The 69,266-nt window shown below is 41.6% G+C and overlaps 1 protein-coding gene and 1 pseudogene across 2 annotated transcripts; both read left to right on the top strand.

Annotated features, from left to right (window-relative positions):
* Positions 1-20,546: 20,546 nt before the first annotated feature.
* On the top strand, positions 20,547-38,438 carry PAG17 (pregnancy-associated glycoprotein 1). 2 transcript variants are annotated; one of them, XM_025286471.2, is made up of 9 exons: positions 20,547-20,647; positions 30,540-30,690; positions 31,671-31,788; positions 31,887-32,005; positions 33,198-33,391; positions 34,315-34,431; positions 36,097-36,238; positions 36,326-36,424; positions 38,141-38,438. In XM_025286471.2, the coding sequence occupies exons 1-9, from the start codon at positions 20,547-20,549 to the stop codon at positions 38,288-38,290; spliced, it is 1,191 nt and encodes a 396-aa protein (XP_025142256.1). In that variant the 3' UTR covers positions 38,291-38,438. The 2 variants fall into 2 exon arrangements, with proteins under 2 accessions (XP_025142256.1, XP_025142257.1); XM_025286472.2 differs by lacking the exon at positions 34,315-34,431 and having other exon boundaries at positions 20,562-20,647.
* Positions 38,439-68,484: 30,046 nt separating this feature from the next.
* LOC123333855 overlaps positions 68,485-69,266 on the top strand; it is a 9,134-nt pseudogene continuing 8,352 nt past the window's right edge.

Here is a 69,266-nt window from a genome sequence, read left to right as displayed (position 1 = left end):
ATCAGAGTTCAAGGGTGTTCTCTGAATGACCCACCTCAGATCACGTGTATAGCCCTGGATCAGCCATCCTGGCAGGGACATGGGGTCCTATGATTGGCTTTACATCATCTTGTGGCCCTGACCCAACAGCACACATGATTGTCAATTTCCTCCAGAACTATAAGACTGAAGCTGGGGAGAGACAGCCCCAAGGATAGTGATTGGGAGATAGTCTAGGCCATGGAAGAGTTTGTGATGACCCACCAACTCCACCACCTCCTCATTCAGAGGAATTATAAGGGGTAATGAAATATACTCTCTTCATCCCATCTCAGATGAACTTATCACTGGGCTTCTCCTCCAGAGGAGTTTGGGTGCGGTACTTCATGGAGAGCTGGTTCCGTTTTGTTCCACACCCAGTCACCAGGTCTCTGCCACATATGCCTGCTCTGTTCTTTCCAGTCCTACTTGGTAAGTGGTGGCCCTAGTGGATCCCTGAGCCATCCCCCTCCTTCAGAGCCTTCAGCCTTTCTGAGCTTCTCCATAGGTGGGGCTACAAACTGTTTGCTTGGAGCGGCCATGGTTAGGCACTTTTACAGTGGAAGCATCCGTTCTTTCCACCTGGAGGCCCTCAGTAGATGCCTCAGCTGAGACAGCAGGGGTCAGAGGTTGATATCCTTTCCGATTGGTTTGATCTCCTTGCTGTATAAGGGACTCTCAAGAATCTTCTCAAGCACCACAGTTCAAAAAGCTCAATTCTTTGGCATTCACCATTCTTTATGGTCCAGATATCCCATCTGCACCTGATTACTGGAAAAACCATAGCTGTGACACTACAGACCTCTGTATCAAAGTGAGTCTTTGTGTTTTAATAAACAGTGCAGGTGTTTCATAGCCTTTCTTCCTTCCAAGGAGCAAGTGTCTTTTAATTTTGTGGCTCTAGTCAAGGTCCATAGTGATTTTGAAGCCCAAGAAAATAAAATTTGCCACTGTTTCCACTTTTCCCTCACCTATATGCCATGAAGTGGTGGGACTGGATGCCATGAATGTTGAGCATTTTTTGTGAATAGTTTTTTGAATGCTGACCTTAAGGTAGTTTTTTCATCTCCTCTCCTCATCGTGAGGCTCTTTAGTTCTTTTGCTTTCTGCTATTAGGGTGGTGTCATTTCATATCTGTGGATGTTGATACTTCTCCCAGCAATCTTGATTCCAGCTTGGAATTTATCCAGACCAGCATATTGAATGATGTATCCTACATATAAGTTACATAACCAGAGTGACAATGTATACCTTGTCATTCTCCTTTCCCAATTTTAAATCTTTCAGTTGCTCCATGTCTGATTTTAACTGCCGCTTTTTGACCTACATACAGACTTGTTTGGAGAAAGGTAAGGTGATCTGGTACTCCCATTTCCTTAAGAATTTTCCAGAGTTTGTTATGGTCCACACATTGAAAGGCTTTAGCATAATCAGTAGAGCAGATGGAAATGTTTTTCTGGGTATCCCTTGCTTTCTCTATGATCCAATGGATGTTGGCAATTTGATCTCTGGTTCCTCAAACCAGTTTGTATATCTAGAAGTTCTCAGTTCATGTACTTTCGAAACTTAGGTTGAAAGATATTGAGCATTACCTTGCTAGCAAGTGAAATGAGCCCAATGGTATGTTAGTGAGAGGGTAACAGGCAGGAAGGCCAGGGGTCTCCAAACAGAGGAAATAGCCTGCAAGTGTCAGACATTTTTATCTCTCTTAAGCATCAGGAAGAAACAAACTAGCGATATTTTTTCCTTCTCTATACAAATTTAAAAGTAGGTTTCTCTTAAAATTCTGTGTTGCCATAATGACACCTGGTTTCACCTGAAATTAACTATTCTCAAACCTAGAGATAACCAATGCCTTTTTCTTATGGAAATGTTCGTCTTAAGCTATGCTAATGTACTATGCATCTACCCCAAACTCTGTCTTCAAGTCAGTTCCGCCTTTTGGCTCAGAACCTACTTGACAAACCAGTATGTTATATTCAGATATTGTTCTTCTAATCTATGTAAATTAAATTATTTGTATGGTGATCTGCCCTTCTTCAAGATTCAAGTTAATCATTTTATGGCCCAGGATGCACCATTTGGTGCCAAGATTATCCCCAAATGCATCTTATGGGTGAGGGGCCTGGTGCCATTCTGAGTCTTAAGATATTCCTTTCTTTCATTAACAGACTGCTAGTGACTATATTGGAGATGGAAATGGCAGCCCACTCTAGTATTCTTGCCTGGAAAATCCCACGAATGGAGGAGCCTGGTAGGCTGCAGTCCATGGGGTCCCTAAGAGTTGGATACAACTGAGCAACTTCACTTTCACTTTCATGCATTGGAGAAGGAAATGGCAACCCACTTCAGTGTTCTTGCCTTGAGAATACCAGGGATGGGGGAGCCTGTTGGGCTGCCGTCTCTGGGGTCACACAGAATTGGACATGACTGAAGTGACTTAGCAGTAGCAGTAGCAGTAGCAGTGACTATATAACATCCAGCTGAAGACTAGCAGGGGGGTACTCTTTCTGCCCCCTTCTGATGCCTATGTCAGAAGCTTTCTCTATCTCCTTTATACTTTAATAAAACTTTATTATACAAAAGCTCTGAGCGATCAAGCCTTGTCTCTGGCTCCAGATTGAATTCTTCTCCTTTGGGGCCAAGAATCCCCGTGTCTTTGCGTGATACAACAACATTTCAATAGGTTGAACATTCTTTGGAATTGCCTTTCTTTTGGGTTGGAATGAAAACTGACCCTTTCCAGCACTGTCGCCACTGATGAGTTTTCCAAATTTGCTGAGATGTTGAATGCAGCACTTTTACAGCCTCATTCTTTAGAATATTTAAACAGCTCAGCTGGAATTTCATCACCTTCCCTAGCTTTTCTTGTAGTGATGCTTTCTAAATAAAGCCCACTGGACTTCATGCTCTAGTATATCTGGCTTTATGTGAGTGACCCCACCATCATCCCTATCCCGGTCATTATGACCATTTTTGTATAGTTCTTCTGTACATTCTTGCCACCTCTTCTTAATCTCATCTGCTTCTGTTACGTCGTTGACTTTTCTGTCTTTTATCGTGCTCATCTTTGCATGAATTGTTCCTCTGGTATCTCCACTTTTCTTGAAGAGATCTATACTCTTTACAATTCTATTCTTTTCCTTTATTTCGTGCACTTTTCACTTATTAAGACTTTCTTATCTCTCCTTGCTATTCTCTGGCAGTCTGCATTCTATTGGGTATAACTTTTCCTTTCTCCTTTGCCTTTCACTTCTCTTATTTTCTCAGCTATTTTTAAGGCCTCCTCAGGCAACCACTTTGCCTTCTCACATTTGTTTTTCTTGAGGATAGTTTTGATGACCACCTCCCATACCGCCATCCATTGTTCTTCAGGCTAACAGACCTAATCCCTTGAATCTATTTTTCATCCCCACTATATAATCATAAGGGATTTGATTTAGGTCATAGCAGAATGTTCTAGTGGTTTTCCTTACTTACTTCAATTTAAACGTGAATATTGTTTGCTTCTGCCTAAACATTGCTTCCAGATCACCACCCACCACTCCCAGTGGGTGTGGAGCAAAAACAAACAATTTGAGGACTGTTACCCTGGGTTTGCGGAGAAGGCAATGGCACCCTACTCCAGTACTCTTGCCTGGAAAATCCCATGGATGGAGGAGCCTGGTAGGCTGCAGTCCATGGGGTTGCTAAGAGTCGGACACGACTGAGCCACTTCACTTTCACTTTTCACTTTCATGCATTGGAGAAGGAAATGGCAACCCACTCCAGTGTTCTTGCCTGGAGAATCCCAGGGATGGGGGAGCCTAGTGGGCTGCTGTCTATGGGGTCGCACAGAGTTGGACATGACTGAAGCGACTTAGCAGCAGCAGCAACCCTGGGTTTGTGCTTGGCTTTTCACATACTTAGCTGTGTGAGCTTGATTAAGTCTCTTAACCTCAGTTTTCTCATCTGGAAAATGGCCACTATGATGATAATTCCACCTTCTAGATTGCATGTGTGCCTGCAAAGAGCAGGTGGCCCTGAGAGGGCTTTCTGGGTTCCTGAGTCTGGAACAAATATGAATTATTCTGCTACCTGGGAGAAAGAAATCTTCAGTTTAGAGGTTATGGCTGCCATTCCCAGGCTAAATATTGATTCAAGCCAAATGACATCTATTTCTGAACCCTGACCCAGAACTCTGACTGAGCCGATGCTTCTGTTTTCTGGGCTCACACAAGAGCTAATTATTACCGGCTCAGATTACACCCTTCCTCAGCCTTACCAGTCAGCCTTTCTTTGTCAACTACTTCTCCCCTGAAATCACACTGCAAGGAGAGTCATAAAGGCTCTTGGTCTTTTGTCAGTTTCCCACATCTCCAGCATAGCAACAAGTAGCTGTTATGGCTACTTGTCATAGCAACAACTATGGCAACCTGTACAGTCCAATCTCAGCCTGTTAAATGAAACTGTCCCCATTTGGCCCCTCATGTTTAAATTACCTATAGTTGCCTTAGTAACCTTCCTATGCTTGCTGTTTAATGTCGAAATATGTGTGGACCTCATCTAGTTTCCTTTCCCAAGCATAATTCCAACCATGCAGTTAAGTAACCAAACATTTAGTCATTGAAATACCCACAGGAATTGACAAAAGCAAACCACCCATCATGCATTTCTTGCTTGCCCCAAAACACCATAGAAGTGATCTGCTGAAACAAAGTGATACATTGGCATGTACACTCCAGAAGGGACACTTTTTCTCTGGATTTGTTTTCCATCTAGTGCAGAATGTCTACCATAAGTCTAGCCCTCCAGCAGCTGGTCACCTATTTTTTGCAGATTTAGCCCAGTCCAGATCCCTTCCACATCCCTCAGCAAAATCTAGAGAACAGACTTAGTCCAACTTCTCACTCCTTAGAAAAAGTTTTTTTTTTTTTTTTTTTTTTTTTTAAGAAAACAATATTTGGTAACACTTTCAAAATCTTGTGCTCCTTGCCTTGGATTCAAGGACCTGCACCAGAGGATGGGAAGCCTCCCTTTCCACCTAAATCTTTCACCATTCCCACCAGGGCCACAGGCTTGACTGGACCCCAAAGACTTCTGCTTGCTCCCTGATGTCTTCTGTACAGCAGTTCAGTTCAGTCTCTCAGTCATGTCCAGCTCTTTGCTATATCATGGGGTGCAGCATGCCAGGTTTCCCTGTCCATCACTAACTCCCAGAGCTTGCTCAAACTCATGCTCATCAGGTCGGTGATGCCACCCAACAATTTCATCTTCTGTCTTCCCCTTTGTCTTCTGCCTTTAATCTTTCCCTGCATCAGGGTCTTTTCTAATGAGTCAGTTCTTCCCATCAGGTGGCCAAAGTATTGGAGGTTCAGCTTCAGCATCGGTCTTTCCAATGAATATTCAGGACTTATTTCCTTTAGCATGGACTGGTTGAATCTCCTTGCAGTCCAAGGGACTCTCAAGAGTCTTGTCCAACACCACAGTTTAAAAGCATCAATTCTTTGGTACTCAGCTTTCTTTATGGTCCAACTCTGACATTCAGTCACGACTTCTGGTAAAACCATAGCTTTGACTGTAAAGATCTTTGCTGGTAAAGAAATGCCTCTGCTTTTTAGTATGCAGTCAGGTTTTTCATAGCTTTTCTTCCAAGGATTAGCGTCTTTCCCCCCACAGCTGCAGTCACTACAGTGATTTTGGAGCCCAGGAAAATAAAGTCTGTCACTGTTTTCATTGTTTTTCCAGGTATCTGCCATGAAGTGATGGAACTCGATGCCATGATCTTCATTTTTTTGATCTGTATATACCACATCCTGACCATCCCAAAGAAAAAGAAATGCAAAAAGGCAAAATGGTTGCCTGAGGAGGCCTTACAAATAACTTAGAAAAGAAGAGAAGCAAAAGGCAAAGGAGAAAAGAAAGACATACCCATCTGAATGCAGAGTTCCAAAGAATAGCAAGAAGAGATTAAAAAAAAGTCTTCCTAAGTGATCAGTGCAAAGAAATAGAGGAAAACTTTAGAATGGTAAAGACCAGAGATGTCTTCAAGAAAATTAGAGATAGGGAGGGAATATTTCAGGCAAACATGGGCACAATAAAAGAGAGAAATGGTACGGACCTAACAGAAGCAGAATATATTAAGAAGAGGTTGAAAGAATACATAGAATAACTGCACAAAAAAGATATTAATGACCCAGATAACCATGATGGTGTGATCACTCACCTAGAGCTAGACAATCCTGAAATGTAAAGTCAAATGGGTCTTCAGAAGCATCACTACGAGCAAAGCTAGTGGAGGTGATGGCATTGCTGTAGAGCTATATCAGATCCTAAAAGATGATGCTGTTAAAGTGCTGCACTCAATATGCTAGCAAATGTGGAAAACTCAGCAGTGGCCACACGACTGGAAAGGTCATTTTCCTTGCAATCCCGCAAAAAGGTGATTTCAAAGAATGTTCAACTACCACACAGTTGCACTCATCTCATATGCTACCAAAGTAATTCCCCCAAGCAAGTCTTCTACAGTACATGAACTGTGAAATTCCATATGTTCAAGCTGGATTTAGAAAAGGCAGAGGAGCCAGAGATCAAATTGTCAACATTCATTAGATCATAGAAAAAGCAAGAGATTTCTAGAAAAACAGCTACTTCTGCTTTATTGACCATGCAAAAGCCTTTGACTGTGTGGATCACAACAAACTGGAAAACTTACAGAGATGGGAATACCAGACCATCTTACCTGCCTTCTCCTTAGGCTGCAAGGAGATCCACCCAGTCATCCGAAAGGAAATCAATCCTGAATATTCATTGGAAGGACTGATGCTGAAATTGAACCTCTAATACTTTGGCCAACTGATGTGAAGAACTGATTCATTAGAAAAAAACCCTGTTACTTGGAAAGATTGAAGGCAGGAGGGGAAGAGAATGACAGAGGATGAGATAGTTGGATGGAATCACCAACTCGATGGACATAACTTTGCCCAAGCTCCAGGAGTTGGTGAAGAACAGCGAGCCCTGGCGTGCTGCAGTCCATGGGGTTGCAGAGTGCGACATGACTGAGCGACTGAACTGAACTGAACATACCACATAGCAAATACTATTTGTAATGGGCATGTTTCTCCAGCAAGACTGGGGCTCCCTAAGGCCCCAACACGTATCCCCAATCAAGTATGCACCCATGCACAGAAGTCAGTGCTTAGCATTCACAAGACATTCAGTGAGTTCTGATTGCAGGGGGACCTCCATTTTAGTCGACATAAAGGAGCAAAGGACACATTTATACTCCTGTCTCAAATAACTCCAAAGTAGAAAAGACAAATGAAAGAGCATTGCTTTACATCAAACATCTGTCAGGAGAGAGTGGATTCCTGAGTTGAGGAGCAAGAAGGAGAGTTCTACAATTGCCCCAACTCTAGAAATAGTTTTCAACACATACATGGAAGGTGTACCTAGGCAGAGACAAACAGTCTCCCCAAGAAGAGAGATTTATGACTCTATATAGTTAGAGTTCACAGGAGAGAGCTACATACAGAGAACTGTGGGAAGGTACAGGTGATACCCTTCCAGGTTTCAGCAGAGTTGATAGTACTGGTCTGAATTATAGGGAAAAAATCCTTGAGTCTCAAATTGCACCAAGTTTAATTGTGTCCCCAACCACCAGCGTGGAAATTAGTCATTTTAAATATAAATTTATTTATTTTAATTTAAGGCTAATTACAATATTGTATTGATTTTGCCATACATTGACATGAATCCACCATGGGTGTACACGTGTTCCCCATCCTGTACCACTCTCCTACCTCCCTCCCCATACCATCCCTCTGGGTCATCCTAGTGCACCAGCCCTGAGCATCCTGTATCATGCATCAAACCCGGGCTGGACATTCGTTTCACATATGATATTATAGATGTTTCAATGCCATCCTCCCAAATCATCCCATCCTCACCCTCTCCCACAGAGTCCAAAAGTCTGTTCTATACATCTGTGTCTCTTTTGGTGTCTTGCATACAGGGTAATTGTTACCATCTTTCTAAATTCCAGATACATGCATTAGTATACTGTATTGGTGTTTTTCTTTCTGGCTTACTTCACTCCTTATAATAGGCTCCAGTTTCATCCAGCTCATTAGAACTGATTCAAATGTATTCCTTTTAATGGCTGAATAATACTTCATTGTGTATATGTAGCACTGCTTTCTTATCCATTCATCTGCTGATGGAGATCTAGGTTGCTTCCATGTCTTTGTCAGTTGCTTCATTTGCTATTATTTTCTCACAATCTGAAGGCTGTCTTTTCACCTTGCTTATAGTTTCCTTTGTTGGGCAGAAGATTTTAATTTTAATTAGGTCTCATTGTTTTCTTTTTGCCTTTATTTCCAATATTCTGGGAGGTGGGTCATAGAAGATCCTGCTGTGATTTATGTTGGAGAGTATTTTGCCTATGTTCTCCTCCTGGAGTTTTATAGTTCCTGGTCTTATGTTTAGATCTTTAATCCATTTTGAGTTAATTTTTGTGTATGGTGTTAGACAGTGTTCTAGTTTCAGTCTTTTACAAGTGGTTGAGCAGTTTTCCCAGCACCACTTGTTAAAGAGATTGTCTTTTCTCCATTGTATGTTCTTGCCTCCTTTGTCAAAGATAAGGTGTCCATAGCTGCGTGGATTTATCTCTGGGCTTTCTATTTTGTTTCATTGATCTATATTTGGTGCCAGTACCATACTGTCTTGATGACTGTGGCTTTGTAGTAGAGCCTGAAGTCAGGCAGGTTGATTCCTCCAGTTCCATTCTTCTTTCTCAAGATTGCTTTGGCTATTCGAGGTTTTTTGTATTTGCATACAAATTCTGAAATAATTTGTTCTAGCTCTGTGAAAAATACCGTTGGTAGCTTGATAGGGATTGCATTGAATCTATAGATTGCTTTGGGTGGTATACTCATTTCCATTATATGGATTCTTCTGATCCATAAACACGGTATATTTTTCCACCTATTAGTGTCCTCTTTGATTTCTTTCACCAGTGTTTTATAGTTTTCTATATGTAGGTCTTTTGTTTCTTTAGGTAGATGTTGTCTTAAGTATTTTATTCTTTTTGTTGCAAGGCTGAATGGAATTGTTACCTTAATTTCTCTATTTTCTCATTGTTATTCTATAGGAATGCAAGTGATATCTGTGTGTTGACTTTATATCCTGCAACTTTACTATATGCATTGATTAGCTCTAGTAATTTTCTGGTGGAGTCTTTAGGGTTTTCTATGTAAAGGACCATGTCATCTGCAAATGGTCAGAGTTTTACTTCTTCTTTTCCAATTTGGATTCCTTTTATTTCCTTTTCTGCTCTGATTGCTGTGGCCAATACTTTAAAAACTATGTTGAATAGTAGTGGTGAGAGTGAGCACCCTTATCTTGTTCCTGACTTTAGGGGAAATGCTTTCAATTTTTCACCATTGAGGATAATGTTTGCTGTGGGTTTGTCATATATAGCTTTGATTATGTTGAGGTATGTTCCTTCTATACCTGCATTCTGGTGGGTTTTATCATAAATGGATGTTGAACTTTGTCAAAGGTTTCTCTGCATCTATTGAGATAATCATATGGCTTTTATTTTTTAATTTGTTAATGTGGTGTATTACATTGATTGATTTGCGGATATTGAAGAATCATTGCATCCCTGGGATAAAGCCCGTTTGGTCATGGTGTATGATCTTTTAATGTGTTGTTGGATTCTGGTTGTGAGACTTTTGTTAAGGATTTCTGCATCTATGTTCATCAGTGATATTGGCCCGTAGTTTTCTTTTTTTGTGGCATCTTTTTCAGGTGTTGGTATTAGGGTGATGGTGGCCTCATAGAATGAGTTTGGCAGTTTGTCTTCGTCTCTGAAATTTTCTGGAAGTTTGAGTAGGATAGGTGTTCAGTTCAGTTCAGTTCAGTTCAGTCACTCAGTCGTGTCCGACCCTTTGTGACCCCATGAGTCGAAGCATGCCAGGCCTCTCTGTCCATCACCAACTCCCGGAGTTCACTCAGACTCACATCCATCGAGTCAGTGATGCCATCCAGCCATCTCATCTTCTGTCGTCCCCTTCTCCTCCTGCCCCCAATCTCTCCCAGCATCAGAGTCTTTTCCAATGAGTCAACTCTTCACATGATGTGGCCAAAGTACTGGAGTCTCAGCTTTAGCATCATACCTTCCAAAGAAATCCCAGGGCTGATCTCCTTCAGAATGGACTGGTTGGATCTCCTTGCAGTCCAAGGGACTCTCAAGAGTCTTCTCCAACACCACAGTTCAAAAGCATCAAGTCTTCGGCACTCAGTCTTCTTCACAGTCCAACTCTCACATCCATACATGACCACAGGAAAAACCATAGCCTTGACTAGACGGACCTTTGTTGGCAAAGTAATGTCTCTGCTTTTCAATATGCTATCTAGGTTGGACATAACTTTCCTTCCAAGGAGTAAACGTCTTTTAATTTCATGGCTGCAGTCACCATCTGCAGTGATTTTGGAGCTCAGCAAAATAAAGTCTGATACTGTTTCCACTGTTTCTCCATCTATTTCCCATGAAGTGATGGGACCAGATGCCATGATCTTTGTTTTCTGAATGTTGAGCTTTAAGCCACCTTTTTCACTCTCCACTTTCACTTTCATCAAGAGGCTTTTGAGTTCCTCTTCACTTTCTGCCATAAGGGTGGCGTCATCTGCATATCTGATGTTATTGATATTTCTCCCGGCAATCTTGATTCCAGCTTGTGTTTCTTCCAGTCCAGCGTTTCTCATGATGTACTCTGCATGTAAGTTAAATAAGCAGGGTGACAATATACAGCCTTGACATGCTCCCTTTCCTATTTGGAACCAGTCTGTTGTTCCATGTCCAGTTCTAACAGTTGCTTCCTGACCTGCATACAGATAGATGTTAACTCTTCTCTAAATTTTTGGTAGAATTCAGCTTTGAAGCCATCTGGTCCTGGGCTTTTGTTTGCTGAAAGATTTCTGATTACAGCTTCAATTTCCATGCTTTTGATGTGTCTGTTAAGATTTTCCATTTCCTCCTGGTTCAGTTTTGGACAGTTGTAATTTTCTAAGAATTTGTCCAGTCTTCCAAGTTGTCCATTTTATTGGCGTATAGTTGCTGATAGTAGTCTCTTATGATCCTTTGTATTTCTGTGTTGTCTGTTGTGATCTCACCATTTTCATTTCAAATTTTGTTGATTTGATTCTTCTCCCTTTGTTTCTTGATGATTCTGGCCAATGGTTTGTCAATTTTATTTATCCTTTCAAAGCACCACCTTTTCTCTTTTTGATTTTTGCTATGGTCTCTTTTGTTTCTTTTGTATTTATTTGTGGCCGAATTTTGAGGATTTATTTACTTCTAATAACCCTGGTGTTCTTCATTTCTTCCTTTTCTAGTTGCTTTAGGTGTAGAGTTAGGTTATTTATTTGACTTTTTTCTTGTTTCTTGAGGTATGCCTGTATTGCTATGAACCTTCCCCTTAACACTGGTTTTACAGTGTCCCGCAGGGTTTGGGTTGTTGTGTTTTCATTTTCATTCATTTCTATGCATATTTTGATTTCTTCTGTGATTTGTTGGTTATTCAGCAGCATGTTGTTCAGCCTCCCTATGTTGGAATTTTTAATAGTTTTTCTCCTGTAATTGAGATCTAATCTTACTGCATTGTGGTCAGAAAAGATGCTTGGAATGATTTCAATTTTTTTGAATTTACCAAGGTTAGATTTATGGCCCTGGGTGTGATCTATCTTGAAGAAGGTTCTGTGTGCACTTGAGAAAAAGGTGAAATTCTTTGTTTTGGGGTGAAATGTCCTTTAGATATCATATGTCTAACAGATCTATTGTATCATTTAAATTTGTGTTTCCTTGTTAATTTTCTGTTTAGTTGATCTAGCCATGGGTGTGAGTGGGGTGTTAAAGTCTCCCACTATTATTGTGTTATTGTTAATTTCCCGTTTCATATTTGTTAGCATTTGTCTTACATACTGTGGTGCTCCTATGTTGGGTGCATTTATATTTATAATATTTATATCTTCTCCTTAGATTGATAGTTTGATCATTATGTAGTGTCCTTTGTCTCTTTTCACAGCCTTTGTTTTAAAGTCTATTTTATCTGATATGAGGATTGCTACTCCTGCTTTCTTTTGGTCTCTATTTGAGTGGAATATCTTTTTCTAGCCCTTCACTTTCAGTCTGAATGTGTCCTTTGTTTCCAGGTGGGTCTCTTGTAGACAACATATATAGGGGTCTTGTTTTTGTATCCATTCAGCCAGTCTTTGTGTTTTGTTTGGGGCATTTAACCCATTTACATTTAAGGTAATTATTGATAAGTATGATCTCGTTGCCATTTACCTTATTGTTTTGCATTTGAGTTTATACACCCTTTCTGTGTTTCTGGTCTAGAGAAGATCCTTTACTATTTGTGGAGAGCTGGGTGGTGGTGCTGAATTCTCTCAGGATTTGCTTGTCTGTAAAGCTTTTGATTTCTCCTTCATATTTGAATGAGATCCTTGCTGGGTACAGTAATCTGGGCTGTAGGTTTTTTTCTTTCATTACTTTAAGTATGCCCTGCCATTCCCTCCTGGCCTGAAGAGTTTCTATTGAAAGATCAACTGTTATCCTTATGGGAATCCCCTTGTGTGCTATTTGTTGTTTTCCCCTTGCTTATTTTAATATTTGTTATTTTTGTTTGATCTTTGTTAATTAGATTAATATGTGTCTTGGGGTGTTTCACCTTGGGTTCATCTTTTTTTGGGACTCTTTGGGTTTCTTGGACTTGGGTGATTATTTCCTTCCCCAATTTAGGGAAGTTTTCAACTATTATCTCTATTCTATTATAGGTAGATTCCCTATCTCTTCTTCTTTTGTTTGGTTTGGTGGACATTTATCCTGTTCCTTTACCTTCTGGGTATTTCTCTGCCTCTTCGTCTTGTTTATATTGCTGTGTTTGGGGTCGCCTTTCCGTATTCTGGCAGTTTGTGGAGTTCTCTTTATTGTGGAGTTTCCTTGCTGTTAGTTAGGTGGGGTTAGACCGGTGGCTTGTCAAGGTTTCCTGGTTAGGGAAGCTTGTGTCGATGTTCTGGTGGGTGGAGCTGAATTTCTTTTCTCTGAAGTGAAATGAAATGTCCAGTAATGAGTTATGAGATGTCAATGGATTTGGAGTGACTTCGGGCAGCCTGTATTTTGAAACTCAGGCCTACGTTCCTGTGTTGCTGGAGAATTTGCGTAGTAAGTCTTGGTCTAGAAGTTGTTGGCCCTTGGGTGGTGCTTAGTTTCAGTGTAGGTATGGAGGCATTTGATGAGCTCCTATCGATTAATGGTCCCTGGAGTCAGGAGTTCTCTGGTGTTCTCAGGATTTGGACTAAAGCCTCCCGCTCCTCATTTTCAGTCTTATTCTTACAGTAGCCTCAAGACTTTTCCATCTATACAGCACCAATGATAAAACATTTAGGTTAAAAATGAAAAGTTATCCACAGTGAGGGACACCCAGAGAGGTTCACAGAGTTACATGGAGAAGAGACGAGGGAGGAGGGAGATAGAGGTGACCATGAGGAGAAGAGGGGGAATCAAAACAGGTGAGAGCAAACTAGCCAGTAGTCACTTCCTATGTGCTCTGCACAGTCTGGATCCCTCAGAGTTGTTCACAGAGTTACACAGAGAAGAGAAGAGGGAGGATTGAGATAGAGGTGACCAGAAGGAGACTAGGGGGAATCAAAAGGGGAGAGAGAAAGCTAGACAATAATCACTTCCTTATGTGATCTCACAGTCTGTACCCTCAGAGATGTTCACAGAGTTACACAGAGAAGAGAAGAGGGAGGAAGGAGACAGAGGTGGCCAGGGGGATAAAGGGGTAAATCAAAAGGAGAGAGACAGATGAGCCAGTAATCAATTCCCTAAGTGTTCTCCACAATCTGGAACACACAAAGAGATTCACAGAGTTGAGTAGATATGAGAAGGGGGAGGGAGGAGATAGAGGCAACCTGGTGGAGAAAAAAGAGATCCAAAGGGGGAAAGAATAATCAGGCCAGTGATCTAGCTCCTAAGTAAAAATGGGCACTGAAGATTAAGGGTTCTTAAAGGTACGAAATTGCTAACAAATACCAGAAAGCAAAGATTAAAAATCTAGAGTAGAGGTTGAATTCTCAAAAATACGATATTAAAGGAAAAAAACAAAGTCACAAAAATTATAAAATATATATATTTATGAAGTTTGCTTTAAGAAATAGGGTCTTTTTTTCAAAGTAATAGTAGGTTATAAAAATGAAAATTAAAGGAGTAGTAGAGGTCTTAAAAAATTAAATTTAAAGAAAGAAAGTAGTAAAAATATACCTAGGACTTTCTGTGGTGTTGTTGTGGACAGTGTGGGTCAGTTCACTTTCACATAGTTCCTTGATCCAGCTTATACTTCTAAAGATCTATAAGCCCCTTCCTATATAGTCGGTGCTAACTGTGGGGTTTTAATCTACTGCCCCTGTCACTTCCAGGGTGGTTCCCTCTGTTTTAGCTTCTTCTGTTTGCTGGTCTCTTCAGTGTCTAATTTCTGCCCTGACCCAAGGGGGTGGTGGTGGACAATTTTTTATGCTCACTTGTTCAGTTGTGCTGTGGGGAGGGATGGGCGCTGCCAACAGATAACACTGGCATGTGGTCGCAGTAATTCGGCCACACTGGGTTTTCCCCTGCTCACGGCGTGTATGCTTTCCCTGTCTACACTGCTCTGGCTCTAGGTTGCTCTGTCGGGAACTGTCTGAGGTGGGCCCTGGGTTGCATGCACTTTCCAGGTCTAAGCCGCCCAGGTTCAGGTACTCGGGTACTACTCAAAGGCACAGACTCAGTTGGTCCTGTGTTTTGTGCCCTTCCCAGGTCTGAGCCGCTCAGATGACCAGGTGTTTGGTGAGTGTGGTCACTGAGATTTATTGCCTCTCCCTTGCCTGCCGCTGGGTTTTCTGGGTGTACAACCGGCATATCTTCTTAGGCAGATGTTGATTGTCCAGAATCCCAAGAAATCTTGGTTAGCAACAAAACCTGCTTGCAGTTTGGTAGATGATGCCTCTCTGGGGCCACAATTGCCCCCTTCTAGCTCTGGCTGCCCTTGCTCCTCTGTCTCTGGCAGGGGATGGGCCAGTCTGCAGCTGGCTAGCCCTGTTCAGTCTTTTGTTCTGTGAGCAGGCCTGGCAGTGTCTTAGTTTAGGGCTTTTCGCTGGGGTAGTTATCCCAGGGTCTGGTTTGCTATCTCAAGTTAGCTCCCTCAGATTGCCCTCGGGGCATTTAGGCCCTGTACTTACTCTAAGCAATGCAGCCCGCACCTCCTTGCCCAGCCACCTCTTGCTAGTGGCGGATGCAGGCATCTGTGCTGCTTCTCCACTGGGAGTTACCGTTGGGCATGTAATCTGTGGGTTTAAATTATTTATTTATTTTCCCTCACACTTATGTTGCCCTCTGAGGTTCCAAGGCTCACCACAGACTCGCCAGTGAGAGTGTTTCCTAGTGCTTGGAAACTTCTCTCTTTTTAAAGACTCCCTTCCTGGGATGGATCTCTGTCCCTACCTCTTTTGCCTCTCTTTTTATCTGTTACATTTTTTCCTACCTCCTTTTGAAGACAATGGGTTGCCTTTTCTGGGTGCCTGATGTCCTCTGCTGGCATTCAGAAGTTTTTCTTGTGGAATTTACTCAGTGTTCAAATGTTCTTTTGATGAATTTGTTGGGGGAGAAAGTAGTTTCACTGTCCTATTCCTCTGCCATCTTAGGACTGCCCCCGAAGTTACTAATAATTCCCATGAGATCAATAGGGCCCTAAAGACAATATTGCCTTGCTAGTGGGGAATAGTAAACCTGGTCTAAAGGCTGGTTTCATCTCAGCTTAAAAAACTTTACTGCAAGCCTTCAAAAAATGCAATTATTTCCAAGAAATTATCAGTCTTTGCAAACAGTGAAAGGAATAATTTATAAAAATTAAAAAAATCCAGCATCCAAAGGCAAAGTGAGCACATCCACAATCCAATTTAAAATTTCCATATAAATTGTGAAAGTATTTGTCCTAGTTTCATCTCAATATTGTAAGGTAATTATCCACTGATTAAGATAAATAAATAAATTTAAAAGGAAAAAATCTGGATGTGTAAAGAAGCAAGAAAATATCCATAACGAGGGAAAAATCAATTAGTAAAAACAGAAGTAAAATATATATTTCATAATTAGCAGGGAAGGACATTAAAATGCTTACTACATCAGTAATCCTTATATTCATGAAGCTGAAGAATATTGAGTATGTTAAATAGAGACATGTAAAATAGAAATGCAAAGACTGTGGGGAAAAAAATAATTGTGCATCAGAAAGCTTTGAAGTAACTTTAAGAGTGCTAAAATATATGTAAATGGAATCCCACAGGAAGTGAAAGACAAGAAAATAGAGCAAAGAACTTCATAATTACTGGCTCAGAAATTTCCAGGAATGATGAAAGCTTTAAACCCATTAACACAGAAGCTCAATTAATTCAAGGACAAGAAACATGACAACTATACAAAGGCACGTCATAATTCATGGTTTAAGACAATCAACCAAAGAAATGTAACCAGAAGGAAAAACAGACACAGTAGAACAAAAAATGAGGATGACAGCAGATTAAGCAAAAGAAACAATGTTAGCCAGAGTACACTGGCACCACATCTTAAATGCTGAGATAACTCAGAATTCTATACCCAAGAAAAAATACATATCAAATAGAAGATAAAATACTTTCTCAGACGTACAACAACTACAAGACCACATCACCACCAACAGATCAATGCAATAAATGTTTTTTAAAAGGTCTCAAGTCAGAAGGAATTTAAAACCAAGTGAAAATCTGTATCTACAGGGGGAATGAACAGTATCCAAAATGATAAACACGTAATATGTATTAAAAGGTAAATATAGGGACTTCTTTGGTGGTCCAGTGGTTAAGGATCTACTTTGCAATGCAAAGCATTTGCAAATGGCAAAGGTTTGTTCCTTTGAACTAAGTTCCAGAGAACTAAGATCCCACATGCCACTGAGCAACTAAGCCTGCATGTCTCAAATAGAGTTTACACACTGCAAGTACTGAGCTTTCCCTCCTCAAATAGAGAGTCCCTACAACAAGGAAGATCCTGCATGCCACACTAAGACACAGTACAGACAAAGAAATGATAAATAAATAAATAATTTAATAATTATCATAATTAATGATAGACTGGCAAGTTAAAGATGTATACCATGGATCTTAAAACTACTTAAAAAACAGTTACAGTCAATAAAGTGACAAAGGATATAAAAGGGAATCAGAAAAACTACTCAGTCACAGAAAAGTCAGGGATAAAAAGAGGCATGGAAAGAAAGAACATGGGACAAACTGAAGATAAAGAGTGAGATGATAGAATTAAACCCAACTAGAGTTAACCCCTCAGATGTGAACCCAGACTGAAGATATAACCCAGGGCCCAGACAACAGCAGATCCCCATACACTGCACTGTTCAGCCAAAACAGAGCCTACCAGGCCACAGGGCCCCATGTGCCTGGGCACAGAACAGCACCAAAAGTTTATGTGGAACAGCAAATTAGAAGACTTCAATCATGTGAAGTACATCCTCTGTTTATAAAGAAATGGCATTAGAAATCAATGTTCACTGGACTGGACAGAAGAAGAATAAGGTACTAGCAGGGTGTGGACCTTCCCTCTTTTACAACTCTAATTCTTCTCAGGAGGAAGCAGATAAATTGACAGGACTTACATCTCTTCAATACTAGGCATACTTGACATACATAGATAATACTAGACATTCATGTTTGATTTTCACGTTTCAGTCTCCTCTCTCTTCTCCTCTCTTGCTCATTCTGGGCAACAGGGACTGCTCCTCTAACCCACAGCTCAATCACTACACACAAATCTGGATTATATTTGCCGAGTCTTTCACATAAACCAGTGAAAACTTGTTTCCTCCTATATCGCACTCTTGGCTCTTTTCAACCAACCACAGCTCTTGTCCTACCTCCTAGAATCCTGGTCCTCTGTCACTTGCAGCCATGTTCCCATACACAGGGCCTCATTTATACCCAGTGAAATTCCTATTCAGAGTGGCCATAATACATGCAAAAAGGGAAAGAACAGGCAACTCCTTATTCTCCTCTCTTGCTCCTTCACTACATACATTCACTGAAAACCTGTGTATCAAGTTTGTTACATACAAACGTTCAAGTTGAACAGTTCTATGAAGACCTTAAAGACCTTCTAGAAGTAACACCCCCCAAAAGGCGTCATTTTCATTATAAGGGACTGGAATGCAAAAGTAGGAGTCAATAAACACCAGAAATAACACGCAAATTTGGAATGGAATACAGAATGAAGCAGGGCAAAGGCTAGTAGAGTTCTGCCAAGAGAACACACTGGTCATAGCAAACACCCTCTTCCAACAACACAAGAGAAGACTCTACACATGGACATCACCAGATGGTCGACACCAAAATAAGATTGATTATATTCTTTGCAGCCAAAGATGGAGAAGCTCTATACAGTCAGCAAAAACAAGACAGGGAGCTAACGGTGGCTCAGATCATGAACACCTTATTGCCAAATTCAGACTGAAACTGAAGAAAGTGGAGAAGAGCACTAGCCCATTCAGGTATGGCCTAAATCAAATCCCTTGTGACTATACAGTGGAAGTGAGAAATAGATTTAAGGGACTAGATTTAATAGACAGAGTGCCTGGTGAACTCTGGATGGAGATTCATGACATTGTACAGGAGACAGGAATCAAGGCCATCCCCAAGAAAAACAAATGCAAGAAACAAAATGGCTGTCTGAGGAGGCCTTACAGAGACCTGTGAAAAGAAGGGAAGGAAAAAGCAAAGGAGAAAAGCAAAGATATACCCATTTGAATGCACAGTTTCAAAGAATAGCAAGGAGAGATAAGAAAGCCTTCCTCAGCAATCAATGCAAAGAAATAGAGAAAAGCAATAAAATGGGAAAGACTAGAGATTTCTTCAAGAAAATTAGATATACCAAGGGAATATAGTTGTTGAGTATAGTGTCAGATTTCATTCCCTTGTTTCTTTTGGTTTTCTTTGGTTTTGTTTTTAATGGGCAGTATTTTTGTTTTTCCTTAGAAGATATTCCACTCTGAATGTAGAGTCATAAGCCTGAATTTTAAAGCCACTTAAGTAATGTGTTGTTATAGGTAGCTAGTCAACAACTTGATGCAATTAGATTTATTAGTCTTTGTTCTCAATTTGTTCAATTCAGTCCAGTCCTTTAGTTGTGTCGGTCTCTTTGCAGTGCCATAGACTGCAGCATGCCAGGCTTCCCTATCTATCACCAACTCCCGGAGCTTTCTCAAGCTCATGTCCATCGACTTGGTGATGCCATCCAACCATCTCATCCTCTGTCTTCCACTTCTCCTCATGGCTTCAATCTTTCCTAATATCAGGGTCTTTTCAAATGAGTCAGCATGTTTACTATGTATTCAGTCTCTTTTAAAATCAACCAACATGAATTAAATTCCTCTCTGTCCCCACTGCACTCCCAACTCTAAGCCAGAAACAAAAACCTTCAGAGACTGAAGGCTAATTCCAGCACATTGCTGCGGAGATTTCGTTCCCACTGTTTTTTTGGGGAAGGAAAATTATTTACTAACATTAAAATCAGTAGATTGTACATAAATATCCAAACTCTTGATTCTCTTGAAAACATGGCCAATTGGCCTGCTTTCCAGCATGAGTGAAGTGGAGGAAAGGCTGCTCTCAGTGTTAAGGTCTGTGCTGCTGAGGGTCCAACACGGTCACCTAGTCTTAGTATCATATCTCCTGCCTCCTGGGGCCATGAGTTTGTGAGAACTAGACTTCTAGCTCTCTTAAGATAAAAACTACTTTTGACTTGATCAACTCTGACTTTGAAGCCTTTAACCCAGAACCTAGCACACAATTCCTCCTTGTACAGTTGCTGGATGGTATAAAATATCTTGTGGATGCATATGACATTTCTTCCAATACTGAAACCATGCAATTGAAGTACTGCTCTGCCCTAAATATTTGATGCAGCCTGGCATCATAGGTGCCCCTGATGTCTGCCATTAGACCCACCACCTACAGCCAGTTCTATGTCCCTGGGCTGTCCCTGAAGACTTCACTTTGCCATTTGACAGCTTATCCTCCTAGCAATCTCCTCTCCAACGAAAAAACAGGAATGCATATGTCATGAAGTGGCTAGCAAGATGACATTAAAATACAAGTGTCGAGCATGGCCCCTAGTATCCATTTTTCATGATGTTCTTAGCCTTTTTTTCTCCAAGTAGGCAAGGTTCTCCATCTTTTTAGATGTTCATGTTGGTCAGTTTGATTTTCCAGCCAAGCTTCAAAGAAGAGATTACAGTTCAATTCTTTGTATTCTGATAAGTTTCAAAGGCCACTCGCCAAGGACACTGATGAAGGTAAAGATTTTATCGAGACCTTTGTGTTTTTTTCAGATCCTTCAGTGGCCTAAAGGGAAAAATTAGGGTAGGTCAGAGCATATATAGCTAGGGGCTCCTGGTCACCACTACATGCTAAGAATCCAAACTTCCCTGAGTACTTGGTGCCAGGAAATAAACATGAGGTGGCTTGTGCTCCTCGGGCTGGTGGCCTTCTCAGAGTGCATAGTCAAGTAAGTATGGGGACTGTAAGCCACATCATATTCCTTTCTTGCATTTTTCTTTTCATCTGATCATTCTTCCACCCATCAGGTTTAGAAGGGAATGGAATATTTCCCTAAGAGTCTTAAAGTTCAACTCTTACTTATTGATAAGTAACTTGCTATAGGTACTGTGTATCCCAAGGTCTTGGTGTAGATTTGGGTTGCACAAATCTTGGGGTCCAGTCATGTCATGACCTATTGAAAATGAAACTCCTTGCAACAGTTCAGGGCACAGTCTATGCAGATGTCGATGTGGTCCTGTGGAATAGCACTTTTCTACGTTTTGTTCAACATGTCCTCTTTTTTTCCTGTCTACTTAAGTGTGTATATGCCTATGTCTGCATCTCTATATCACTGTCATTTATCTCTCCATCTCTTTGGAAGTCACTTGGAGTGTATTTCTCTTTGTGTTGTTTGCTTTTTTTTTTTTTTGTGTTGATTGCTTATGTTTTATTAACAAAGGTAAGTAACGGCAAGATTCCACAAAAGAACAATTTCAAAATTTCAGTGGTTAAGCCAATGTATTTCTTTCTTTTTTTTTTTTCCAGAGGCATTACATTTTAATTTTATTTTATTTTTAAACTTTACATAACTGTATTAGTTTTGCCAAATATCAAAATGAATCCGCCACAGGTATACATGTATTCCCCATCCTGAACCCTCCTCCCTCCTCCCTCCCCATTCCATCCCTCTAGGTCATCCCAGTGCACCAGCCCCAAGCATCCAGTATCGTGCATCGAACCTGGACTGGCAACTCGTTTCATACATGATATTTTACATGTTTCAATGCCATTCTCTCAAATCTTCCCACCCTCTCCCTCTCTCACAGAGTCCATAAGACTGTTCTATACATCAGTGTCTCTTTTGCTGTCTCGTACACAGGGTTATTGTTACCATCTTTCTAAATTCCATATATATGCGTTAGTATACTGTATTGGTGTTTTTCTTTCTGGCTTACTTCACTCTGTATAATAGGCTCCAGTTTCATCCACCTCATTAGAACTGATTCAAATGTATTCTTTTTAATGGCTGAATAATACTCCATTATGTATATGTACCACAGCTTTCTTATTCATTCATCTGCTGATGGACATCTAGGTTGCTTCCATGTCCTGGCTATTATAAACAGTGCTGCGATGAACATTGGGGTACACGTGTCTCTTTCCCTTCTGGTTTCCTCAGTGTGTATGCCCAGCAGTGGGATTGCTGGATCATAAGGCAGGTCTATTTCCAGTTTTTTAAGGAATCTCCACACTGTTCTCCAGAGTGGCTGTACTAGTTTGCATTCCCACCAACAGTGTAAGAGGGTTCCCTTTTCTCCACACCTTCTCCAGCATTTATTACTTGTAGACTTTTGGATCGCAGCCATTCTGACTGGTGTGAAATGGTACCTCATAGTGGTTTTGATTTGCATTTCTCTGATAACGAGTGATGTTGAGCATCTTTTCATGTGTTTGTTAGCCATCTGTATGTCTTCTTTGGAGAAATGTCTCTTTAGTTCTTTGGCCCATTTTTTGATTGGGTCATTGATTTTTCTGGAGTTGAGCTGTAGGAGTTGCTTGTATATTCTCGAGATTAGTTGTTTGTCAGTTGCTTCATTTGCTATTATCTTCTCCCATTCTGAAGGCTGTCTTTTCACCTTGCTAATAGTTTCCTTTGATGTGCAGAAGCTTTTAAGGTTAATTAGGTCCCATTTGTTTATTTTTGCTTTTATTTCCAATATTCTGGGAGGTGGGTCATAGAGGATCCTGCTGTGATGTATGTCAGAGAGTGTTTTGCCTATGTTCTCCTCTAGGAGTTTTATAGTTTCTGGTCTTATGTTTAGATCTTTAATCCATTTTGAGTTTATTTTTGTGTATGGTGTTAGAAAGTGTTCTAGTTTCATTTTTTTACAAGTGGTTGACCAGATTTCCCAGCACCACTTGTTAAAGAGATTGTCTTTAATCCATTGTATATTCTTGCCTCCTTTGTCAAAGATAACGTGTCCATATGTGTGTGGATTTATCTCTGGGCTTTCTATTTTGTTCCATTGATCTATATTTCTGTCTTTGTGCCAGTACCATACTGTCTTGATAACTGTGGCTTTGTAGTAGAGCCTGAAGTCAGGTAGGTTGATTCCTCCAGTTCCATTCTTCTTTCTCAAGATCGCTTTGGCTATTCGAGGTTTTTTGTATTTCCATACAAACTGTGAAATTATTTGTTCTAGCTCTGTGAAGAATGCTGTTGGTAGCTTGATAGGGATTGCATTGAATCTATAGATTGCTTTGGGTAGTATGCTCATTTTCACTATATTGATTCTTCCAATCCATGAACATGGTATATTTCTCCATCTGTTAGTGTCCTCTTTGATTTCTTTCACCAGTGTTTTATAGTTTTCTATATATAGGTCTTTAGTTTCTTTAGGTAGATATATTCCTAAGTATTTTATTCTTTCCGTTGCAATGGTGAATGGAATTGTTTCCTTAATTTCTCATTCTGTTTTCTCATTATTAGTGTATAGGAATGCAAGGGATTTCTGTGTGTTGATTTTATATCCTGCAACTTTACTATAGTCATTGATTAGTTCTAGTAATTTTCTGGTGGAGTCTTTAGGGTTTTCTATGTAGAGGATCATGTCATCTGCAAACAGTGAGAGCTTTACTTCTTCTTTTCCAATTTGGATTCCTTTTATTTCTTTTTCTGTTCTGATTGCTGTGGCCAAAACTTCCAAAACTATGTTGAATAGTAATGGTGAAAGTGGGCACCCTTGTCTCGTTCCTGACTTTAGAGGAAATGCTTTCAATTTTTCACCATTGAGGATAATGTTTGCTGTGGGTTTGTCATATATAGCTTTTATTATGTTGAGGTATGTTCCTTCTATTCCTGCTTTCTGGAGAGTTTTTATCATAAATGGATGTTGAATTTTGTCAAAGGCTTTCTCTGCATCTATTGAGATAATCATATGGTTTTTGTTTTTCAATTTGTTAATGTGGTGTATTACATTGATTGATTTGCGGATGTTGAAGAATCCTTGCATCCCTGGGATAAAGCCCACTTGGTCATGGTGTATGATCTTTTTAATGTGTTGTTGGATTCTGATTGCTAAAACTTTGTTAAGGATTTTTGCATCTATGTTCATCAGTGATATTGGCCTGTAGTTTTCTTTCTTTTTTTTTTTTTTTTGTGGGATCTTTGTCAGGTTTTGTTATTAGGGTGATGGTGGCCTCATAGAATGAGTTTGGAAGTTTACCATCCTCTGCAATTTTCTGGAAGAGTTTGAGCAGGATAGGTGTTAGCTCTTCTCTAAATTTTTGGTAGAATTCAGCTGTGAAGCCATCTGGACCTGGGCTTTTGTTTGCTGGAAGATTTTTGATTACAGTTTCAATTTCCGTGCTTGTGATGGGTCTGTTAAAATTTTCTATTTCTTCCTGGTTGAGTTTTGGAAAGTTGTACTTTTCTAAGAATTTGTCCATTTCTTCCTCGTTGTCCATTTTATTGGCATATAATTGTTGATAGTAGTCTCTTATGATCCTTTGTATTTCTGTGTTGTCTGTTGTGATCTCTCCATTTTCATTTCTAATTTTATTGATTTGATTTTTCTCCCTTTGTTTCTTGATGAGTCTGGCTAATGGTTTGTCAATTTTATTTATCCTTTCAAAGAACCAGCTTTTGGTTTTGTTGATTTTTGCTATGGTCTCTTTTGTTTCTTTTGCATTTATTTCTGCTCTAATTTTTAAGATTTCTTTCCTTCTACTAACCCTGGGGTTCTCCATTTCTTCCTTTTCTAATTGCTTTAGATGTAGAGTTAGGTTATTTATTTGACTTTTTCTTGTTTCTTGAGGTGTGCCTGTATTGCTATGAACTTTCCCCTTAGGACTGCTTTTATCGTGTCCCACAGGTTTTGGGTTGTTGTGTTTTCATTTTCATTCGTTTCTATGCAAATTTTGATTTCTTTTTTGATTTCTTCTGTGATTTGTTGGTTATTCAGCAGCGTGTTGTTCAGCCTCCATATGTTGGATTTTTTAATAGTTTTTCTCCTGTAATTGAGATCTAATTTTACTGCATTGTGGTCAGAAAAGATGCTTGGAATGATTTCTATTTTTTTGAATTTACCAAGGCTAGCTTTATGGCCCAGGATGTGATCTATCCTGGAGAAGGTTCCATGTGCGCTTGAGAAGGTAAAATTCATTGTTTTGGGATGAAATGTTCTATAGATATAAATTAGGTCTAACTGGTCTATTGTATCATTTAAAGTTTGTGTTTCCTTGTTAATTTTCTGTTTAGTTGATCTATCCATAGGTGTGAGTGGGGTATTAAAGTCTCCCACTATTATTGTGTTATTGTTAATTTCTTCTTTCATACTTGTTAGCATTTGTCTTACATACTGCGGTGCTCCCGTGTTGGGTGCATATATATTTATAATTGTTATATCTTCTTCTTGGATTGATCCTTTGATCATTATGTAGTGACCATCTTTGTCTCTTTTCACAGACTTTGTTTTAAAGTCTATTTTATCTTATATGAGTATTGCTACACCTGCTTTCTTTTGGTCCCTATTCGCATGGAAAATCTTTTTCCAGCCCTTCACTTTCAGTCTGTATGTGTCCCCTGTTTTGAGGTGGGTCTCTTGTAGACAACATATGTAAGGGTCTTGTTTTTGTATCCATTCAGCCAGTCTTTGTCTTTTGGTTGGGGCATTCAACCCATTTACATTTAAGGTAATAACTGATAAGTATGACCCCGTTGCCATTTACTTTATTGTTTTGGGTTCGAATTTATACACCGTTTTTGTGTTTCCTGTCTAGAGAATATCCTTTAGTATTTGTTGGAGAGCTGGTTTGGTGGTGCAGAATTCTCTCAGCTTTTGCTTGTCTGAAAAGCTTTTGATTTCTCCTTCATACTTGAATGAGATCCTTGCTGGGTACAAAAATCTGGGCTGTAGGTTATTTTCTTTCATCACTTTAAGTATGTCTTGCCATTCCCTTCTGGCTTGAAGAGTTTCTATTGAAAGATCAGCTGTTATCCTTATGGGTATTCCCTTGTGTGTTATTTGTTGTTTTTCCCTTGCTGCTTTTAATATTTGTTCTTTGTGTTTGATCTTTGTTAATATGATTAATATGTGTCTTGGGGTGTTTTGCCTTGGGTTTATCCTGTTTGGGACTCTCTGGGTTTCTTGGACTTGGGTGACTATTTCCTTCCCCATTTTAGGGAAGTTTTCAACTATTATCTCCTCAAGTATTTTCTCATGGTCTTTCTTTTTGTCTTCTTATTCTGGGACCCCTATGATTCGAATGTTGTAGCGTTTAATATTGTCCTGGAGGTCTCTGAGATTGTCCTCATTTCTTTTAATTCGTTTTTCTTTTGTCCTCTCTGATTCATTTATTTCTACCATTCTATCTTCTAATTCACTAATCCTATCTTCTGCCTCTGTTATTCTACTATTTGTTGCCTCCAGAGTGTTTTTAATTTCACTTATTGCATTATTCATTATATATTGACTCTTTTTTATTTCTTCTAAGTCCTTGTTAAACCTTTCTGGCATCTTCTCAATCCTTGCCTCCAGGCTATTTATCTGTGATTCCATTTTAATTTCAAGATTTTGGATCAATTTCACTATCATTATTCGGAATTCTTTATCAGGTAGATTCCCTATCTCTTCCTCTTTTGTTTGGTTTGGTGGGCATTTATCCTGTTCCTTTATCTGCTGGCTATTCCTCTGTCTCTTCATCTTGTTTAAATTGCTGAGTTTGGGGTGTCCTTTCTGTATTCTGGCAGTTTGTGGAGTTCTCTTTATTGTGGCGTTTCCTCGCTGTGTGTGGGTTTGTACAGGTGGCTTGTCAAGGTTTCCTGGTTAGGGAAGCTTGTGTCGATGTTCTGGTGGATGGAGCTGTATTTATTCTCTCTGGCGTGTAATGAAATGTCCAGTAATGAGTTATGAGATGTCTATGGTTTTGGGGTGACTTTGGGCAGCCTGTATCTTGAAGCTCAGGGCTGTGTTCCTTTGTTGCTGGAGAATTTGCTTGGTATGTCTTGCCCTGGAACTTGTTGGCCCTTGTGTGGTGCTTGGTTTCAGTGTCGGTATGGAGGCGTTTGATGAGCTCCTGTCAATTAATGTTCCTTGGAGTCAGGAGTTCCCTGGAGTCAGGGTTTGGACTTAAGCCTCCTACTTCCAGTTATTGGTCTTATTTTTACAGTAGTTTCAAAACTTCTCCTTCTATACAGCACCATTGATAAACATCTACGTTAAAGATGAAAAGTTTCTCTACTGTGAGGGTCACTCAGAGAGGCTCACAGCGTTACATGGAGAAGAGAAGAGGGAGGAGGGAGTTAGAGGTGACCCAAATGAGATGAGGTGGAATCAATAGTGGAGAGAGTGGGCTAGCCAGTAGTCACTTCCTTATGTGCACTCCACAACTGGACCGCTCAGAGATGTTCATGGAGTTATACAGAGAAGAGAAGAAGGAGGCAGGAGACAGAGGTGGCCAGAAGGATAAAAGGGGGAAATGAAAAGGAGGGAGACAGATCCAGCCAGTAATCAGTTCCCTCAGTGTTCTCCACCGTCTGGAACACACAGAAATTCACAGAGTTGGGTAGAGTAGAGAGGGGTTAGGGAGGAGATACAGGTGACCTGGTGGAGAAAATGGAGAGTCCAAAGGGAGAGAGAGCAGTCAAGCCAGTAATCTCGTACCCTAGTGAAAAATGGGTCCTGAAGATTGGGTTCTTAAAGGTACGAAATTGGTAACAAATACATAAAAGCAAAAATTAAAAATCTAGAGTAGAGTTTGGAATTTCAAAAATGCGATGTTAATGAAAAGAAGAAGGAAAAGAAAGAGAGAAAAAACGAACAAAGAAAAACAAACAAGGTTGCGAAAATTATAAAGAAACTACAGGTACAAAATTGATAACTAATACCAAAAAGCAAAAATTAAAAATCTAGAGTAGAGTTTGGAATTTCAAAAATACAATGTTAAAAAAAAAAAGAAGAAGAAGAAAAATAAAGAGAGAAAACAAACAAACCAACAAAAACAATGTCACAAAAATTATAAAGAAAATACAGGTACAAAATTGATATCAAATACCAAAAAGCATAAATTAAAAATCTTGAGTAGAGTTTGGAATTGCAGATATATGATGTTATATAAAAGAAGAAGAGAAAGAAACAGGGGGAAAAAAAGAAAAAAAATCACAGAAATTATAAAAAAAAACTATAGGTACAAAATTGATAACATATACCAAAAGGCTAAAATTAAAAATCTAGAGTAGAGTTTGGAATTTCAAAAGTACAATGTTAAAAAAAAAGAAGAAGAAGAAAAATAAAGAGAGAAAACAAACAAACCAACAAAAACAATGTCGCAAAAATTATAAAGAAAACACAGGTACAAAATTCATATCAAATACCAAAAAGCCTAAATTAAAAATCTTGAGTAGAGTTTGGAATTGCAGATATACGATGTTATATAAAAGAAGAAGAGAAAGAAACAGAGGAAAAAAAAAAGTCACAGAAATTATGAAAAAAACTATAGGTACAAAATTGATAACATATACCAAAAGGCTAAAATTAAAAATCTAGAGTAGAGTTTGGAATTTCAAAAATACAATGTTAAAAAAAGAAGGAAAAAAAAAAAAACACGGTCAAAAAATTACAAAATATATATATGAAGTTTGCTGAAGAAGAAGAAAAAAATAGGGTCTTTTTTTTTTTTTGCAAAGTAATAGCTATAAAAGTGAAAATTAAAGGACAATAGAGGACTTAAAATTTTTTTTTTTTAAATTAAAAAAAAAAAGAAAGAAAGATTGATCGTAAAAATAGTAAAAATATATCTAGGTCTTTCTCTGGTTTTGTTGTGAGTATTGTGGGTTCAGTTCATTTTTGGCTAGTTCCTTAGTCCGACTTATATTTCTCAAGATCTATAGGCCCCTTCCTATGTAGTCCGTAGTAACCACAGGGTTTTAATCTATGGCCTGTAGCTTCCAAGGCGTTTCCCTCTGTTATAGCTTCTTCTGTTTGCTGGTCTCTTCAGTGTCTGGTTCCCGCCCCGACACAAAGGGGACGGTGGAGGACACTATTTTTTTTTTTTTTTTTTAATTTAGGCTCGCTTGTTCATCCGCGCTGTGGGGAGGGAGGGAGGGATGCTGCAAACAGATAACACTGGCGTGCACTCGCAGTGCCTCAGCCACACTGGGTCTGCCCCCGCTCACGGCGCGTGTAGCCTCCCTGCCCACACTGCTCGGGCTCTAGGTTGTTCCGCCGGGAACATTCAGAGGCCGGCCCTGGGCTGAGGTCCCAGGTCCAAGCCGCTCAGGTTCAGGCACTCTGGTAGTCCTCAGAGGCGCAGACTCGGTTGGGCCTGCGTTTTGTGCTCTTCCCAGATCCGAGCAGCTCAGGTGATGTGTTTGGCGGGTGCCAATGCTGCGACTTATCGCCTCCCCGCCACTCGGTTATCTGGGTGTAAAACCGGCGCACCTTCTCAGGCAGATGTTGACCGTCCAGACCCCCAAGAAGTTTTAGTTAGCAAAGAAGCCTGCTTACAGTTTTATAGATAGTGTCTCTCTTGGGCTGCGATTGCCCCCTTCCGGCTCTGGCTGCCTGTCACCAGAGGGGGAAGGTCTGCAGCCGGCTATCTCTGTTCAGTCCTTTGTTCTGTGCACGGGCCTGGCGGTGTCTTAGGTTAGGGCTGGCTTTTCGCGTGGTAGATATCCCACAGTCTGATTTGCTAGCCCAAATATTCGCTCAGATAGCGCTCAGGACATTTGGCCCGATTCTTACTCTAAGGGACACAGCCCGCGCCGCACTTCCCTGCCCAGCCCCCGCTTGCTAATGCCGTGTGCAGGCGTCTGCGCTGCTTCTCCGCTGGGGGAGTTACCGTAGGGCTCACAATCTGCGATTTTTAATTGTTTATTTATTTATTTATTTTTCCCTCCCTTTTATGTTGCCCTCTGTGCTTCCAAATCTAGGCACAGATTCGGCAGTGAGAAGGTTTCCTGGTGTTTGGAAACTTCTCTCTTTTTAAGACTCCCTTCCCGGGACGGAACTCCATCCCTCCCTCTTTTGTCTCTTGTTTTTTGTCTTTTATATTTTTTCCTACCTCCTTTCGAAGAGTTGGGCTGCTTTTCTGGGTGCCTGATGTCCTCTGCTGGCATTCAGAAGTTGTTTTGTGGAATTTACTCGACGTTTAAATGCTCTTTTGATGAATTTGTGGGGGAGAAAGCGTTCTCCCCGTCCTCCTCCACCATCTTGGCTCCTCTCCTGTTGTTTGCTTTTAATTTTTCATTTGACTTGTCCTTCCTTCTTAAGCCTCTGAATGTCCCTTACTTGTTCCTTATATCTTGCATTCTTTTTTCAACTCTCTCTTCTCTTTCAACTTGGAGAAAGATACACTGTTTTACAGTTTTCTATCAGACAAGCAATGTGACCACAGCCAACTCAGAAACCTCTTTCATTTCAAATTGCTCCCTTGTAAAAGAGACTAAGAGTTCCCCTTCTACCTCCTTCCCTGAGGTTCTATGAGAAGAATGTGTGGGATGGCAACAGCAATGTTAATGGCTGTCATTGTTGAGACTTCCTATTTATCAGATACCTTATATCCATCACTTCACTTATCCCCAAGATATTCTATTTGGAGGGTTTGTATTGTTACATTCCACCATTTTACCAGAGGGAAGACTGAGACACACATGGTCATATGTCTTACCCAAGACTGCAGAACAGAACCTGAATTCAAATCTATGTCTTTGCCATGGTATATACATAAAATTCTGATAATAATGTGCCTCATAAAATGATTAGAAAATACACAGGGCCATTACAATGACAGTTATACATTAACACTGACAGCTAATTGTAGTATCTTCTTTGTTTTCTTTGTCGAATTCTTGGTGAAAGAATACCTCTAAGGAGAGTGAAGACCATGAGAAATACCGTCAGTGGAAAAAACATGCTGAACAATTTCCTGAAGGAGCATGCTTACAGACTGTCCCAGATTTCTTTTCGTGGCTCAAATCTAACTACTCTCCCACTGAGAAACATCATGGATGTGAGTATTTTGGGAGGATGGTGCTCTACAGCGCCCTCTGGTGCTCTAGCCTAGCACTGGGGCTCATCTGGAGGTGCCAGGTGGGATGTTGGGGCTGGGTTCCTGCAGGAGGCAGAAACACCGGAAAACAGGGATCCCACACAGAGGAGAAGGCACTCTCATCCTCAACTGTCGGTCTTTGTGACTGGGCCCGGCAATTACCAGGTTGCTGGTAAACATCCATTTGTGTGTCAAAGATGTGTCATTAGTTTGAGGGCGATTGTTTCTTCTGAACTAAGTGAGCCACTCAGTTATAGATGAAGAGTAAACCATCACTGATCAAAAGGTAGAACCAACTGCAAAGCAATTGTGAATCCCCAGGTAGAGGAATTCAGTTTCTGCAGGTGCAAGAACGACAGCAGTAAAAAGTTACTGAACCTGTATTCTGAATATGGCCCTAAGAATCACTGTGGTTCCTGTTTTTAGATTAGAAAAAGGGCTTATTTTGTCTTCAAGATGCCTTCAAAAATGCCCATGCCAGCCTGAGAGATAGGCAAAGAGTAAATACATGTCAAATGAAAGGGTCAACTGTGTGCTGTGATTGGATGTGGTCTGAGTTTAGAGGGAGTGGCTGGGGTTGATCAAGAACGACCTCCTGGAGAAGTGGGTGCCAAAGCTGTGTTTGAAGAGACTACAGAGCTTCTCAAATGAAGGCACCAGGATTCCCTGGTGTCCAGCAGTCCTGGAAGCCCAAGGTTATGCCTCTGGGCTTCCCATGCAGGAGGTACCACTTCAACGCATAGTCATAGAGTCAATATCCTGCATACAGTATAGCACAGGAAAAATATATCAAATTCACATACGTCTGTGACCAAAGCCTGTGAGCTGCACGGTGGTTAAAAAGTGATCTCAAGAGATATGTGACACCCAGAGGGAGGCACCAGTGTGGGAATAGAGGGTAGCCAGTTCTGCACTAACCTGCTCCCTCCTTCTCCCTGTAGTTGATGTACGTGGGTAACATCACCATTGGAACACCCCCTCAGGAATTCCAGGTTGTCTTTGACACAGGCTCATCTGACTTTTGGGTGCCTTCTGACTTTTGCACTAGTCCAGCCTGTTGTGAGTACAGACACCCTGTACCCAGATCATCCTTCACTTTCCCTGCCACCCTGTTTCCACCCTTGGCACCTGATGACACTCATCTTTTGTGTCTGCAGCTACACACGTTAGGTTCATACATCTTCAGTCTTCCACCTTCCGGCCTACCAATAAGACCTTCAGGATCACCTATGGATCTGGGAGAATGAAAGGAGTTGTTGTTCATGACACAGTTCGGGTAACGGTGTAACAAATGCTGAGTCAAGACTGGCTATGGAGTGACCACGGCTTGCAAAACATGCAGGACCATCCGGCAGGACCCTTCCTAGCTTAACTCTCATAGATATTGGCCACCTTATCCACAGGATCCTGTCTCTTGGGAGGCAGTGCCCGTGGTGACACATGAACAAACAAATTAGCTAACCCACAGTGGCTTGAGGTGTGGACTTGCAGCTCCTCTGCCCATGAGCAGTTCAAGTTTCATTTTGCTGGGAGTGAGAAGAAGGGATAAAAGCACCCACTTTCATATTCACAGACTGTTCCAGGCACTTTCAGGTGATAACTTGTTTAATCCTGCAACAACCCCCCACAGCAGTTACTCTGATTAGCTCATGAGACATATGAAGAAACTGCGGTGCAGACAGCAAGGGCCTTGCTGAGGGTACACATGTGATAAAATGTGGAGTTAGGCTGGCTTTTCAGGACTGAAGTTGCTTTGGGGTGTTTGGGGACAGGATAAAACTGATCTGGGTACCCTGGCGGCAATCAAGGGCTTCAGGAATCCAGAGTGGGAAACTGAGGCTCTGAGAAGTCAAGGGGCCTGATAAATGAATTCTCACTCTAGAGGACCCTTGAGAGTCTAATAAACCTATGGCCTGCCTCCCCCAAAATACTTGAGTAGTTCCCCTCTCTCTTTATCTCTCATACACACTCACACAAATACATATACATCCCAAAAAGTGAATTTCCCAGGCAGTAGTTTCATAGATCCCTGCAAGCAAGACTGTGTTTTCGGCTTCTGTCTTCCTGGACAGATGCAGAATCCACAGTACATTACAGAGAATGCACTCCATTCCTGTCAATTAGGTCACAGTGATGCCAAAGAGAAGGCTACCTTGCTCTCGACTGTTTTGTCCATAAGGTGTCACCAATGGGACCTGGCCTGACTCTTGGTTGCCCCACCTGGACAGAAGCCACGAGGGCAATTTGACTCACTCAGGTGGTGTTTTTCAGAGGAGCAGATGTTTTAAAATTCACAGCCTCTCAAATGGAACCCCAATTCCTGTCCCAGCTAGGTCTAACCCTCTGTGGGCCACCAAAGACAGAACCCAGCCTCAATTCTTCTCTGAGGATCTAATGGCAATGCACCCCAGCCCAGTCCTGGCCCCACTTCATGTATCTGTAAGTGGGAACACTCTTCTTTCCCACAGATTGGGGACCTTGTAAGTACTGACCAGCCATTTGGTCTAAGTGTGGAGGAATATGGGTTTGAGGGCAGAGCTTATGATGGCATCTTGGGCTTGAACTATCCCAACATATCCTGGTCTGGAGCCATCCCCATCTTTGACAAGCTGAAGAATCAAGGTGCCATTTCTGAGCCTGTTTTTGCCTTCTACTTGAGCAAGTAAGTCTGAGATGGACAATCCCTTTCTCCAAATTAGCTGTAAGATGCTTTCTGTTGCAAGAAAATTATAGAACACTTGATAAAGAAGTATCCTGAGAGATAATCTACCCCAGGATAACTATGGCCCCAGGGCACAACCTTGCTTCACCACTGGCTTTTATAAATAAAATTTTATTGGAACACAGCCCTACTCCTGGGCTCAAGACCAGTAACATGGTCTAGGGGGGTGAGTGAGGAGGAAGGCTAATGGAAGGCAATAGGAAACAAGTTGAAGGAAAGGCATTAGGACTTGCTTATGAATTTGATCAGGAAGGAAGGAGAAGGATGGTGGATATCTTTCCTTCCTCATTAGCATTTCACTGGAAGCCCAGGACCAGCCACCCAATTTGTGGAGCCAATGAGAAATGAAAGTGTGGAACAGAAATGTTTGGGTCCCTTATTCAAGAAATATTAGGCATTTCAAGAGAGGGAGAGCAGAGGTCAGGTCCCTTCTGAGTGTGGGGCCCTGTGGACAGTAGAGGTCACAGGCCAGTGGAGCCAACTCTGGGTGAACTGAACCAACACGCTTAGAACTCCCAGGCCTTGATTTTCCTGAAAAATGATGAGGTGGGCAAGGGGAAAGCCAAAACACTTCAGCACCGTGTCCTCTGAGGGTGTCTGAGCACTCAGGTCACTGGGGGTCCAGGGCATCTTCAGAAGACATAGTGGGTGGAGCCCAGCCAAGTGATTCAGCTTCTAACCTCCTCTGTGCCACTCACTAGCCAGTAACAGACCTCAGTCTGGATCTCAAATACTCCTAGACTGAATTTCTGCATCTGTGCATGGGGACCTTATTAGGGCCTTGATGGGTGGACAAGCACAGCTCTCAGATGGTGCTGTTGTTACTGTCCTCCAAGGATCGCCCCCATCACTTCTCTCTACAGAGACGAGCGGGAGGGCAGTGTGGTGATGTTTGGTGGGGTAGACCACTGCTACTATGAGGGAGTGCTCAACTGGGTACCATTGATCCAAGCGGGTGACTGGATTGTACACATGGACAGGTAAGCCTCTCCCTCTGAGGGTCAGCCCAAGTGATGCTCCCACTACTGTACATGGACACAGGCAGACACTCAAATGCATTCTCAGACACAGTCACACAGACATATACACCACACACAACGACATAGACAGACACACAGACACATGGAACCACACAAGCTGACTCATATAAACATACATAGAGACACATAAAAACATGCATAACTAGTTAGAGACACACAAACACGTACAGAAACATATACAAACACACATAAAAACAAACACACAAGCACATAGATATACAAACAACCCATGGGTTCATAATCCCCAGGCCTTCTGAGCAAGGCTCTGACCAGGGTCCTAAAAGGGTCCAGAGAGGTCTGTGCAGCTGGGAGAGGGCTGCACCCACTGCCCTTTGAGGTGGGGAGCATGGTTAGAGGACTCTACAGTGTGGTGAACAGAGGATCAGGGAGAATTTCTCCAGCCTGAACAGAGTTATGATAAGATGACCAACTGTCCAGGGATACCTAGGACATAGGAAGTTCTCAGTACAGATAAATGTCATTTTAAAAACAGGGACAGCCCTGAGAAAATGGGGAAAACTAGTCTTCTTAGGGAGCAGCTACCTAGCAGTGGAGAGAGGTTGGCTGCAGTCTTAAGACGTGAAAGCAACTAATAAAAAGGACACCCCACATTCTTGGGCACACAGTGGGGCAGCGGCTATAACAGAGAATCAGGAAGGTGGGATCCAGGAGTGACCTGAGGACAAGAGGCATAATTGAGAGGATTCTGTGTGATACACTCACAAAAGCTGACCTGTCCTTTGGAGTTTCTGTGGGCTAGTCATGTATTTCCTGGCCAGGGTCTCAGGGTCTGAGCTGGTTGTAGGAGCAGTGCTGGGAGACATCCTCTCCCAGAGGAACCCCTCTCTCCCCCTACTACAATAATCTGCTTCCCTAGAGACTCTCCATCTTCACTCTGTGTGCGACCCGTTATTTGTTCCCCACCAGATACAGCTCTCTGGATGTTACTTATTGTTTTCTCAGTCTTCATTCACTCATTGAACAGACAAGCATTGGGCATCCACTGTGTGCCAGGCACTTTAAGGAGGCCAGGAGAATAAAACTCGCCCTCACATCTAAGAAGGCAGATGTACATGATATGACTCACCCACATAGTGAATTGTGACTTTGGTACATGCTGGACATGAGGAGGAGAAGGAAATGGCAACCCACTCCAGTACTCTTTCCTGGAAAATCCCAAGGATGGTGGAGCCTGGTAGGCTGCCCTCTATGAGGTCGCACAGAGTTGGGCACGACTGAAGTGAGTTAGCAGCAGCAGCAGCAGCAGACATGAAGAAGGGTCTACAGAGACTGACCAGGACAGGAGACTGATAAACACCGGGGGAAAGACTTCCCAAAAACAGTACAATTAAGCTATAAGATGAGAAGAAATTTGCTAGTCAAAGTGGAGTGGAGTCTTCTAGGAAGGAAGACCAGCTTGTGTCAAGGTACAAAAGATCCTGGTGTATTCAAGTACCGCATTTGAGGATCAAGAAAGATGCTGTGTCGAGAGCAAAGGAAAAGAGGGCAAGAGACAAAGTGTTGTTTATGAGACAGTTGGGAAGGGGGCAACTCTGGGGAGACTCAGAGTGACCTTGATGCCCGCTTTCTTCCATTGTCTTTCAGCATCTCCATGAAAAGAAAGGTTATTGCTTGTTCTGGCGGCTGCGAGGCCATTGTTGACACTGGGACATCAGCAATCGAAGGCCCAAGAAGACTGGTAAATAAGATACAGAAGCTCATCGGCGCCAGGCCACGGCATTCCAAGGTGAAGAGTCATGCCCCAGAGTCACTCCCAGTCTCCATACACAACAAGGATCTCCAGGGCCAACCTCTCTCCCTCTCTCTCTAACAGCACTACGTTTCATGTTCTGCGGTCAATACCCTGCCTTCTATTATCTTCACCATCAATGGCATCAACTACCCAGTGCCAGGTCGAGCCTACGTGCTCAAGGTGAGGGGACAATACTGAGGGTTGGTTCTCAAACTGGAGCTTGCAGGAACCCTTGGGCTACTGCTGGGATGAGCCCGCCATCTGGAGGCCATGTCACACCATTGCAGATGCTGCTGAGCCCAGTGGCTGGGCCAGTGCCTCCCACAAAACCAATCACTTGAGAGTAAAGGGCCATATGGGACATTGATCTTCCAGAAATAGATGTGGAGATGCCATACCATGCTGGCATGGTGGGAGTCAGGGAGAGGGGAACACTAAGGTCCACAGTCCTCTAAGAGCTTCAGTTCAATCTGAACCTTTAGGTGCATGAACATGGAAGTCAGCTCTAGCAGTCCCTGAAGTAGGCCATGTTACAAGGAGAATGGCTGGAGACAGTCCCAGTGTGGTGTCCCAGCATAAGATAACAGTCTCCCTTCCCTTCTCAAGGTTTTTCTGGTTTGGATGATAAATTACATGGTCAGCCTAGTTCTCAGGTACATCTTCCCCTTGCTCAAATGTGCCTCCTTTGTGAGTTGGGGTACCTGACCCCTCTGTGGGGAGGTTGGATACTAAGGTGAATAAAGGGTGCACAGTGACTGCTCAGCCCCGGCGCAGGGTGGAGGCTTCATGTCAGCTCCCTGCGAGAGTTCAGAGCAGGCTGATGGGCTCAAAGAAGGCTTTGAGGAAGAGAGGGAATTTCAGGAATTCTAAAACCACAAACTCATTGAGCCATATGGAGGGTTGCTTGGTTCTAGGCAAAACTGCACTGGATTTCATGCAAATGGCATCCCAAGGTGCTCTGCTTTGGGGCACTGGGGACTTACTCAGGGAGATGAGGGCTACGGACTGACCCGTGGGGATGGGGAACCAGAGTATGTTACCCATCCAAGCCTGGAGTGGCCAAAGAGGGTGAGTTTGGGCCAAGGAGGCTTCCCAGAGTTCCTGAGTTAAGTCTTAAAGAACGTGTTTGGGCACTGCTCTATTTAAGATGGATAACCAACAACGAGTTGCTGTGTAGCACAGAGAACTCTGCTAAGTTATATGACAGCCTGGATGGAAGGGGTGTCTTTGGGACCAGGATACCCAGATACATACGGTTGAATCTGTTTACTGTCCATCTGAAACTCAGAATATTGTTAATCAGCTATACTCCAATACAAAATAAAGTTTTTAAATAAAGTACAGATTGTGGGGACACAGGAGGAGAACCAGCATTCTCTGCAGTGAATACAAGGAGCAGGAGTCAGAAGGAAAGAAACAGGGAGTGAGGAGAACTATGGATACACTTTTTCTTTTATAAATAATTATATTGAAGTATGGCTAATCTTTAGTGTTGCGTTAAGTTCTGCTGCACAGCAATGTGACTGAGTTTTACACATTATATATATATATATATATATATATATATATATTTATATATATTTTAATTCTTTTTCATGTGGTTTATCACTGAATATTGAATATAGTTCCTTATGCTCTACAGTAGGACTTTGTTGTTTTTCATACCTCTATTTCCCCAACTCCCAGTCCTCCACTCACCACACCCTTCCTCATGGCAACCTCATTTCTTGGGCCTTTTTGGTTTTGGATGAACTCTCAAATCCTCTGCTGCTGAGAAAACCCCTTGATACTTACCAAAAGAGGGAAATAAAACAAAGAATTGTGCTGGGTCTGGATATTGGGGGGAGTCACCGGTAAGGGCTCATGCTGACTGGTGTGTGTCTCTGCGTCCCCCAGGATTCTAGAGGCCGCTGCTATACCGTGTTTCAAGAGAACAAAGTGAGTTCATCTACAGAGACCTGGATCCTGGGCGACGTCTTTCTGAGGGTGTATTTCTCGGTCTTTGATCGAGGAAATGACAGGATTGGCCTGGCACGAGCAGTGTAAATGCTTGGAGTGGTTCAGGAATCAGTAAGGCCGCTCCTAACACACACTCACTCACACTAGGGCACTCCTGCCCAGGATGGTAGTGAACTGTATTTGGTGGTCTGTACACCCTATTCTCAGTGAAGAATAAACGGTTTCAATCTTAATGGTGCTGAAACAAATGGTTGCCCCTGTTTGTGTCTGGGAGTGAAAAATCTAGAACCAAGTCTGAATCAAAATTGAGAGAAGCCCTACTCCAACTGGCTTCAAGGAAAAGGGAGACTCATTGAAATGATTCTGGGAATCCAGGACACAAGAATCAGAGCAAATATAAAGATCTCAGTGACTGGACCCAAGAAATCAGAAGTCATCAATTCTCTTTCACCCTTGCTCTTTCCCTTTGGTCTTCTTTGATGGTCTTAGCCTGGCAACTTTCTTCCTTAAGGCTTCTACACCAAGTGAGGTAGTCCAAGCTACCTGCCATAGGGTTTTAAATCCTGAAGGCATCGCCTAGTAAGGAAAGAAGATTGCAGACATCAGATTTCAAGGGTGTTCTCTGAATGACCAACCTCAGATCACATGTACAGCCCTAGATCAGTCATCCTGGCAGGGACATGGGGTCTTATGACTGGCTTTACATGGTCTCTGGCCCTGACCCAGCTACATAAATGATTATCAATTTCCTCCAGAACTACATGACTGAAGCTGAGGAGAGGCAGCCCCAAGGATAGTGCTTGGGAATGGTCTAGGCCATGGAAGAGTTTGTGATGACCCACAAACTCCACTACCTCCTCATTCAGAGGAATTATAAGGGGTAATGAAATAGACTCTCTTCATCCCATCTCAGATGAACTTATCACTGGGCTTCTCCTCCAGGGGAGTTTAGGTGAGGTACTTCATGGAGAGCTGATTCTCTTTTGTCCCACACCCAGTCACCAGGTCTCTGTCACATATGCCTGCTCTATCCTTTCTGGTCCTACTTGGTAAGTGGTGGCCCCAGTGGGTCCCTGAGCCATCCACCTCCTCCAGGGCCCAGAATGCCCCTTCCTTGCCTCCAGTGTTGCTGGTGAGAATGCAACACATGTATCGGGGGACCCAGGGTACACAGAGCCTTCAGCCTTTCTGAGCTTCCTCCAGGGGTGGAGCTACAAACTATTTGCTTGGAGCTGCCATGATTAGGCATTTTTGAAGTGGAAGCATCTGTTCTTTCCACTTGGAGACTCTCAGTAGATGCCCCAGCTGAGTCAGCAGGGGTCACAGGTTGATTTCCTTTCAGATTGACAGGTTTGATCTCCTTGTTTTATAAGGGACTCTCAAGAATCTTCTCAAGCATCACAGTTCAAAAGCTCAATTTACCCTTTCTTATGTTCCAGATCACACATTTGTACATTATTACTGGAAATATCATAGCTTTGACACTACAGACCTCTGTAGCAAAGTGAGTCTCTCCTTTTTAATACACTGTCCAGGTTTTTTATAGCATTTCTTCCTTCCAAGGAGCAAGTGTCTTTTAATTTTGTGGCTGCAGTCAAGGTCCATAGTGGTTTTGGAGCCCAAGAAAATAAAATCTGCCACTGTTTCCACTTTTCCCTCATCTGTTTGTGATGATGTGGTGGGACAGGATGCCATGAATGTTGAATATCTTTTTGTGAATAGTTTTTTGAATGTTGAGTTTTAAGACAGTTCTTGCACCTCCTCATCAAGAGGCTCTTTAGTTCTTCTTTGCTTTCTACCATTAGGGCAATGTCATCTTCATATTTGTGGATGTTGATACTTTTCCCAGCAATCTTTATTCCAGCTTGGGAACTATGTAGTCCAGCATATTGAATGATGTATACTATATAGAAGTTAAATAACCAGAGTGAGAATGTATACCTTGTCACGCTTCTTTTCCAGTTTTAAATTGTTTCAGTTGTTCTATGTCTGATTCTAACTGCCACTTTTTGACCTACATACAGACTTTTCAGGAGACAGGCAAGGTGATCTGGTACTCCCCTTTCCTTAAGAATTTCCCACAGTTTGTTGTGGCCCACACAGTGAAAGGCTTTAGCATAGTCAGTGAAGCAGATGGAAATGTTTTCTGGGATTCCCTTGCTTTCTCTATGATCCAATGGATGTTGGCAATTTGATCTCTGGTTCCTCAAACCAGTTTGCACATCTGGAAGTTCTCAGTAGTGGTGAAGCTTAGCTTGAAGGATTTTGTCATTACCTTGCTAGCAAGTGAGATGAGCGCAATTGCATGATAGGTGGAACATTCTTTGGAATTGCCTTTCTTTTTGATTGGGATGAAAACTGAATGAAAACTTTTCCAGCACTGTGGCCACTGCTGAGTATTTCAAATTTGAAGACATGTTGAATGTAGCACTTTTACAGCCTCATTCTTTAGGATGTTTAAATAGCTCAGCTGGAATTCCATTACCTCTCCTAACATTGTTTGTAGTGATGCTTCGTAAGGCCCACATTGACTTCATACTCCAATATATCTGGCTTTACATGAGTGACCCAAGCATCATCCCTATCTCGGTCTTTATGACTGCTTTTGTACAGTTCTTCTGTGCGTTCTTGCTACCTCTCCTTAATCTCATCTGCTTCTGTTAGGTGTTTGATTTTTCTGTCCTTTACTGTGCCCATCCTTGGATGAAGTGTTCCTCTGGTAGCTCCAATTTTCCTGAGGCAATCTATACTCTTTACAATTCTATTATATTCCTCTAATTCTTGCAGTGTTCACTTATGAAGACTTTCTTATATCACCTTGCTATTCTCTGGAAGTCTGCATTCCATTGAGTATATCTTTCCCTGTCTCCTTTGCCTTTCACTTCTTTTATTTTCTCAGCTGTTTTTAAGGCCTCCTCAGGCAACCCCTTTTCCTTCTCACATTTGTTTTTCTTGTGGATTGTTTTGGTGACCACCTCCCATACAATGTTACAAGCCTCCATCCATATTTCTTCAGGCTTCCAGACCTAATCCCTTGAATCTATTTTTCATCTCTTCTATAAATTCATAAAGGATTTGATTTAGGTCATATCTGAATGGTCTAGTGGTTTTCCTCACTACTTCAATTTAAGCCTGAATACTGCTTGCTTCTGTCTAAGTTTGGTGCCAGATCACGACCCACCACTCCCAGTGGGTGTGGAGCAAAAACACACAATTTGAGGACTGTTACCCTGGGTTTGTGCTTGGCTTTTCACGTGCTTAGTGTTTGACTTTGATCAAGTCCCTTAACCTCGGTTTTCTCATCTGGACAATGGGCACCATGATGATAATTCCACCTCTAGATGCATGCGTGCCTGGTGAGAATAAGTGGCCCTGAGAGGGCTTTCTGGGTTCCTGAGTCTGGAACAAATATGAATTATTCTGTCACCTGGGGAGAAGGAAATCTGTTTAGAGGTTATGGCTGCCATCCCCAAGGCTAAATATTGATTCAAGCCAAATGACATCTATCTCTGAACCCTGGCCCAGAACTCTGACTGAGCTGATGCTTCTGTTTTCTGGGCCCCAACAAAAGCTAATGATTACTGGCTCAGATTGCTCCCTTCCCAGCCTTACCAGTCAGTCTTTCTTTGTCAACTACTTTTAGCCTGAAATCACACTGCAAGGAGAGTTGTAAGGCTTTTGGTCTTTTTTTGGTTTCCTACATCTCCAGTGTAGCAAGAAGTAGCTGTTATGGCTACTTGTCATAGCAACAACTATGGCAACCTGTACAGTTCAATCTCAGCCTGTTAAATGAAACTGTCCCCATTTGGCCCCTCATGTTTAAATTACCTACAGTTGCCTTAGAATCCTTCCTATGCTTGCTATTTAATGACCAAATATGTGTGGACTTAATCTAATTTTCTTTCCCAAGCATGATTCCAACCATGCAATGAAGTAACTAGACATTTAGTCATCTAACTACCTACAGGAATTGACAAAAACAAACCACCCATCATGCATCTCTTGCTTGCCCCAAAACAACATTGAAGTGATCTGCTGAAACAATGTGATACATTGGCATGTACAGTCCAGTAGGGGCACTTTTTATGGATTCATTTTCCACCTAGTGCAGAATGTCTACCACAAGCCTTGCCCTCCAGCAGCTGGTCACCTCGTTTTTGCAGATTCAGCCCAATCCAGATCCCTTCAACATCCCTCAGTAAAATTTAGAGAACAAACTCAGTCAAAGCTCTCGCTCCTGCAGAAAAGAATTTTTTGTTTTTTTAGAAAACAATATTTGGTAACTCATTCAAAATCTTGCGCTTGGTTTCAAAATCTTGGATTCAAGGACGTGCACCAGAGGATGGGAAGCCTCCCCTTCCACCCAAGTCTTTCTCCACTCCAACCAGGACCAGAGCCTTCAGTGGACTCTGAGTCCTCATTGGTATTGTTCAGTTGCTAAGTCATGTCTGACTCTTTGTGATTACATGTTTGGCAACAAAACAGGCTTCCCTGTCTTTCACTATTTCGTGTAATTTCTTCAAACGCATGTTCTTTGAGTAGGTGATGCCATCTCACAATCTCATCCTTTTATTCACTCTCCTTCTGCCCACAATCTTTCCCAGCATCAGGGTCTCTTCCAATGAGCTGGATCTTCACATCATTGGCCTAAGTGTTGGAGCTTCATCTTCATTACCAGTCATTAGTCCTTCCATTGAACATTGCTCTATCACTTCCAGAACAAAACTCATATTTCCAATCACGTAACAATATTGAGCATTGATAAAGTTTAGTAGAACAAGGATCTTGTCCTCTGGGAAATCCCAGCACTGCTGCCCAGCCTTTCTCTTACCATTCTCTCTGCCTCGCATAGAATTGCTTCTCTACAGCTTCTCCAGCTTGAAATGGCCTGCTGACCCAAAATTGTCAGCTATCCAGGAATTGTTCCTTCCTCCTTCCTTAAAGACTTCTGCCTGCTCCCTGACTGTCCTCTGTACATCAGTTCACTTCAATCTCTCAGTCATGTCCAACTCTATGCTATATCATGGGGTGCAGCATGCCAGGCTTCCCTGTCCATCACTAACTCCCAGAGCTTGCTCAAACTCATGTCCATCAAGTTGATGTTTCCACCCAACAATTTCATCTTCTGTTTTCCCCTTTGCCTCCTGCCTTTAATCTTTCCCAGCATCGGGGTCTTTTATAATAAGTCAGTTCTACCCATCAATTGGCTAAAGTAATGGAGGTTCAGCTTCAGCATCAGTCCTTCCAATGAATATTCAGGACTGATTTCTTTTAGGATGGACTCTTAGGATCTCCTTGCAGTCCAAGCAACTCTCAAGAGTCTTGTCCAACACCACAGTTCAAAAGCATAAATTCTTTGGCGCTCAACTTTCTTTATTGTCCCACTCTCACATCCACTCATGACTTCTGGAAAAACCATAGCTTTGACTATACAGACCTTTGCTGGTAAAGTAATGTCTCTGCCTTTTAGTATGCTGTCAAGGTTTTTCATAGCTTTTCTTCCAAGGACCAAGTGTCTTTTTTTTTTTTTTTTTTTCACAGCTGCAGTCACTATCTGCAGTGATTTTGCAGCCCAGGGAAATAAAGTTTGTCACTGCTTTCATTGTTACTCCATGTATTAGCCATGAAATAATGGAACTGGATGCTGTGATCTTCGTTTTTTGATCTGTACATACTTCATAAAGATCATCCCCAAGAAAATTAAATGCAAAAAGGCAAAATGGTTGTCTGAGGATGCCTTAGAAATAACTTAGAAAAGAAGAGGCGCAAAAAGCAAAAGAGAAAAGAAACACATACCAATCTGAATGCAGGGTTCCAAAGATAGCAAGAAGAGATTTAAAAAAAAGCCTTCCTAAGTGATCAGTGCAAAGATAAAGAGGAAAACAATAGAATGGGAAAGACCAGAGATCTGCTCAAGAAAATTAGAGGTAGGGAAGGATCATTTCATGCAAAGATGGGCCAAATAAAAGACAGAAATGGCATGGACCTAAGAGAAGCAGAATATATTAATAAGAGGTTGAAAGAATTTATAGAAGAACTATACAAAAGGATATTAATGACCCACATAAACATGATGGTGTGATCACTCACCTAGAGCTAGACATCCTGAAATGTGAAGGCCCCCTTAAGTCAAGAGGGCCTTAAGAAGCATCACTACGAGTAAAGCTAGTGGAGGTGATAGAATTGCAATTGAGCTATTTCAAACCCTAAAAGATGATGCTGTTAAGGTGCTGCACTTAAAATGCTAGCAAATTTGGAAAACTCAGCAGTGGCCACAGAACTGGAAAGGTCGTTTTCATTGCAATTCCAAAGAAAGGCGATTTCAAAGAATGTTCAACTACCACACAGTTGTACTCATCTCACATACTACCAAAGTAATTTCTTCAAGCAAGTCTTCAACAGTACATGAACTGTGAAAATCCATATGTTCAAGCTGGATTTAGGAAAGGCAGAGGAACCAGATATCAAATTGTCATCATCCGTTGGATCACAGAGAAAGCATGAGAATTCCAGAAATATATTTACTTCTGCTTTATTGACCATGCAAAAGCCTTTGACAGTATGGATCACAACAACCTGTGGAAAACTTACTGATATTGGAATACCAGACCATCTTACCTGCCTTCTGAGAAATCTGTGTGCAGGTCAAGAAGCAACACTTAGAACTGAACATGGAACAGCAGACTGGTTCCAAATCAGGAAAGGAGTAATTAAAGGCTGTATATTGTCACCCTGCTTATTTAAATTATATGCTGAGTACATCATGCGAAATGCCCAACTGGATGAAGCACAAGCTGGAATCATGGTTGCTGGGAAAAATATCAATAACCTCAGATATGCAGATGACACCACCCACATGGTAGAATGTGAAGAGAAACTAAAAAGCCTCTTGATGAAAGTGAAAGAGGAGAGTGAAACATCTGGCTTAAACTCCACATTCAGAAAATGAAGATTATGGCATTTGGTCCCATCGCTTCATGGCAAATAGATGGGAAAACAATGGAAAGAGTGAGAGACTATTTTTGGGGGCTCCAAAATCACTGCAGATGATGACAGCAGCCATGAAATTAAAAGATGCTTGCTTGTTTGAAGAAAATCTATGACAAGCCTAGCAGCAGTTTTAAAAGCAGAGACATTAATTTGCTGAAAAAGTTCAGTATAATCAAAGCTATGATTTTTCCAGTTGTCATGCATGGATGTGACAGTTGGAGCATAAAGTATGGTGAGTAATGAAGATTGAAGGTTTTGAACTGTGGTGTTGGACAAGACTCTTGAAAGTCCCTTGGACTACAAGGAGATCCAACAAGTCCATGCTAAAGTAAATCAATCCTGAATATTCATTGGAAGAACCGATGGTGAAGCTGAAACTCCAATACTTTGGCCAACTGATGTGAAGAACTTACTTATTAGAAAAGACCCGATTACTGGGAAATATTGAAGGCAGGAGAAGAAGAGGATGACAGAGGATGAGATGGTTGGATGATATCACCAACTCGATGACATGAGTTTGAGCAAGATCCAGGAGATGGTTAAGGACAGAGAATCCTGGTGGGCTGCAGTCCATGGGGTTGCAAAGAGTCGGATATGACTAAGCGACTGAACTGAACTGAACATACCCCATTGCAAATGCTATTTGTAATTGTCATGTTTCTCCAGCAAGACAGGGCTCCCCAAAGCCCCAACACATATCCCTAGTTAGTCTGCATGCATGCACAGAAGTCACTGCCTAGCATCCACAAGGCATTCAGTGAGTTCTGATTGCAGGGGGACCTCCATTTTAGTAGAAATAGAGGAGTAAAGGACACATTTATCCTCGTGTCTCAAACAACTTGAAAGTAGAAGAGATAAAAGAAAGAACAGTTTTTTTTACATCAAACATCAGGCAGCAGAGTATGGATTCCTGAGGCAGGGAGCAAGCAAGATGAGTTCTACAATCGTCCCAGCTCTAGAAATAGTTTCTAACACATACATGGAAGGGGTATCTAGGCAGAGACAAACAGTCTCCTCAAGAAGAGAGATTTGAGACTCTAGAAAGTTAGGGTTCACAAGAGAGAGTTACACACAGAGAACTGTGGGAGTGTACAGGTGATACCCCTTCAGTTTTCAGCAGAGATTTGATAGTACTAGTCAGTATTATAGGGAACAATCCTTGAGTCTCAATTTGAGCCAAGTCTAATGGTGTTCCCACCCACCAGCATGGAAATTACTCATAATTCCCATGACATCAGTATGGCTCTGAAGACAATATTGCCTTATTAGTGGGGAAGAGTAAACCTGGTCTAATTGCTGGTCTCATATCAGCTAAAAAACAAACAAACAAAAAAAACTGAACAGCAAGCTTTCAAAAAATACATTTGTTTCCAAGATATTAACAGTGTTTGCAAACAGTGCCAGGAATAATTTATAAAAATTAAAAAATATCTAATATCCAAAGGGTAAAATTTTCCATATCTAATATCCAAATTAAAATTTCCAAGTGAATTGTGAAAATATTTGTCCTAGGTCAATCACAATATTCTAAAATAATTATCCTCTAATTAAGATAAATACATACATTTAAACAGAAAAACATTTCCGATGTATAAAGAAGCAAGAAAATATCCATAATGAGGGAAAAATCAATGAGTAAAAACACAGTTAAAATATACATTACATAATTAGCAGGGAAGGGCATTAAAATGCTTACTACATCATTAATCCTTATATTCATGAAGCTGAAGAATATTGAGTATGTTAAATACAGACATGGAAAATACAAATGGAAAGACTGTGGGAAAAAATTAATTGTGCATCACAGAGATTTGAAACAACTTTAAGAATACTAAAATATATGTAAATGGAATCCTACAGGAAGTGAAAGGAGAATAGTGAAAAGAACATAATTATTGGCTGAGAAATTTCCAGATATCATGAAAGCTTTAAACCCATTATCACAGAAGCTCAATTAATTCAAGGACAAGAAATATGACAACTGCTTAAAAGCACATGATAATTAATTGTTTAAAACAATCAACTAAGGAAATGTAACCAGAAGGAAAAACAGACACAGTAGAACAAAAAATGGGAAAGACAGCAGATTAGGCATATGAAACAATGTTAGCCAGAGGACACTGGTGCCACATCTTTAAATACTGAGAGAAATGTAATTGACTCAGAGTTCTATACCCAAGAAAAATACATATCAAAAACAAGACAAAATACTCTCACAGACGTACAACAACTATAAGAACCAACAGACCAATGTAACAAGAAATGTTTTTTAAAAGGTCTCAAATGTGAGATCTCCATAATTCTAGTCATCTCAGTCCTTCAGAAGACCTTGATAAAGACAAACAAACACTAAAGTAGAAATAGTCATTGTGTTTCTACCCACTTCTAGAAAGTGTTGCTAACTCCTCAGTACTGTATCTTGCAATGCTGGTGGACTAATTGGAGAAGTGATGTGAACAGAAATAAGAAAGGTGAGACAGGTAGGTCAGAATGTGAAGTAACATAGACAAGGTATTTAGAAGCTGAAGAATTGAGAGAGATGTGGGACCTGAGTTGGAAAAGCAGTTTTCAAACCAAATTGCATCATGTGCTAAGTATAATCCTCACTTCAGTCCTTAGAAGTTCTCTACTGACCAGTCTGCCTCTTTTTCTGGAGCACAGTTCAGATCCATCTAGCTGTTTCTCATTGCTGTTCCTTCCCCTTGGCTCCCACACTGTGCCCAGCCGTTCAGCCTAATCCATTCAGAAAAGCTTTGTTCCTTAGGGCAGGCACTGCAGGCTACCTACAAAATGATCTATTCTCTACTTCTCTTTCAAAACTGAAAATAGTTTGTTATATAGTCAAGAGCCCAGTAGCTATGGGACTGCATTTCCTGCCCACTCGTGCTCTTAGTCCTGACGGGTGACTTAGAGATGCAAGGAGATCTGTAAGAGGGATTTCTTGGAAGACTGCTTTCAAGGAGCTGATTCAGCTGAGAGATGGCACTCTTCCCTTCCCCACCTACTTCCTAACTGTTGTCTGGATTTTAGTTGTGATGGCTGGAACTCCTGCAGTTGTATTGGACAATCATGTAAACTTGGAGATGGATAGCACCCAAGCTCTGGCTTGTCTACTTCCAGCTTTGTTTCAGTGGGAGAGAAAAATCAAGTTTATCTTGCTAAAGTTATAGTTGTTTTAGTTTTTTGCAATGTGCATCCAAACTTAATCCTGATACTAGTATTTGTTTAATATGATCAGATCAGATCAGATCAGATCAGTCGCTCAGTCGTGTCCGACTCTTTGCAACCCCATGAATCGCAGCACGCCAGGCCTCCCTGTCCATCACCAACTCCCAGAGTTCACTCAGACTCACGTCCATCGAGTCAGTGATGCCATCCAGCCATCTCATCCTCTGTCATCCCCTTCTCCTCCTGCCCCCAATCCCTCCCAGCATCAGAGTCTTTTCCAATGAGTCAACTCTTTGCATGATACAGCCTTATTATTTTGTTGTGTTTAGTGAATATATTTATATTTTACATTTTTATAATTTTTATTTTATAAATTGATTCATCAACCATTATACCTAAATTGTATAAAAGCAAAATTATGATTATAAGCATGCTTTCCTTAGTTTTTGCATTTTCATATTTTCTTATCTTCTTTCCTTTCTTCTTTTCTCCATATTCGTACAGCCTGGGCCATGTCCTCTCTTATAAGCTCATCCATATCCATATCTACAGGCCAAAACAGACTGAGAGCTGTGTGGGGAGAACCAAAGAAGAATGAATTATGGGGACATGAATGAAGGGTAGTGGCTTTTGCTACTCATCATGAATGTTCTTCAGTAGGATCACATTCCTCTGCCCTTCTGTGTGCCCACCACCCCCAGGTTTGCCATGACCATGGAAGATACTTCGGCCAGTGGAATTTGAGTAGAGGTGATATGTCACTTCCAATTGGAAGTATTATTTTCTGTCCCACTAGCTGGAATGCAGATGTAATGACAGGAGCTGGAGCAGCCATGTTAGACCAGAGGTAAGTAGCACAGGCAGAAGATGTGATATGACAAGAAAGAAGTGGGCCCTCATCTCTGTAGAGAGACCTGCACTAACATTATATGAAAGAGAATTGAAATTGTGTTGTATTTAAGACAATGTTATTTAGTGTTTGATCACAGTTGTTGAACCTGTAGCCGAACACTCAGAATAACTGATCTTTGTGTTAGCCTTGTCTTGACATTAGGGTCTGCATGAGACAATATCTACTTACGTATGCTTAGAAGTAAGTCAAGTGACAGCCCTGCCCTCTGGAAGCTGTGCTCTAGTGTGGGATTCAGAAACTGAAGTGAGAACAAAGCTACATGGCAGCAGAGCTTCAAGATCTTGTAAGAACCCTTGGGAGGGGAATCTCAATCATTCCTGAACTCAGGAGGTTACTTGAAGCAGGGACAATTCTCTCTCAGTCTCTTCATAAATAGGCCATGATGCCAAGTTTCATGTAAAAGTGATTTATTTCAAATTCCTTCCAGAGTGTTTTCCCTTTTGATCCAGTGCTTAAGATATGCGTTTGAGTACTGGTTTGGGAAGATTGCAAATTGAGAAGGTAACAGGCAGGTAGGCTAGGGGTCTCCAAATGGAGGAAATAGCCTGCAAGTGTCAGACATTTTCTCTCTCTTAAGCAGCAGGAGGAAACAAACTAGGGATAGTTTTTCCTTCTCTATACAAATTTAAAAAGAGGTTTCTCTTAAAATACTGTGTTGCCATAATGACACCTGGTTTCACCTGAAGTTAACTATTCTCAAACCTAGGGATGCCTTTTTCTTATGGAAATGTTTGTCTTAAGCTATGCTAATGTACTATGCATTTACTCCAAACTCTGTCTTCAAGTTGGTTCAGCCTCTTGGCTCAGAACCAACTTGTAAAACAGTATGTTATACTTAGAGATTGCTCCCCTAATCTATGTAAATGAAACTATTTGTATGGTGATCTGCCATTCTTCAAGATTCAAGTTAATAATTTTATGGCTCAGGATGAACCATTTGGTGCCAAGATTGTCCCCAAATGCATCTTATGGGTGAGGGGCCTGGTGCCATTCTGAGTTTTAAGACATTCCTTTCTTTCATTAACAGACTGCTAGTGACTATATAACATCCAGTTGAAGACTAGCAGGGGGGTACTTATTCCTGCCCCCTTCTGATGCCTATGACAGAAACTTTGACTATCTCCTTTATACTTTAATAAAACTTTATTACACAAAAGCTTTGAGTGATCAAGCCTGTCTCTGGCCCCGGATTGAATTCTTCTCCTTCGGGGCCAAGAATCCCAGCGTCTTTGCATGATTCAACAACAACCTTTCATCTTGGGGGCTCATCCGGGATCCTTCAGGACAAGGTAAGGATGCTTGGAGCTCTAGTTCTTTGTTCTCTTAGTGAACACGTTTTCTACTGTGCTTTACTAAGGCTACGATGTGCTTGTGTGAATGAATGACATGTCCTGTGTGAAGCAAGTGAGGAGCCCTGCTCTGCGGTTCCACGGTGATCTCATACAGTTTATGGCAGAAACCTGTCGGGGGTTTATACCAACCTGCCAATGCCAAGAGGCACCCAATGTCTCCCTCAGGAACAGATCAGAAATGGGCAAATTGTGTGGATCGAACTCTCCTTTCTCACTCAAACTTTTCGGTCTGACCATTTCATAACTCTTTGGGAATCAGAAGTACTAACCTAATCCAAGTCTATGCCCCAACCAGTAACGCTGAAGAAGCTGAAGTTGAACAGTTCTATGAAGACCTACAAGACCTTCTAGAACTAACACCCAAAAAAGATGTCCTTTTCATTATAGGGAACTGGAATGCAAAAGTAGGAAGTCAAGAAACACCTGGAGTAACAGGCAAATTTGGCCTTGGAATATGGAATGAAGCAGAGCAAAGACTAATAGAGTTTTGCCAAGAAAATGCACTGGTCATAGCAAACACCGTCTTTCAACAACACAAGAGAAGACTGTATACATGGACATCACCAGATGGTCAACACCGAAATCAGATTGGTTATATTCTTTGCACCCAAAGATGGAGAAGCTCTATACAGTCAACAAAAACAAGACCAGGAGCTGACTGTGGCTCAGATCATGAACTCCTTATTGCCAAAATCAGACTGAAATTGAAGAAAGTAGGGAAAACCATTAGACCATTCAGGTATGACCTAAATCAAATCCCTTATGATTATACAGTGGAAGTGAGAAATAGATTTAAGGGCCTAGATCTGATAGATAGGGTGCCTGATGAACTATGGAATGAGGTTCGTGACATTGTACAGGAGACAGGGATCAGGACCATCCCCATGGAAAACAAATGCAAAAAATGCAAAATGGCTGTCTGGGGAGGCCTTACAAATAGCTGTGAAAAGAAGAGAAGCGAAAAGCAAAGGAGAAAAGGAAAGATATAGGCATCTGAATACAGAGTTCCAAAGAACAGCAAGAAGAGATAAGAAAGCCTTCCTCAGAGATCAATGCAAAGAAATAGAGGAAAACAACAGAATGGGAAAGACTAGAGATCTCTTCAAGAAAATTAGAGATACCAAGGGAATATTTCATGCAAAGATGGGCTCGATAAAGGACAGAAATGGTATGGACCTAACAGAAGCAGAAGATATTAAGAAGAGGTGACAAGAATACACAGAACTGTACAAAAAAGATCTTCACGACCCAGATAATCACGATGGTGTGATCACTCATCTAGAACCAGACATCCTGGAATGTGAAGTCAAGTGGGCCTTAGAAAGCATCACTATGAACAAAGCTAGTGGAGGTGATGGAATTCCAGTGGAGCTATTTCAAATCCTGAAAGATGATGCTGTGAAAGTGGTGCACTCAATATGCCAGCAAATTTGGAAAACTCAGCAGTGGCCACAGGACTGGAAAAGGTCAGTTTTCATTCCAATCCCAAAGAAAGGCAATGCCAAAGATTGCTCAAACTACCGTACAATTGCACTCATCTAACATGCTAGTAAAGTAATGCTCAAAGTTCTCCAAGCCAGTCTTCAGCAATACGTGAACCGTGAATTTCCTGATGTTCAAGCTGGTTTTAGAAAAGGCGGAGGAACCAGAGATTAAATTGTCAACATCCGCTGGACATGGAAAAAGCAAGAGAGTTCCAGAAAAACATCTATTTCTGCTTTATTGACTATGTAAAAGCCTTTGACTGTGTGGATCACAATAAACTGTGGAAAATTCTGAAAGAGATGGGAATACCAGACCACCTGAACTGCCTCTTGAGAAACCTATATGCAGGTCAGGAAGCAACAGTTAGAACTGGACATGGAACAATAGAGTGGTTCCAAATAGGAAAAGGAGTACATCAAGGCTGTATATTGTCACCCTGCTTATTTAACTTATATGCAGAGTACATCATGAGAAACGCTGGACTGGAAGAAACACAAGCTGGAATCAAGATTGCCGGGAGAAATATCAATCACCTCAGATATGCAGATGACACCACCCTTATGGCAGAAAGTGAAGAGGAACTAAAAAGTCTCTTGATGAAAGTTAAAGTGGAGAGTGAAAAAGTTGGCTTAAAGCTCAATATTCAGAAAACGAAGGTCATGGCATCTGGTCCCATCACTTCATGGGAAATAGATGGGGAAACAGTGGAAACAGTGTTAGACTTTATTTTGCTGAGCTCCAAAATCAGTGCAGATGGTGACTGCAGCCATGAAATTAAAAGACACTTACTCCTTGGAAGGAAAGTTATGACCAACCTAGATAGCATATTCAAAAGCAGAGACATTACTTTGCCAACAAAGTTTCGTCTAGTCAAGGCTATGGTTTTTCCTGTGGTCATGTATGGATGTGAGAGTTGGACTGTGAAGAAAGCTGAGCACCGAAGAATTGATGCTTTTGAACTGTGGTGTTGGAGAAGACTCTTGAGAATCCCTTGGACTGCAAGGAGATCCAACCAGTCCATTCTGAAGGAGATCAGCCCTGGGATTTCTTTGGAAGGAATGATGCTAAAGCTGAAACTCCAGTACTTTGGCCACCTCATGCGAAGAGTTGACTCATTGGAAAGGACTCTGATGCTGGGAGGGATTGGGGGCAAGAGGAGAAGGGGAAGACAGAGGATGAGATGGCTGGATGGCATCACTGACTCGATGGACATGAGTCTGAGTGAACTCCGGGAGTTGGTGATGGACAGGGAGGCCTGGTGTGCTGCGATTCATGGGGTCGCAAAGACTCAGACACGACTGAGCGACTGAACTGAACTGAACTGAACCTAAGCTATTGGATCATAGTCTTTCAAGAGACTTGTGATCTATACTGTTACTGTGTACTGTGGCTTAGGTCCCAAACTTGGACTGGTAGTCAAGAAAGCACCTAGCCTCTCTAGGAATCAGAAGTTCAGAAGCTAGATGTGGCTCTAGCTCCAAGAACATCTCTGAAGTTAAAGGTTACTCAGATTGGGATTGCAATGGGTTTTTTTTCCTTTGGTAATGCTGGGTCTTAGTGGACCAGAGGAGGCTCTTACACTAGTGTGGTGATGCTTGAAAAGAACATCTCAGCTTTATGTTCATATCAGTCTTATTGTGATCAGGAATATACTCAGGGTTGTGCACAGGCACTCAGGTGACGAATGTTTCCCCCAGCAGTCTTAGCTTGAGAGGCATTCTGGAAGGTTACTCTGATTGCACCCCTGATGGCATCAGAGGCAATCAAGGTTAATGGTGAAGAGCTGGACGTTAGGTAGGGATGCTATCAGGTCTACCCCTGGTACATCCCAACCCCGTCTCAATGGTAGAACTGGGAGGGACGAGGATGGTACATGCGATGGTAAGGGACAGACTAAGTCTGAACAGGAAGGAAAATCTTTTGGTGTAAAGTCTGTCTACACCCCCATCTAGAGCAGGGAGGGACACCTCCGGTAGAAATATAGTGCTTGTCGCTTTTTTTCTCTCTTACAGATCGGAGCTAACAATTCCAGCCTCACTCCTTTGAACTGTATCCTAAAAAACTGGGGTAGATTTGATCCCCAGGGCTTAAAAGAAGACACACCTGGTCTTCTTATGTGATACTGCATGGCCACGGTATCCATTGGAGGACGGTGAATGGTGGGCGGTTGGGGGTCTCTTAAGTATAATACTGTTTTACAACTAGACCACTTTTGTAAGGAACAAGGGAAATGAGTAGAAGTAGCATATGTGTTGCCCTTTTTCTCTCTGCAAAATATGCCAGACTTATGTCCTAAGGGTATAGATTTGGGTGTGAAACCTTCAGCTCCCTCCTGTCCTCCTACTTTGCCCCCATACCCAGGGCTCCAAGCTGAGCAAACTGAAAGCCAGAGAACCCCCCTCAGAAGGGTTACCTTTGTCTCAGTGGAAACTCAAACTGAGATTCAAACTGCCTTGGTCTCAGTGGAAATCCAAACTGAGATTCATACTGCCCACGTGGAGGTCCAAACAACTCCTGTCTCAGTATGACCTCAGACTACTCTGGTTTCAGTAGAAACTCGACCTTCGAAGTAAGAGATGAGATGGAGGACAGGAGACAAAGAGAGAAAGAAAAACAGGTTTCTCATATGCGCAGAGCAGCCAGAGGGACTGAGGAACAGCCACACAAGCTGTTGCCTCTTCATGAAACACCCACAGGGAGAAATAATCAGTCTATGAGAGTTAACAAGCCTTTTTCTTATCAAGAAATACAAAGAATCAACGAGGATATGGGAGACTATTTAGAGGACCCAGAAAAATATATTAGAGCTTTTAAAGGTGTTACTCTGCTTTATAACATTACTTGGAAGGATGTGATGTATATCTTGCGACAAATGCTGACTCCCAACTCAAAGACTCGAGTCTTGGGAAAAGCTGTTGCTTATGGAGATGAATGGCTTCGTAATGAATCAGTAGGGAAGATGGAAAAAGAGATAGCAGCCCTCCCCACTGGAAATCAGGCGGTCCCACTACAGAACCAGACTGGGACTGCAACACAGCTAAAGGAAGATGGGATCAGAGTTATTTTGTCAGATGTATTCTTGAAGGAATCAGGCAGGCACGTTCTAAACCTTTCAGTTCAGTTCAGTTCAGTCGCTCAGTCATGTCCGACTCTTTGCGACCCCATGAATTGCAGCACGCCAGGCCTCTCTGTCTATCACCAACTCCTGGAGTTCACTCGGACTCATGTCCATCGAGTTGTGATGCCATCGAGCCATCTCATCCTCTGTCGTCCCCTTCTCCTCCTGCCCCCAATCCCTCCAAGCATCAGAGTCTTTTCCAATGAGTCAACTCTTCGCATGAGGTGGCCAAAGTACTGGAGTTTCAGCTTTAGCATCATTCCTTCCAAAGAAATCCCAGGGCTGATCTCCTTCAGAATGGACTGGTTGGATCTCCTTGCAGTCCAAGGGATTCTCAAGAGTCTTCTCCAACACCACAGTTCAAAAGCATCAATTCTTCAGTGCTCAGCTTTCTTCACAGTCCAACTCTCACATCCATACACTAAGCCTTTAAACTATGGTGAATTGGCAGACATAGAACAGGAAGAGAAGGAGCTCCTGGTAAATTCCTAGATAGACTAAGAGAAGCCCTTTGCAGATTCACTGAGATTGATCCTGAAAGTGAAGAGGGAAAAGTGATCTTAAAAGATAGATTTCTCACTCAGTTGGCTCCAGATATCCTCCATAAGCTATTAAAATGGGTGTACGGGCCAAATCAGTCTTTAGATACTCTGTTACAACTGGCTCAGGCAGTCTATTATGGTAGGGAATATGAGGCAAAGAAAGAAAGGCAAAAAAATACAAAGGAAAAGGCGAAAGCCTTCACAATGGCTATGAAAAACTTTCTTAAACAGCCTGATAAAGATGCCCAGAGGGACCCAGGTGAAAAGGGATGGGCTTGCTATTACTGTGGAAAGAAGGGGCACCTCAAGCAGGATTGCCCTCAGGCATCTAAGACCACCCCCCCCCCCCCCCCCCCCCGGCTCCATGTCTGGTCTGCAAAGGACCACACTGGAAGAGAGACTGCCTTCAGAGGCGTAGGTCTCTGGGGTCGGACTCTCAAGACAATCAGGACTGAAGGTGCCCGGGGGTCCCCACACAAGCTTCCGTCCTAATTACACCTGAGTAACCCCAGGTATTAATAATTGTGGGGGGCCAATCCATTGATTTCCTTTTAGATACTGGGGCAACTTACTCTGTGTTTACTGAAGCCCCTGGTCCACTTTCTTCTGGATCCACTTCTGTAATGGGACTGTCTGGATGAGCCAAAAGGTATTATTCTTTATCTTGCAACTGGGATTCTATGCTATTTTCACACGAGTTTCTGATCATGCCAGAATCTCCCTCACCACTTTTGGGGAGGGATATACTGAGCAAGGTCTATGCCTCTGTTTTCAAGAATGTGGAGCCCTCCCTTTCTCTCCCTTTAGTTGAACAGAATGTAAATCCTAGAGTATGGGCCGATGGAAAATCTTTGGGTCAAGCACAAAATGCTATTCCTGCAGTTGTCAAGCTCAAAGACCAGCACTTATTTCCACATAAGAAGCAGTATCCACTGAAACCTGAGGTAAGGAAGGGTTAAAACTCATCATCGAAAATTTAAAGGAGCAGGGACTATTAATTCCCTGTAACAGTCCTTGCAACACTCCTATTTTGGGTATAAATAAATCGAATGGTAAACGGAGACTAGTTCAAGATTTACGAATAATACATGAGGCTGTAATTCCTTTACACCCCGTGGTGCCTAATCCTTATACTCTATTGTCTTAAATTCCTGAACGAGCCAAATATTTCTCAGTAATTGATTTGAAAGATGCCTTCTTTTCAGTGCCTTTGGCGGAGGAAAGTCAATTTCTATTTGCCTTTGAAGACCCTATGCAGCCAGCTTCTCAGTTAACCTGGACAGTTTTGCCCCAGGGATTTCGTGACAGTCCTCACTTATTTGGACAGTTTGTCACGGGATCTACAAAACTTTAATAGCTCTGAAGCTGTGGTGTTACAATATGTAGAAGTTATTTTGCTCTGTGCTGAGACAGAGGAAGCTTGTTCACGCGCCTCAGAAGGTTTCTTAAACTTTCTGGCAGGCTGTGGTTACAAGGCATCAAGAGAAAAGGCTCAGCTTTGCCAACAATAGGTTAGATATCTGGGCCTAATCATATCAGAAGGGACTAGGGCCATAGGCCCTGAGAGAATTAAACCTGTACTAAATCATCCCCTACCTATGACTTTAAGACAATTGAGAGGGTTTTGGGGACTCACAGGTTACTGTTGCATTTGGATTCCAGGTTATGGGGAACTTGCCTGGCCTTTATACAAACTTATAGCTGAAACTCAGCAGGCCCAAACTGACCAACTGGTTTGGTCTCCAGAAACTCAAAAGGATTTTAAGGTTCTTCAGATTGCTGTCCTGCAAGCTCCAGCTCTGAGCTTGCCCACAGGGCCAGAATTTAATTTGTCACTGAAAGAAAAGATATGGCCTTGGGAGTTTTGACACAACCCCGAGGGCCTCACCAGCAACCTATTGCTTATCTAAGCAGAGAATTAGATGTAATTTCACGTGGGTGGCCCCACTGCCTAAGAGTAATTGGGGCAGTGGCTTTATTAGCACCTGAAGCTTTAAAAATAATTAATGGACGAAAGCTTACTGTACTGACTTCTCATGATGTGAATGGAATCTTAAGTTCTAAGGTTAATATTTGGATGACAGACAGTAGGCTTCTTAAATATCAGTCATTGTTGTTAGAAGGACCTGTAACTAAGCTCAAAGTTTGTGGAAATTTAAATCCTGCCACTTTCCTTCCTGAGAAGGAAAATGAAACACCTGATCACGATTGTTCCCAATTCTAACTTTAAACTATGCAGCTCGGGAGGATCTAATGGATACCCCATTAGACAATCCTGACATGGAAATACTTACAGATGGTAGTTCTTTTGTTTGGGATGGAAAGCGTAAAGCAGGTTATGCCGTGGTGACGGCTGAACAGGTTTTGGAAGCAAAATCTCTCCCCAAGGGAAACAGTGCTCAGTTAGCAGAGCTTGTGGCTCTGACCCGAGCTCTAGAGTTAAGCAAAGGGCAGCGGGTAAATATGTACACGGATTCTAAGTATGCTTATTTGACTTTACATGCTCATGCTGCAATGTGGAAAGAAAGACAGTTTAAAACGGCAACAGGAGAACCTATTAAGCATTTCAGAGGATTGAGAGACTTTTAACTGCTATGTATTGTCCTAAAGAAGTATCTGTTATGCATTGCAAAGGGCACAGCAGGGATGGGAGTACAGTAGCTGAAGGTAATCAGCTGGCTGACTGTCAAGCCAGAAAAGCGGCACTTTACAAAACCCTTTCACTGCAGACGACTTTGATCTGGACAGGTCCTGTGGAACAGGAAAAAACACAATATACTGAGGAAGAATTAGAAAGATATGAGAAATGAGGAGCAAAGGTTACTGATAAAGGATGGTTACAGTCCGAGGATGGACGATTAATAACTCCTGAAAACGCTCAGTGGAAAATTCTTAAGGGACATCAGAATTTTCATTTCGGTGCAGAGAGTACTTACCAAATGGCTTCTTGTTTGCTTCAAGGTAAAATGTAATGAAAACTTTAAAGAATATTATCAAAAGGTGTGAGATTTGTCAGAAAAATAACCCAAAGACTGAAAAGCTAGAGAAATCTGGATTACAACGAAGTGGGCAGTATCCTTGAGAAGACTGGGAAATTGATTTCACTCATATGCCCAAAGCTAATGGATATTCTTGCTTACAAGTTTGGGTAGATACTTTTACTGGATGGATTGAGGCTCTTCCCTGTCATAGTGAACAGGCTAACGTGGTTATAAAGATTTTAATCCATGAAACTATCCCCAGGTTTGGGCTGCCACAGAGCCTTCAGAGTGACAATGGCTCTACCTTTAAAGCTGCTGTAACTCGGGGGTGTCTAAAGCTCTAGGAATAGAATATCACTTACACTGTTCCTGGAGACCCCAATCCTCAGGAACAGTTGAAAAAGCTAATGACATTATCAAAAGACATCTGCGCAAATTAACTCAAGAGATGCAGGACAATTGGATTAAAATCCTACTCACAGCTTTAATGAGGGCTCGAACTGCCCCTCAAAAAGGAGGGACCATCCCCCTTTGAATGTATTTCTGGAAGGCCTTTCTTATGCACAGACATTGTTATAGACCCTGAAGCCTTGGAATTAACTAGTTATGTAACTCAGCTCTCAGCTTTTCAACAGGCATTAACAGAACTCTGGGAGATGACTCCTGACCCCGCCTCTGAGTCAAGCAAGCCTCTATTTGAGCCAGGAACTTGCTTGACTTGCTTGAGTCAAGCAAGCCTCTATTTGATCTGGGGGCCCATCCCTCTAGCCCCTCTGGGAAGGCCCTTACCAGGTTATTCTTTCCTCTCCCACAGCTGTCAAAGTGCCAGGAATTGATTCGTGGGTATATCACACTCGAGTTAAGAGGTGACACCCTGACCAAAACTAAGTGACTTCATTTTATGTCTTTACTTTCTATGCTCTGACTTTGTACTTTTCAGATGGGCCTGATAATCTATGTGAGCCTAATTCTGCTGACTCCCAAAATCCTGAGTCTGCTGTTTGATCCTCAAGACGATGCCTTCCTGTCCTGGGCTCACTCCTACGCTGCATTCCACAATTGGTCTAACTGCTGGGTCTGTGGAGCACTCCCCTCTTCATCAGTGGAAGGCTTTCCGTGGTGGACATCTCCACTTCAAGGAAAAGACTTTCTCCAAGTCTGTGAATACCTTCGACATCAATCACATGCAATGCCTCTTCTTCATCTGATGACATCTACCGACCCTAAAATGGACTGGTGCAACATGTTGCACTTTAACTATGGACATAATGTGACTTTTAATTTTCATTTTAACTTGTTTTAATGACTATGTTGCCTTACATCTGTAACTGTATAACTGGATTTGTTTTTAGCCACGTGAAAGCTTTTAAGTTTACAAATGGTTGCTCAAACTCCTGCTACTGCTGTAACTTCCTCCAACTACTATTTGGAGCCCCTGAATCAGATATCCTCCATATGAGGATTAGGAGAATATGTTGCCTTACCAATTTAGGGACAACACCCCTTCTCAGCTCAGAAGCAGTTATGGGATGAAAACGGCATCCCTTTTCCCTAAGCAACATAATTCTCCTAAAAGAAAAGAGGGGAATGAGAGGGTAACAGGCAGGAAGGCCAGGGGTCTCCAAATGGAGGAAATAGCCTGCAAGTGTCAGACATTTTTATCTCTCTTAAGCAGCAGGAGGACACAAACTAGCGATATTTTTTCCTTCTCTATACAAATTTAAAAAGAGATTGCTCTTAAAATACTATGTTGCCATAATGACACCTGGTTTCACCTGAAGTTCAGTTCAGTTCAGTTCAGTTCAGTCGCTCAGTCGTGTCCGACTCTTTGCGACCCCATGAATCGCAGCACACTAGGCCTCCCTGTCCATCACCAACTCCTGGAGTTCACTCAGACTCACGTCCATTGAGTCAGTGATGCCATCCAGCCATCTCATCCTCTGTCTTCCCTTTCTCCTCCTTCCCCCAATCCCTCCCAGCATCAGAGTCCTTTCCAATGAGTCAACTCATCGCATGAGGTGGCCAAAGTACTGGAGTTTCAGCTTTAGCATCATTCCTTCCAAAGAAATCCCAGATCTCCTTCAGAATGGACTGGTTGGATGTCCTTGCAGTCCAAGGGACTCTCAAGAGTCTTCTCCAACACCACAGTTCAAAAGCATCAATTCTTCAGTGCTCAGTCTTCTTCACAGTCCAACTCTCACATCCATACATGACCACTGGAAAAACCATAGCCTTGACTAGACGAACCTTTGTTGGCAAAGTAATGTCTCTGCTTTTGAATGTGCTATCTAGGTTGGTCATAACTTTCCTTCCAAGGAGTAAGCGTCTTTTAATTTCATGGCTGCAGTCACCATCTGCACTGATTTTGGAGCCCAAAAAACTAAAGTCTGACACTTTCCACTGTTTCCCCATCTATTTCCCATGAAGTGATGGGACCGGATGCCATAATCTTCATTTTCTGAATGTTGAGCTTTAAGCCAACTTTTTCACTCTCCACTTTAACTTTCATCAAGAGACTTTTTAGTTCCTCTTCACTTTCTGCCATAAGGGTGGTGTCATCTGCATATCTGAGGTGATTGATATTTCTCCCGGCAATCTTGATTCCAGCTTGTGTTTCTTCCAGTCCAGCATTTCTCATGATGTACTCTGCATATAAGTTAAATAAGCAGGGTGACAATATACAGCCTTGATGTACTCCTTTTCCTATTTGGATCCAGTCTGTTGTTCCATGTCCAGTTCTAACTGTTGCTTCCTGACCTGCATACACATTTCTCAAGAGGCAGGTCAGGTGGTCTGGTAATCCCATCTCTTTCAGAATTTTCCACAGTTTATTGTGATCCACATAGTCAAAGGCTTTGGCATAGTCAATAAAGCAGAAATAGATGCTTTTCTGGAACTTTCTTACTTTTTCCATGTCCAGCGGATGTTGGCAATTTGATCTCTGGTTCCTCTGCCTTTCCTAAAACCAGCTTGAACATCAGGAAGTTCACGGCCCACGTATTGCTGAAGCTTGGCTTGGAGAATTTTGAGCAATACTTTACTAGCCTGTGAGATGAGTGCAATTAATCAATGCCTTTTTCTTATGGAAATGTTTGTCTTAAGCTATGCTAATGTACTATGCTTTTACTCCAAACTCTGTCTTCAAGTTGGTTCCGCCTCTTGGCTCAGAACCTACTTGACAAACCAGTATGTTATACTCAGATATTGTTCCCCTAATCTATGTAAATGAAGCTATTTGTATGGTGACCTGCCCTTCTTCCAGATTCAAGTTAATCATTTTATGGCCCAGGATGAACCATTTGTTGCCAAGATTATCCCCAAATGCATCTTATGGGTGAGGGGCCTGGTGCCATTCAGAGTTTTAAGACATTCCTTTCTTTCATTAACAGACTGCTAGTGACTATATAACATCCAGCTGAAGAGTAGCGGGGTGGGGGGTGGGGGGTACTCTTTCTGCCCCCTTCCGATGCCTATGTCCGAAGCTTTGTCTAGCTCATTTATACTTTAATAGAACTTTATTACACAAAAGCTCTGAGCGATCAAGCCTCGTCTCTGGCCCCGGATTGAATTCTTCTCCTCTGGGGTCCAAGAATCCTGGAGTTTTTGCGTGATTCAACAACAACCTTTCAAAATGCCCCATGGCAACTAGCCGGTGGGCCACAACTACTGAGTCTGAGTGCCTAGAGCCTGTGATTTACATCAAGAGAAGCACAGGATTGAAAACCCAGCGCACTGAAATTACAGAGCAGCTCCTGCTTGCTGTAAACAGAGAAGTCCTGAGCAGCAATGAAGACCTAGTGCAGCTAAAAAAAAAAAAAAAAAAAATCTCCCAGAGAAACCATTGAGGTCTCAGGGGAAGCAGGGCATGAAAAAGCATGAAACCAGTCTGGGTTTGATTTCATGCAAGTCATGGAGAGGGAAGCTACAGCCTGTTTTCACAGGGAACTTAGGATACAAGTTGTGCCTCAAACGTGCCCCAACCCAAGGCTAGGGAGCTGGGATTTCACTCTCCCACTAGTGCCTCCCTCTCATCCTTCAACTATCACCCAGCTGGTGTCTCCAACCCCTTGTATTAGATCCTCCAAAGAGAAATCAAAGGTGACAATAGAAGCAAAAGACACCAAAGCTCAGGAAAACTTAACCTCAGAAAATGTCTAGATTTCTGCACCCGTTCTGCCATATCCATCATCATATCTGGAATCCTGCGAGTCTAAAGAAATCCATGGGTCTCTACATGTAAACATTAAAATAAAAATCAGCTTTTAATCTTTATAGGAGTATAGTTCATTTACAGCATTGTATTAATATTAGTTATATGAGAAATTAATTCCCTTATACATAGACATATATCCCTTCTTTGCTAGATTCTTTTCCCATACAGGATATTACAGACTATTGAGCAGAATTCCTGTGGTGTACAGTAGGTCTTTGTTGATTATCTATTAAATAAAGTAGTATACAGATATTAATCTCAAACTTTCAATTTATCCCTCTCCCACCTTTCCACATTGGTAACTATAATTATTGTTTTGATGGAGTTAAGTGTCTAGGCATTTTTTGGATCAGGGTCTGTGCTTGTGAGAGTGCAGTGGCAAGGGAAAGCAAGCCTGAGAGTGACTCATTTGAGATGATGCTAAATGTTGAGAAGGACCCGGTCATGCAGAAAGCTGGGAGAAAAACAGGTACTTAAAAGTGAGAAGTTACCCATGGGGAAGTTTGTATATTCCTCAGCAGAAACCCAAATTAGGCTAATGAATCACCTCTGCTCCAATCAAAATAAATAAATTTATTAAAAAATAAAATGTAAAATAACTTAAAAAAAAAAAAAAACCTCAAGGAACTAGATATGCCAGGACTCTTAGACAAATTTTGTAGTATTTTAAATACTGTTTAAAGTAGGTCATCTTTTGGATGACCTGCCATTTGCTCTATGGCTTGGGATGATACTCACCCTTAGAGTGGAATCAAAGGGCTCTGGGGTAGGCAGTCCTTCTCCCTGTGACTCAGTAGGAGTGAGTACAGCTCTCTCCCCTCCACATCTGGAGCAGGAATTCCAGCAGGAAGCATGTGACCTCCAAGTTTAACCGGAAGACTCAGGTAGGTCTGGTCCTCAGGTAGGCACTATTCTTTCCCCAGTGCTTCTTCCTTCCCTCCTGCATCCTGTGCAAGCTGCCCACCTCCTGGATCCTGGGTTCTGAATTCCTCCTCCCTTCTCTTGCAAATATCCATGCAGTCCCACTTGTGGCTTCCTCTCTACCCAGGCCTAATCCCTCACATGCAGATGGCACTAAAGAAGGGGAAACCAAGGACGGGTCTGCCCAGTTCATTCTTTCTAAAAATGTCTGCATACCTTCTGCTTCCAGACCCTGTCCTGAATCATTAACATCTCCAGCTAGATGACTCAGCTTAACAGGGTAATGGAGATGCAGAATTGGGGCGGGGGGAGTAGTAAGGTTGTCAGGTGTGGGGGACGGTTTTCAGATGACAAGAGATGAGTTGGAGTAAGGAGCATGTTGTCCTCCAACCACTCATTCATTGGGGACCTGCCTGAATCTGCTATCTTGGGCTCCTCAGGGTATCTCTAAGACAGAAATTTCAAATTGGACTTTCTATAAACTTCTTACTACAAAATGATTTCAAACATAACAAATATAATAAAGAAGAGTGTCATAAACCCTATATTTTGTCATTTGGCATCAATAACTACAAAACTAACCTCTTAGTCCCACAGGTTGTCATAGACTGGAGACTATGCAACATCAAGGTGGTGGCCAATTGAGTTCCTGGTGAAGACATTCTTGACTTGCATCAGTCTTTCTCTTCTTATATCTTCTCACACGTGGTGGTTGAAGGGAAGGAGGAAGAGGGAGAATAAGAGAGAAAAATAGAGAGAGGCTAATCCCATCATGAGGGACCACCATCAAAACCCTATGTCAACCTGGGTACCTCCCAAAGGCCCTACTTCCTAATACCATCACATTGGGAGTCAAGGGTGGACACAATTCAATCCATACCAGCTATGCAGATCTGTTTTTATATCAAGACAGACACTCATTTCATTCTCTGTTTTACTTCTTATTCATTTTACCTGAAGTATTTTTGGGATGAGATGAACAGTTCACATAATGTACATAATGAGTATTTGGGGTAATATATTTGGATATTAAAAAATGCTCTTTGTTCCCCCAAAAGTTAACATTTAATATCCAGTCCATGTGCAAATTTCCCTGATTCTCAAAAAGCAGATATCTTTTCACAGTTTATTGAAAGAATGTAGTCATATGTTGCACTTGGTTGTTTTCCTTTAGATGATGTAATTGTTCCTCTCACAATTTTAATGCCATTCATTTGTTCAGAAACTGGGAGGAAACAAGTTGGTTTGTCTTACAGAATGTCCCACTATTGGGTTTAGAGCAGGAGTCCACAGTAACAGCACAGTGGGTCAGGATCAGTACCAGTCCTTGGTCTATTAGAACCAGATCTCCACAGCAGGAGGTGAGCTGCAGGCCAGTGAATGAGGCTTCATCTGTATTATAGTTTCTCCCCAACACTCTCTCATCACCCCCAGAAGAGACAATCTAGCTTGTTTTCCTGGAACTGTTTGTAGTTACATAACCTATGCTTAATAGAAACAAAAGTAGCTTAAATATTGATGATTATTTTCCTTTATCAGTGCTCAGAATGGTGAGTTGGTACCCTAGCAAACTATCACAGTGATGAATTAGATGTTTCCTGTTAACATTTGGACACATTTGGCTAGCTTAAAATTAAATATTAAAAAGCCAAGATCATGGGATCCAGCCACAACCTTCATGGCAAATAGGAGAAAAGGTAGAAACAGTGGCAGATTTATTCATCTTAGCCTCTAAAACCACTGTGGAGGGTGACTGAAGCCATGAAATCAGAAGGCGTTTGCTTCTTGGCAGGAAAGCTATGAAACATAAACCGTGTGTTGAGAAGCAGAAACATCATTCTGCCCAACAAACTGGTAGATGTTTGGCCTTTTCATTTGGATTCCTAAACTTTCTGTCCAGTCCCCATTGGTCTTTGAAGTCCCTTAGCTTTCTGGTCCTTCACAATTCCCAAGATTACTTTGTGCATTTCTTTACCCAGTCCTGAAATCAGCCATCTCTTTAAGAATCCATGCATCGTCTGATGGGAAATGTATTTAGAAGCTACATGTTAGACCTCAGAATAGTCACTGTTATCAAGTTGTCATTGCTTGTAGACTTTACATTGGTCAGTTTAGGAAGGACACATTTTCTTTAAAAAATAAAATAAAAATGAATATAATTAGTTGGTACAAACTTATGCTTTCAGTTCAAGATTTAAGACAGCAGGGTTTGAATTAAATTTCTTTATGTTATGAGTGAACCTCTTTTTCTAGCCACTGAAAGGCTTACTTCAGAACATTAGTTTTAATTATTGTGTTGCTTTTACCTGTTAACATATATATGATTCTGTCACAAGAACAGAAGCAATATGAGGAACAATAAGTAAGTTGTTGCATATAGTTTCAGATTTCTTTCCTGTATTTCTTTTGATTTTCTTTGGTTTTGTTTTGGATGGGCAGTATTTTTGTTTTTTCCTAGAAGATATTCCACTCTGAATGTAGTCATAATTCTGAATTTTAAAGCCACTTAAGAAATGTGCTGTTATGGGCAGCTAGTTACAAACTTGATGCAATTAGATTTATCAGTCTTTGTTCTCAATTTGTTTAGTTCAGTTCTGTCCTTCAGTAGTGTTGGTCTCTTTGCAACGCCATGGACTGCAGCATGCCAAGCTTCCCTATCCATCACCAACTCCCAGAGCTTACTCAAGCTCATGTCCATCGACTCGGTGATGCCATCCAACCATTTCATCCTGTCTTCCCCTTCTCTTCCTGCCTTCAGTCTTTCCTAATATCAGGGTCTTTTCCAATGAGTCAATTCTTCCCATCAGGTGTGCAAATAGTTGGAGTTTCAGCTTCAGCATCAATATTTCCAGTAATAATTCAGGACTGATTTTTTTTTTTTAAGATGGACTGGTTTTATCTCCTTGCAGTCCAAGGGACTCTCAAGAGTCTTCTCCAACACCATAGTTCAAAGGGCATATATGTGTGTCATTTGTCAGTGACGTCATATTCCCCCTGTTGGGATTTAACCACCAGAACTGAATTAAAACAACATGCAAAAATGAGTGCTAAGACACAGTGCCCCATCTACACATATCTGGTGACTAGGAGAGGCTCCTGTTGCATTCAAGTGACAGTCATTAATAGATCTAATGCAGGAATAGGCCCTGGGAGTCCTGGATGAGTCTTTAAATATGATTGTCTTTACTTGGCTGCCACAGTTGTTTTGTCTTCTTTGATTGGGAAGACATTTCAAAATTGCTTTTTTGTATGTTTGGTTTGGCAGACAAAACTTTTCACAGCTTAGACCCTATGAGGAAATTATATCAGAAATATATCTGTTTATCTTCAGTAGATAAATTCTTTGGTTTGTATGTCCCCAGTGATATTTCTTTATAAATAGAAAGGAAACACACATGTTCAGTATGTATTCGGTCTCTTTGTCAATCAACCAACATGAATTAAATTCCTCTCTGTCCCCACTGCACTCCCAATTCTAGGCAAGAAATAAAAACCTGCAGAGACTGAAGGCTGATTCCAGCACATTGCTGTAGATTTCATTCCCACGGTTTTTTTTTTTTTTTTTGAAAAAAACTTAGTTTCTAGTATTAAAATCAGTACATTGTACATAAATATGCAACTTCTGATTCTCTTGAAAACATGGCCAACTGGCCTGCTTTCCAGCATGGGTGAAGTGGAGGAAAGGGTGCTCCCAGTGCTGTGCTGGGAGGGTCCTGTGCTGCTCAGGGTTCAACATGGCAACATAGACCTAGTATCATTTCTCTTGCCTCCTGGGGCCATGAGTTGTGAGAACTAGACTACTAGCTATCTTAAGATAAAGATAACTTTTGTCTTGATCAACTTTAACTTTGAAGCCTTTAACCCAGAACCCAGAACACACTACTTCCTTGTATGTTTTTTGGATGATATAAAATACCTTGTGGATGCATATGACATTTTTTCTAATACTGAAAGGATACAATTGAAGTACTGCTCTGCGCTAAATCTTTGATGCAGACTGGCATCATAGGTGCCCCTGATGTCTGCCATTGGACCCACTACCTAAAGCCAGTTGTATGTCCCTGGGATGTCCCTGAAGTCTTCACTTTGCCATTTGACAACTTATCCTCCTAGCAATCTCCTCTCCAATGAAGACAGCAATCCATATCTCATGAAGTGGCTAGGAAGATGACATGAAACAAGAAATGTCAAGCATGGCCCTTAGTATCCATTTTCATGATGTTCTTAGCAGTTTTTTTCTCCAAGAACACAAGGTTCTCCATCTTCTTAGATGTCCATACAGATCAGTTTGATTTTCCAACTAAGCTTCAAGAAGAGATTACAGTTCAATTCTCTGTCTTCTGAGAAGCTTCAAAGTGCACTCACCAAGGACACTGATGAAGGAAAAGATTTTATCAAGACTTTTGTGTTTTTTTTTAGACCTATTATTGGCCTAAACGGCTAAACTAGGGTATGTCAGAACATATATAACTACGGGCTCCCAGTCACCACTACATGCTAAGAACCTGAACTTTCCTGAGTACTTGGAGCCAGGAAAGAAGCATGAAGTGTCTTGTGCTCCTTGGGCCAGTGGTCTCAGATTGCAGAGTCATGTAAGTATGGAGACTGTAAGCCACATCATATTCACTTCTGCGATTTTTCTTTTCATCTGATTATTCTATTCATCCAGTTTAGACGTGAATGGAATATTTCCCTGACAATCTTAAAGTTCAACCCTTACTTATTGATAAGTACGTTGCTATAGGAACTGTGGGTCCCAAGGGTCTTGGTGTAGATTTGCATAGCTGCACAGCTCTTGGGGTCCAGTCATGTCATGACCTATTGAAATTGGAACTCCTTGCAATTGCTCAGTGCACAGTCAATGCAGATGTAGGTGTGGTCCTGTGGAATAGCACTTTTCTACATTTTATTTAGCATGTTCTCTTTGTTCCCTCTCTACTTCAGTGTGTATATGTCTATGTCTGCATCTCTGTATCACTATCATTTATCTCTCCGTCTCTTTGGAAGGCTCTGAGTGTATTTCTCTCTATGTTGTTTTCTTTTAATTTTTCATTTGACTCATCTTTCCTTCTCGAGCCTCTACACTTCCCTAACTTATTCCCTATCTCCTGGATTTTTTTTTCAACTATCTCTCCTCTTTCAACTTGGGAAAGATTGGGAGAGCTACTTATACACTGTTTTATATCTGACAAGCAGTGTGACCACAGCCAATTCACAAACCTCTTGCATTTCAAATTCCTCCCTTGTAAAAGAGGACAGGAACCCCCTTTCTACCTCCTTCCCTGAGCTTCTATGAGAAGGATACAGTGGGGTGGCAACAGCAGTGCTAGTGGCTGTCATTGTTGAGACTTCCTATTTATCAGGCACCTTATATCCATCA

The sequence above is a fragment of the Bubalus bubalis genome, chromosome 5, assembly GCF_019923935.1.
Source record: "Bubalus bubalis isolate 160015118507 breed Murrah chromosome 5, NDDB_SH_1, whole genome shotgun sequence".
Classification (NCBI taxonomy): domain Eukaryota; kingdom Metazoa; phylum Chordata; class Mammalia; order Artiodactyla; family Bovidae; genus Bubalus; species Bubalus bubalis.
Note: the sequence above shows the minus strand (reverse complement) of the source record. Positions and strands in the feature narration are given on the sequence as shown.

What these genes read in the sequence shown, in the direction of transcription:
- PAG17 (XM_025286471.2), top strand. Translation starts at nt 20,547, where the DNA reads ATGCTAAGAATCCAAACTTCCCTGAGTACTTGGTGCCAGGAAATAAAC. An exon ending in CACTGAGAAACATCATGGAT is followed by an intron (nt 30,691 to 31,670) that starts GTGAGTATTTTG and finishes TTCTCCCTGTAG; the next exon opens with TTGATGTACGTGGGTAACAT. An exon ending in CCAGGCCACGGCATTCCAAG is followed by an intron (nt 36,239 to 36,325) that starts GTGAAGAGTCAT and finishes TCTCTCTAACAG; the next exon opens with CACTACGTTTCATGTTCTGC.